The sequence below is a fragment of the Perca flavescens genome, chromosome 23, assembly GCF_004354835.1.
Source record: "Perca flavescens isolate YP-PL-M2 chromosome 23, PFLA_1.0, whole genome shotgun sequence".
Lineage (NCBI taxonomy): Eukaryota > Metazoa > Chordata > Actinopteri > Perciformes > Percidae > Perca > Perca flavescens.
The window spans coordinates 10194079-10255822 of NC_041353.1; the positions used below are offsets into that span (position 1 = coordinate 10194079).

General features: G+C 41.0%; 1 protein-coding gene across 1 annotated transcript; it reads right to left on the reverse strand.

Annotated features, from left to right (window-relative positions):
* Positions 1 to 32883: 32883 nt before the first annotated feature.
* On the reverse strand, positions 32884 to 42011 carry btg1 (B-cell translocation gene 1, anti-proliferative). The gene is made up of 2 exons (XM_028570245.1): positions 41551 to 42011; positions 32884 to 37267 (listed from the first exon to the last, which is right to left on the reverse strand). The coding sequence occupies exons 1-2, from the start codon at positions 41693 to 41695 to the stop codon at positions 36864 to 36866; spliced, it is 549 nt and encodes a 182-aa protein (XP_028426046.1). The 5' UTR covers positions 41696 to 42011; the 3' UTR covers positions 32884 to 36863.
* Between the last annotated feature and the right edge of the window lie 19733 nt (positions 42012 to 61744).

Genomic DNA, 61744 nt, shown 5'->3' on the forward strand with positions numbered 1-61744 from the left:
TCATGGTGATGGAGATAGAAAGGGTCAAAAGGGCCTGAGTTAAACACACACGCACACACACACGCACACACACACACACGCACGCATGCACACACGCACACATGCACACACTATTAAGTGTGTTGGAGGCAAGACATTATTTTGTGACTCCAATTTCCAACTGAAATGTTTCCTTCAATACTGATTTATATTGATTTTGTTCTTCATTTTTTGTTGTTTTTCTCCCCTAAAGTAAGTGACATCTTTTTTTGCTTCTCCGCCACGGGTAGCGGTATTAAGAAACAAAATCCCAACATGCTGAGTTGAGAATATTCCAATCTTCTTTTGCTCCAGACAGAGGATGAGCAGAGGTGTGGGTGTGCAGTCAGGCTAAAGATGGGATTGTCTTTTAGGACACGCTCAGTGAATCCACAAAACAGTCTGCGATGCTGTGAGCTCTCTTGGGATATTGTGCGAGTGAGCGTACTGCATCCATCTGCCCCATCATCCCCCCCCCCCCCATCTCTATCTCCTCCCCTCTTTGCATCCTTTCATCTCCAGGTGGGCCTACAACAGCCCATTGCATGCATGTTATTAGTGCTTTCTTGAAGTGAGGCGACCTTCGGACGCCCTTTAGTTTCCATAGCAGCAAGCGGGCCAGTCGTCTGACATTTACATTTGCCGAAGCTAGAGCAGCGGCCTAATCTAAGCTCCATTGATTTTGTGTCCCACATTCATTCAAAACACCCCCTCTTCCAATTAGGGAGAAGCAAGGCGATGTCTTTCTTTATAACTAAAATGGGAATTGTAAATGAATTTGGCTGGAAAAACAGATGAAAGATGAATTGATCGAAAGGTAGTAAAATATTTTACAGTGATCTCTGTATATATGTATATGTGTATATATGTGTATATATACAGTATGTATATATATATATATATATATATATATATATATATATATATATATATATATATATATATGTGTGTATGTATATATATATATATGTATATGTGTATATATATGTGTATATATATATATATGTATATGTGTATATATATGTGTATGTATATATATACAGTATATATATATGTATGTATATATATATATATATATATATATATATATATATATATATGTATATGTATGTATGTGTGGTTCAGTATACCCACTACAATACATTACACATTACACTACACCACTGATTTACAAAAAACCTGCAGCATTCCCATCAGTTGTGTTCAATGCTATTTAGCAAATGTTAGCATGCTAACACACTAAACCAAGATGGTCAACATGGTGAACATTATACCTGCTAAACATCCGCATGTTAGCATTGTTATCTTTACCGTGTCAGCTCAAATCACCTAAAGACTCTTAGTTCTGTCTTTCTCAAGACAGAATTAGTTTATCGATTTTAAAAGTGGTCTTCATCGGTGCATAAAACATAGTTAAGAAATATTTCCCAAAGAGATAGAGGTCATTGCTGATGGTGAGGTACAGTAATGGTCAAATGTCCTCAGAGGGTCATTGGGGCATTGATTTGTGTTTTAAAAGGATCCTACTTTAACCCTTTCAGATCTGATCTGGGAGAGGTAGATTACCAGATATCCATTGTGACTGGTAATGAAATGAAATACTCTGATTACTCTCAACCAAAATTAGACATATTAATCCTGAAAGCACACACACACATACACCAACAAACAAACAAACAAACAAACAAACACATACACACAGTAGCAGAGTGTTTGGTGGGCAGAAGGATGTTGAGATTAGATGTGCGGGGAGTCAGGGATCAGACAGACAGCAGAGACAGATTAGTAGATATGGATACAGGATTAACATACACTGTCACATACACACACACCTACTCAAATACACACACAGTGGATTTAAGAGGAGGTGGCTAACTGACCTTTGCCCTTTAGGCTGAGACAGGATTGCTTTTGAAGCACACAAAGGAATCAGTAAAGTTGCGAACTGAAAGATGCATGTAAAAGGAAAAAAACAAAGAAAAACACATCAAGATCAGATGGTGAAACCCTCCACAGAGGTTTCTGTCTCTCCCCTGGTTATCTGCTGTTTAGCCTCTCCTTTAGCTTGGGATTTAGCATAATCAATTACAGAATAATCCCCCATCCTCCCCCCCTCTCCTTCATCCTCATCCTCCTTGTCTGCCTCCATCCATCGTCTACTGTATTTCAGCTTTTCAGCGCAAATGATTAAATGTCAGTCTTCTTTTCATGCGTTTGCATCTGCGCACAGGCAGAATATAGAGACATTGTGGCATTTCAGCTGCCCTTTGTCCCCGGGCTGCTGCGAGACGCCGATAAAAGACGCAACAAGCTCAGTCACAGATCAACCTTTTAGAGCTAGAAGGAGGGATGAAAAGGGAAAGTGCTTCAAAAGCTCAGTGGAGTGAAGAAGGGAAAAAGTGGTGGGGTGGAAAGACAGGGTCATGAGTGGGATGTGGAGATGTTAGACTGCAAGTGTTTCTGAATTGACGCTGACAGTGAAAGAGGAGTGTGCACATGATTTCCTGTGTCTGAATGCACTTGTTTAGGTGCAGGGACATGAGTCTGGAGAGAGACTTTCTCAGACTGCTATTTGAGATGAGTGCTTGTTGTTTGCTTCTTTATTATGGCTACATTACCCTACTCTGCTGCATGGTCTAGCTCACCATACGGACTGAGCTTGAGGCCATTGCATGAGCATGAATAATGCAATGATCAGCCACTACCACTCTGTGTTCTCCGTCTGTCTGTCTGCTCACTACTTCAGGGTAAAGGGGACAAAAATGTAGGAGTACACAATACAAAACTCCCCTTCACGTAAAGAGATTATTCTTTTTTTTTTTTTTAATAATGTCTTTAAACTTTAGCCAGATTTTTTTTTGACAAACTGCCAAGCCTGCATGCAGAGACAGACCCCCCCATCCCATTGCAAGATGGCCTCTGGTTTTCACTGTTTAGTCTTTATGCTAAGCTAAGCTAACTGTCTTCTGGCTCCAGCTTCATATTGAGTGTGCATATATGAGAGTGGTATCGTTACATCTAACATTTGGCAAGAAAGTAAATGCTATGATTCTGTGATTGGTTCTGGTTTTGTTGGTGGCTTTTTTTCCCCTCTCCTCTCTGCAGGGCATGTGTGTGGCAGGGGGCTTGGCTGGCTTCTCCAGGCAGCCGATGAGGCACACCTGTATCCATTCACCTCATCACTCACTCCATATAAGCCTGGTCTTCACTCCGCTAGTCTATATCCACAACGTTCCACTTCAGGGAGGAAATTCCGCCGGATGCGTGTCTTTTTGCGATGTCCGTTTCCTTGCACTTTCTTTGTGTTGGAACTCCAGTCGATTTACTATGGTTAACTGCTCCTCAGATCTCTGCAGGGTAAATCCAGACAGCTAGCTAGACTATCTGTCCAATCTGAGTTTTCTCTCGCACTCTCTGATCTCTGCCTTTGTCCCGTCAACTTACCTGTGGTTGTTTTTGTGTGCCACACTGCCAATCCTGTTACTGAGTTCCCACACCTGTTTTTCCACTCTGCCTCCGAGGACATCTCCAGCCGGCCAGCTCCCTGCCACCCCTGCTCTTGCTTGAGACGTGTTTCTTTGAATAAACTCTTTTTCACTTACCAACCAGTTACCCTTCTCTGCCTTGGGGTCCAAAAGCCTCTAGTTCGCAGCAGCAAATTTCCCAAGGTGAACTACTCCTTTAACTGAGCTATACAAAATTAAATTAAATCCAATTCCTGCATATACTAGCTGTAAAAGATTGAAGAGCTCATCTGGTAAATCATTTTGGCAATCAAACATTGTTTACTGACCTTCATCGCGTCTATTTTATCTAACCAATCATTATTAGACTTGGTGTCACTTTGTCCTAATGATGGTTCTCATAAACATCACATAAACATCACATAAACTGACTGCATATTAAAGATGGCATGTATAATCTATGTTTTGTTTTGATTTATTCCGAAGCACTTTCCCACAAAACATACATGTTATTCTTCGATTACGATTGATTGACAGACTGCGAATGTTGCAGATTATTTTGGAGCAATTCAGTATCAGGGTGGCAGAGAGAGGGAGGAGATGTCTATGAATTGCAGAGCGTGACACAAACAGCAGTCTGATGCAATGTGCTGTAATCGCAGGGCTGTCAGATACACACTTTAGGTAATGGCATGTGTGTGTGTTCATGCAGAGAGAGAGAGAGATTAGAGATGGTGAGAAAATCCATTAGGTATCAGTAATATGGATGAACCAGAACTAAACAGAGCCAGTGTGTTTACAGTGTGTGTGCGATTGTGTGGCAGATAATTATTAAAGCAATTAACACAACAGTGACATCTGCGGCTTGTCTGGCCTTACAAACAGCAGCATCTACAAAATGGCTGCCGACATGATGGGAAATCAGGGCATAAGATGGATGCTGTTGCAGTTTAATGTTGGGCAGGTCTAAGTTTTAACAAAAAGGGGAAAGGAATAAATCCATGGATTGTCCATGTAATATAGAGGCCCCAGCTGGCAAGGATGTTGTCAGATTGTTAAACAAGGACTTAAAGGAAAATGTATACACCTGGGTCTTATGTTTGCAATTTTGGCCATCATTCTTATAATAATATTATTATTATTATTATTATTATTATTATTAACTTTTGTACCCACCCAGTTGATCGCTCAGGTAACAAGGCAGCCTTACAACAAAAAGTCCAATGTTGCAAGAAACATTTGAATCAGAGAATCATACAGATTTTAAACTAACCTTCATATTAGCGTGAGTTACAGCCTTTAAACCATTTTATGATCATGCAAAATAAATTAATGCATTAATTGAGTTTTTGGCCAGTTGGTAGCAGCTGAACAAGCTGTACGCCCACTTTACATCTTTTAATGGTCACGTCTCTTCTCCTCACACGAATGAGAACATGGTCAGAGGACAGACTTATATTAGCACAGGCTGAGGGACAAAGACGAGGAGAGAGGAGATGGATGCAGAGTAAAATGCTGAAACAGGTTCTAGTTGTCTTTCATTGTATCAAAAGTGAATTTAAGGAAACCTTATCTTGCTCTTCAGTTTATCTATCGCCTCTGGAAAACCAATTACACCACATGTCAAGGGTCAAGGGTCTCCGTCTGCATGTGTGCGTTTGTCATGTTATGGTTACATGGGTGCAGACGACGGTGCAGTGTTTGTACGTTTTCTCGAGCGTCATCCGAGGTCGTTGGTTCACTCATGACATAACAACACGCTAAATAACACACAGCCACCCACAAAGCGCAGGTTTGAGCAGGAATGAGTCATCCAGAGAGCGGCAGGAGAGCTGTTTACATAAGTCTATCAAATGGCAGCCTTCACTTGAGCCATTACATAATGCTGAGCGCAGGAGCAGTTGCTTCGAACTGTAAATAACAGCTAAGCATTAATCAGAGAGATAGTAGGAATACAAACTGAACAGGTTTGCAGCAGCTCACTGAATGTTGTCCTGTTTAAGGTCTACAAAGAAAACCCTTAAAGCTGCTCTAATCGATAATTAAATTACTATGTACTGTAAAAGGGGTCGCTGTTTTGGTTCAGTTTCCCAGCTGTCATCAACCACATTTCTAGATGCTGTCATTTTTACGCAGAAGAGCTCTGATAAAACCACTGTATCCTCTCTGCCTACCACCAGACAAAGCCAGCAACTATAGCTGGTAAACAGCATTTAGCATGTGAAGAGCCAGATATTTCCCTCAGGAGTTGATAGAGAATTTTGTAAGTTCATAATGTGTCCATGTTGTGTTTACACTATTAGAAACAATACAATCCCTAATGAGTGTCTGGTTGGTGTTTTTCAACTGTAAATACATCTGATACCTGAATCCCCCCCCAGATGCTCTGATGCTACAATATTAGCACATGAAAGAGCCCACCTGAGAGGGTGTGGCCCCCCCTGCTTTTTGTTTCCCTCAGCTATTATACCTTGAAAAGTGACTTTTAGCCTGAGGCGCTTATCCACTTCTTGTAATGTGAGTCACAAGGCCCCGCTTCCTCCCTTTGGGCAATGGCTGTTTTTGTGACTGATTCCACTCCCAAGATGTTAGAATTTAGCACTTCCACAACTTATCGTCCATGCTGGCTTAAAAGCTGAAGGTCAAAGTTCATTTTTGAACATGGAAACAGCAGTTGAGAAAAAAACACTTACCACAAGGTCCATTTAGCAGCTGTATTTTTCTATAATTTGCTCGTTTGTTGAAGGGGCTTTTGTTTACCCTGGGTTTAAATTTGAAACTTATATATAACCACAAGACATGTTTGACTACAGTTACAGTACAATAGTACACTATAATAAAGCTTGTTCTTCTCCCTTTGTTTTATTTCATGTGCCAACTAGAGTGTATTCCCCGTATTCCACTGCCTCCTTGCATTGGGCGCAACATGCTCCGAGATTTATGAGAGGGATAACTGTAACCACTGAGATAGAGTAATTATAGGAGGACAGAATAATTAAAGGATGCACTCATCATCAATCATACCATGCCATTAAGATAAAATGTTACGGTTCATGTGTGCGGCTTGTGGTGGTATGTGCTATATGTGCCGAGGCGAGGGTGCTTATGAAAGATTTATATCTCTATAGGGGGTGAAGGATGTATGGTGTGGACACAGACATGCCAGCAAATAGACAAGGTCACAAGTGTATTCAGCTGCTCATGAACACACACAGAAAATCCCCATCTCCCAAAACATTTGAATATCCAGAACAAACCCAAAATCAAAGTTGCCACCCTCAGCAGCATCCATTATCGAAAGGCGACACAGAATCACTGAGGATTCATGATATTCCATCATTTGGCTTTCTGCTTCCTTCCACAGAATTTATTTTTTGTTTCACTTGAAGGATTTGTTGTTTTGCTTGCTTGCCGGAGCATTGTCAGCGTGTGAAAAGAACAAACTAGATCCCACCAGTTAGGAGTAGGCACACTTCAATCTGCTTTATGATTACGTATGGAGGACATTTAAATTCCATCGCTTGTTTCTATTTGTAAACCTCAGCACTTTCCAACAGTCAGAGGAATTCAAGAATTATGTAAATGGCCTGAAAATAGGGTTGAACGCCAAAGGCATCAGAATACAAATAGTCATTTGACATGCGCAAACATTAATGCTAAACATCTCTCTGCTATAGCACAGCCCTGTCGTCCTGCATGGTATATGTGCTCTAAAACCCAAGTTCAGAAATGCTGAAAAAAGGCTTGTGTTCTTTAAAGAAAAACAGTGAGCTGTTCAGGCCAGTTTTTCTACACGATGAGGGATTTGAAGACAAAGGAGGGGCTGCTGGTAACAAAACAAAACATCTAAGTATCTAAGTACATTTTTATTATTTAATCTCATATTCAATCTTACAAGTGTATAGATGATCTAAAAGCAGCTGGAAGATTTGTGTTTGCAGCAAAGATCTCAAATGGAGGAAAGGTTGCAGCAGAAAACTTTATTTATGCATTAACACTATTTTTGTCAGAATACTCTCTCTAATCAGCACAGGTGTTAGAGTAGAGCTTTTGTAAAGATAAAATGAACATGTGCTGTTTTTGGCCCAGTAAACAATATATTTACATGCAACAATCTCTGATTGTTTCATTGTTTGGGAACCATGGTTGCCTGCACAAAACTGCATGGCAATCTATCCAGTGATTGTTGAGATATTTCAGTCTGGACCAAAGTGGTAGACCAACTGACGTTGCCATCCCTAGCGCGGCAAAAAATATATATTTGTTTACATATTATGTATTTTTCCTCTAACCACAATGCAATCTCTGCACCGATGACAAGTATTTTCTTATATCGCTATGGCAATTTTGCACTGTGATGGTTCAATCTCTCAGTCAGGGGTTAAAACCTTCCATAATAGGGCCATCAATCCTCATAGTGGGACTTGGGGGGGAAAACTTCACGCTTTGTGCTCTCACACACACACACACACACACACACACACACACACACACACACACACACACACACACACACACACACACACACAGGCTCTCCCACCTGAGCCAGAATAATGAGCAGCGCTCTTCCTCTCTGTCTCACTAATATGGATGAAGGAGCTACTTGGCGACTTGACGACCCTCATTTTCACATCAATGGAGAGCGTCCGATACAGCTGTAGCTGATGAAAAACATTACTGGGAGATGCAACTCTCCCTCCACAGATGATACCACCCGCAGAACAAAGGCTGTCAGCGATGAAAGGACAATGGTAGGAACACCTGTTTCTGCTGTAATGTGCATCCAGAAAACCACCACAAGAAATTCAGCTGCCGTAAAGAACTGCAATACTTGAGTATGTGTTGTAAGATCAAGTCATTTAGTAAAGTTCAGTAACAGTTTTTAGCATCAGAAAGTCATATTTACATAATATAGAGAATTATGATAACATAACATAAGCAAATAAACTATAACAACAAAATTAAAACCCTGTTTACAGTCATGATCCTATAGTGACTGATAAAAATACTGTTACCCCACAGACCTCATTATCCTGTTAGCGAGCCAAGCTAAGCTAACATGAAAATAAGTTTGCAAACTGACAGCAAGCTCAGTAGCACGGAGAGCTTAATTTCCCCTTTTTTAATGGAATGAAATAGTGTGCAATGGGGAACAAAATGCCAGGGGGAGTAAACAAAACAGTAGAGGGAAATTAAAATGAAGCTCCAGGAGCTATTGTTACTGACTAGCGAGATTAAAGGTAGTTTGGCAGCTACAACAGTTAGTCACTACATCGCCAAGCTTTTGGCCCCACCGTGACCGAGCGTATGTCGCTTTGTGGTTATGACCACTGCTCTATCCTTGTTTTTCTTTTTAAAGGCACATGCAATACATATTTAAAGGACAAGGCTGCTGATATTCTATATTATTGTGGTCAACAAATATTATAAAAACACAAGAAAATTTGAGCCCTGGGTACTGTAGTATTTATTCAACAAGAGTAAATAGTGTGTTTGGTGGGGACTATTTTCAGCTGCGGATTAATACATTTTTAGTGAGGATTTATGGCCCCAGGATAGTGTACTTGGAATTCACTCAAAATAGACTACAGTGCCCATGTTTATAGTAATGAACACTCAGACACCAAGTGCAACAGTGTGATTCATTGTTGTGTTAATGGTTTTGAGTTTTTGGACAAGAATGGAGCTCTATGGCACAGAGGATTAGGTTATACCAGGCTTTGGATACACAGACAATGGTTGCTAGTAGTCGGTTTAGGTCTCTTGTTTTTTGACAATAAGAACAATTTAAAATATGATCGGCTGTAATTGCATTAAAAATTATGAAAATTACGTCATTACAATTACGAAAGCTTTACTATTTTAAGTTTGACTTCATATGCTTACATAACATTTGCTATAAGGTGGTAGAAGAGTGTGTACCTAACATACAATGCACTTATCCTTATACATGTCTGTATGTACTTGTATGTTGTTATATTTGTGTGTTGGCTCCTTAGCTTCACTGATGTGTTGAGCCCATATGGTCGGCAGGTTGGATGGTCCCGGAACAGTCCATTATGTGGTGATTTGGCAGTGCACACACCGCTACCTCCGCTACCCTTTAGTTCCCTTCACACTCCTGCACGGATGATGTGGCACCACAAGCGTGGTGCAGCTTGAGTGTTTGTTTATGAGTGTTTGACTGCAATTTGCTTGTGTGTGTTTGTGTGTGTGTGTGTGTGTGTGTGTGTGTGTGTGTACATGTGTGTGTACGTGTGCGTACGTGTGTACACCAAAGAGTCCAGTGTGTGGGAGAGTGTCCTGCCAGGAGAGTGTGTGTCCTCAGAGCAGGCATATGGACACAGAGACTGTCATCAGCCAGCCTGGCTCAGGTTGCTGCTACCTCTCTGTCACCTCCTGGACCACAGCAGATGCCTCATCGGCACGGACGAAGAAAAACACAAGACACAAAAACACAAATGCATTATGCATGATACAAGGCGGCCAGGGTCATACTCTCACACAGGCTTCACATTCATACACGTACAGTTACAATATGGTGATCTACGTCAGTTGTTCTAATACAAGGTGGGCTCCTGGAGACAATAAAATATGTAATTTTGAAGCCACCATTTATTTTTTCTGCAGCAGGTCAATGCACCCAGACATGGAAATAAACAGTGTCCTTATTCCACTACTGTGCTGAAATATCATTTTGAAGTACGCATATTTTAATCATATTTCTGCTTCATTAGACTTTTGCTCCAATACATTAGAGTCAAATAAACATTTTTACTTTTTTATTTATCTGATGGCTTTAGTTAGTATATTTATAACACCCTTTATTTAGAAGAGTAGCTTTTGCAAAGCTGTAGCACATGGTTTTCATAGTCATAGTTAATATTTAATAATAATCTATTGCACTGTTCAATCCCTGCACTGTTCACCTTTGCACTACCACCATTGCACACACTCTACCATAGCACCTTATCATGGTCATTGCATTTCTGTGAGTGATTTTTATTTTTATTTTTACTCTTATGTATGTGTGATATATGTGTGTTTGTTGTGTTATGGTTGTCTAAGCTACTGAATGCCTAGAATTTCCTTTGGGATGAAAAAAGTATCTATCTATCTATCTATCTATCTATCTATCTATCTATCTATCTATCTATCTATCTATTTATTTATCTGTCTATCTATCTATCTATCTATCTATCTATGACACCGAGCACTAGAGAAAAGCAAGATGATCACAATGCCATATATCAAAATAACAACCTCCATCTCGTCCACGCTGGTGTCCCTTTGTGACGCAGCCTTTCCCTTTGTTGTTTGTACCGAGTGGATATACATGCTGGGCGTCCTCCAAGGCCTTTAAAAAAGTACAGACGCGCCCACCTGCCCTTTACACCCTCACAGGACCAAGCATGGCTTGAAAGGCACCAAAGCGGGGCTGAGATTAAACTGTACTACCCCAAACTTGAGAGTATTTCTTTTATAAGCGCGTAATATGCGATGCATTCGGAAACACCAAAACAATAAAGCAAGCAAGCACATCACAGATGTTGGATAATTGTATCAATGTGTTGATAGAATTCTAAAATATTGTATGAACCTTTAGTTTACATTTGATCATGTTAAGTTATTTCATATAATGCGTCAATAAACTAACTGCTGTGAGAGACCTCTATTCTCTATTGGTGTGTGTAGTTTATTTATATAACTCAAAATAACAAGTTTGTCCCAGGAGGCTTATGCTTTGTACAACATGTGACATTATCTATTATTAGACCCTTGATAGGTAGGATAAGTAAGTACTTTAACAAAGGGAGCACAAGCAGTAGTATAATGACAATTACAATATACATCCAATACCTGCAAAGTAAAAAGTAACATCGAGTATCAAGGAACATCAAGAAATGAAATGAAATGTGTACATTTATGTTTTTCAAAGCAGCTTTAGGTATATAAGTTAATAATACAAGAGTTACATACAGACTACAGTGTGATTAGGGAAGACATTTACAGCTTGTCTCTGCATGTTACTTTACAAATATAGTCTGTTTATAACTGATGTTGAAATGGCCCTTAAGATGATGTTAATCGCTGAATTAGAGAAAGCTTGTTTACACAACACTGGTAGCTCCAACTATGAATCTGGTCTGATCATGCATTTGTTTTTGAATTATTTCCTCAACACAACTAGGATACATAACCAGAAATAAATAAATAGCCATTTACTGGGCTATAATGTTTTACAATGAGCCGAACAGTAAAACAAAACAGTACAATCAATCAGTACAGGCCAAAAATGTGTATTAATGTGGATCTCTTGGGCGTTTGGGGCTTTCCCTATGGTAATTAAAAGGCTGTTTACTAGAGCCCCAGACAGAAGCCTGGCTACTATGGTTGAGTGGATGTGCAGAGAGAAGAGGTGAGGGCTGTCCAAAATGCTGCCAGTGCCAAAAACACTCTGGATGGGCCGCTGTTAGCACAGCAACCCCACTCGGTGGCCGTGCCAAAGCCACACACACTCGCAGACGCAGACCAGCACTCGGCCGGTCGGCTGTGCCAGAATCACCCCTGGGGTGGAGGGTACATTAACTAATTGCTCAGCCCAGCTTAGAGAGCACAAGAGCATGAACGGAGAGAGGAGTGGGAGAAAAGTCGGACATAAAGACTGAGGAGGAGTGGAGATGGAGAGTGGCATAATAAAGTGAAAAGAGTGATCACAGTGACATGAATGGATGCAGAAAGACAGACAGACAGACAGACAGGAAGCTTGTTTACATGGGCATGAGTCCAATACAGCATTAGGATAGGCCAGCAGAGGCAGGACAATGGAGCAGGCTGCAAGACTGTGTGTGTGTGTGTGTGTGTGTGTGTGTGTGTGTGTGTGTGTGTGTGTGTGTGTGTGTGTGTGTACGTTACACTTGTAGTGTCTGGGACAATGGGCTTGTGGGGTATTGAAGGATAGGGGGATTATAGGTCAGTTCAAAGAGAGAAAGACATGGGATTGGATTTAGAGGAAAAAAAGAGAGGTTCCAAATAAAAGAACAGGCTCTGATTATCAACCCAGACAGACGGGTACAGACATAGAGGTATGCCGAGACGCACATACACACACACACACACACACACACACACACACACACACACACACACACATTGACTGTCGCTTTAGGCCTCTTTCTGGCTGAGCTTCAGATATGTGCCCCTCCGTTTTTGCCCATGCTGCCCCAAGAAAGTGTCCAAACCCAGCATAGAAAACACCCCAGACCCCCTTGTAGCCTGCCTCACCCCTACTCTCTCTCTTCATGCTAATACACAAAGGAGACTTACAAAACAAATCGGCCAAACAAGTGTATGTATTGTTGCCGGCGGTTACACAGAATGGTAAAGACTGGCTACTCTGTGGATTGCGAGGGCCCTTTGGAGAACTTCAACTGAGTATCTATGGTGATAAAAGGGAAAGAACACAACACTTTTCTTCACAGGAGTATGTGTGTGTGTTTGTGTGTGTGTGTGTGTGTGTGTGTGTGTGTTGTGTGTAGGAGGGGGTACTTTCCAAAGGTTCAGAAACGCAGGTGTTGGTATCCTCCCTCACACTATTACTTCTCTTTTGTTGTTGTTGTTTTGCTGTCTTTGTTAACTTCTCTCTTTGACAGACTGAAAACCTTGAGTCTGAAAAAATCTGCCTCTTGCATTAACATGCTCACGTGTCTCATCAACAGCATTGAAGTCTGTGGAGCCAGCCTCAATTAAAGTAGCTGAAATGAGTTAGATATGGGGAAGGTTAGCGAGTATAAAAGTGCATCTACTTCTCTTTAGCTCCCTCTCATCGTCACGCTTTGTAGAGGTTACTGTGTAAAGGAAACTGATGTTCAGACACAGTTCATACACTACACCTGTGTTTTGTATTTCTCACAATCATCCATTTATTTTTTGCCACAACAAAATAGCACTATATATTAGTGAACATGAACAACTACATAAACATATTAAACAGCATGGTTGCACATTTTTACTAATTATAGAACAGGCTAAGAGTCTGAAGCCATGCTAGCGGCGCTGTGAGGCTGTACTTGGGCACAGTGCTGTTTTGAGCTAACATCAGCAATCACAATGCTAGCATGCTGATGCTTAGCAGGTATAATGTTTACAATGTTCACCCTCTTAGTTTAGCATTTGCTAATTAGCACTGAACACAAATTACAGTAGGGGCTGATAGAAATAAGTTTAGCAGGTATTAGACAAATTACATTTTTACCTGAAGGTGGTGCTACAGTTAAAGTCAGAGGATCGCCAAAGTGATTACAATTCATCCTGAGGGGAACATGAAAGCCTGAATCAAATTTCATCCAAAAATTATTGAGAGATTTAAGTTTGGGCCAAAGTGGTGTACCGACTGACCGCCAAACCGACATTGTCATCCACAGAACAACCTATCTGCACATGCAAACTTAGCAAAACTAGTGAAAATATATAATAATATCCAAATATTTCAATGACCATCTCTCATTACCAATCAACCGAACCAAAAATAACCATCAGCTTTTCAAATGGCCTCCTCTGAATGCAATAAATCCATCACAAATTGGCCCGTTTTCCACAGAACAAAACATCTATTATCGCGTCCATTAGTGACGGTAAATATAGCCGGTAATGTTCCCGGTTCACCCGGGTGATGCAACCATCCCTCGCAGAGGTGACTGGTAGGGTATTTCAGCCTGCAGTGGCTGCAGGTGGCGTCATCTCCATTCATGCACAGATAATGACCCTTCAGTGTGTCTGGGAAGCTGGCCTCGCACAGGAACACAGAAGTGGACAGCGACTTCTTTGCTGGTAATTGCGCAGCACTTTTCAATGAAAGCTCTCCTGCTGTGACGCCCTTGAGTGATTGGCACTGCGGTGCCCTACTTTGGACAGCTGGAACTCCAGTTTCCACATTATTGTGTGTTTGCGTGTGTGTATGTTCTGTTTCTGACTGACAAGCGAGATGATTCAAGTTGTCACAGGCATACAGAGCTTTGTGAGGGGCTTGTGTTCAGCCTGTGTAGGGGGATGTACTGTGTGAATGTATAATCCTTTCACAGCATATCTGTATGTGTGTGTGTGTGTGTGTGTGTGTGTGTGTGTCTGTGGGGAGTGTATTTCCTCCAATTCTTTTCAGCGGATCTGTTTTCGTAACATAGCTAGAGCTCAGGACAAGGTTGCATTAACACTGACACACAAACACACACACACACACACACACACACACACACACAAAAATCTTGCTTCTTAACCTTCTTTTATCAGGCTAGGCCCAACTGTTCAGTCAAATCTGCATTGACACCGGAGTTCTGAACACATTTAGACATGTGTCAAGTGTCTGCCTACTTATTGGTAGCCTAACTTTTTGATCTTTGTCCCAAAACTTAAAGCCCAGCCTTCTGATTGGTCCACTGTTAACTGGCAGACTTTTCTTGGAAAGCGAGACGAGAGAGGGAGCCATTTACCCTCCTCCCCCTCCATTCTTTTGTTTGATAAGCAACAAGAAAGCAAGTTTCCATGACCTCAAGGACTAATTGGGCCTAATGCATATTTCTTCTTCTTTTAAAATTGGGCTGTAATGAAAGATAATCACCCTGGAATTTGTCTAAGAGAAAGAAAAATGCAGTGGCGGAAGAAATTTCAGCGATGTACGCCGAATGGTCAGCGATTATAGGTGAACCGTGTCTACAAGTAATGGCTTCATAAATACACACAGATAGCAGGGAGAGAGTGGAGAAGCTGCTGAATTACTGGATCAGTTGAACAATATCTCTCACACAGAAACACATTTTGAAGCTATCATGAAGTGTTCATTATGGAGTGGGAAGTGCACTGATTACTGAGGAAGAATGAGGAGGAATTTGTGTGAGTATGTGTGTCCCATGGTAGATCCAATCTATGGTTACCATTGGGTGAGGCCACTTTAACTTCCCTTACTTTCAGGAAGCCTCTCTCCCTTGCCAAACACACATTTACACACATAGAGACACTGACATTCTCTCCTTCCTCTCCTACCCTCTGGTTATTTGCTTTTTTCATTCCAGGGAGTGCCATGCTTCGCTGTCAGAATTGATTTGTAGCGCTTCTACTGCACTATTAGCTGTAAAGAAAGAAGCTCTCCTTAAATGCTCCAAACCTGTTCCACAATTTTTCTGGGAGGCCTCATCTCACATCTAATCTCGCTTAGCTGCAAAGTATTGACTGGAGTACTGAAGTAAAATTGATCTTTATTACAAAAATAATGACGTTTTTCTTCGCACAACTGCAATAAAGGTTTTCAAAATTGTGCTCAATATCCTGAAGCCAAAAAAAGACCTAAAGCAAATGGGAAGTGGAGCAGACAAAGAAATAGGTTCAAGTATAAGCTACATTTTCTTTATCCCTTAGCAAGGACAGATATTGACACTATTGACACTATTGTTTTTTTTTTCTTATCATGAACAGGATAAGTGTTTGACTTATTTTGATTTATGATGTATCACCATTTATGGATTTATGGACCAGTATAATAGTGTTTTGGAGAGATATATGAGTCTCATTGCAGCCATGACCGAGATCTGAAATTAGCACCCTGTACCCGCTAAACGCGGGTAAATTGTTGGCAGTGGCAGGTAAAATCGTCAGGCCATCTGCCACTTTGGTGAACAGGAAAACTGCACAACAGAAATACATTTGACATTTGATTTGATAGAGCTACACATTTCAAAACTGCTATATAAAGGCAACGTTATTGCCCTTCTCTGAATAAATAAAGTTGTCTAAATCTGCATCCATTAGCTGCAGAACCTTTTTTAATTTTGATTGACAGTGACTCACCACCCTTGCTCACTTGCGTGGCGTGCGGCCAATGTTTTTAATTGGTTTATTATTGTTTTTAAGTGTTTTCTAACTGCTCTTTAATGTTTTATGTAAAGCACTTTGAATTGCCCTGTTGCTGAAATGTGCTATACAAATAAAGCTGCCTTGCCTTGCCTTGCCTAGCTCCAACTCTCTGAGAAACTCAAACTGTTCTAGTTAAGTACTCTTCACTGTGAATTAACAATGCATGTAATGGTTTTTGTGTCCATATTTTGAACATTAATTGAATCACATAATGTGAGAAGCAGACAAAGAAATACTTGCCTGCCACAGTGGCAGACAGTGGAAAAGTTCATTTCAGACCCTGGTCATAACACAGTGAGCTGGTTATTTTACTACACGGCCTACAAGTTATTTGAGTGAAATAATGACTATAGATGCACAATAAAACTTAATAAAATGTCACTAAATATAAATCTAGTGAGAAATCTGAAAACAAGGTTTCCCATATGTGGGCAACCTTGTTTCACCATTGGCTCTATTTTTGTGGCAGTAAATCATGAAAATAGATGATTAGAGTTCTACGGGAGCACATACACACAAACACACTCAGACACATCAACACACAAGTACACACTTTCACACATACCAGCACCTGTTGCTGTGGGGAGGCCATTTAAGGGCACGCTGGGAAACCTCACCATCATCGTTAACTTTGCCATTACACAACATGGTACAGGATACAGATGTTGCATCATGCATAACCATTCAGCTACAACCCCCAAACACACACAGACACATTTGTATAATGAACAGGTGTTTGGAGGGTTATATCAGAGTTTAGTCATCTGAATTTAGATTCATACATTTTCCAAGACCAAACTGCAGGCATAAAATAAATCTAAAGTGTGTACAAATAATATAAAATACATTGTATTCTACACCTCCAACAACTGACTACACTGTAAGTGGGTGTCAGCAGGATATGACTGGACATTAGTCACGTCTAATGCAGAATGGCTGCATGATGACAGCAGGTTAGATGTGAAATCAGTTGTCATGACAAGAAATAGAAGGAACAAACAGCAAACTTAAAATGACGTCAAATGTACGTATGTACTGCATATGCTCTTTCAACAACGGAAAACTACTCTGACAAAATAATCTTGACTCAGGGTCCACTTTTTAAGGAGATTTCAACCATTTTTTACAGACTTCATTGTCAATTTCTGGAGTCTGAGTAATCTCCTTCCACAGATTATGGGTTGAAAGCTCTGGAAAATGCTACTTAGTGGACCTGAGTGGACTTCAAGTTAAGATTATTTTGTCAAACTACTATTTCCAAGGTCAAGAGTGAACCCTCACACTCATTCTGAAAACTATTTATATTTTTTAACGTAAGAGTTACTTTTTTTTTTTTTTTTTTAAATAGTAAGAACAAATAACAGAACCATGTAGATCAGACACTAATCTATAATATTTGTTTTCAAAGTGTACTACTCCTCAGCTGTGTCCTTATTTTTAAGGTAAACCCCTCCATTCATTTCCCATGGGACACTATTCTGTTGTTTCTGTTGTGTCATTTTTGTGACACACTGACACAGCTGCTTTTTCCACTGGTAAACTGGCAGGTCAGAGGTCACAGTTATATATAAAGCCCTCATTCTTTCTCTGCTCTGGGAGCAGCGTTCTATTCATGTGGAATGGTAGCGTGTGGGCTTCCTGTCTGCTCACCAATTCATCCTCAAAGAATCACACTGTGTGTGTGTGTGTGTGTGTGTGTGTGTGTGTGTGTGTGAGACCTTCCCACAGATGTGGCAGTGTACATGTATGCAAAGCGCCCACCTTCTCATTCTCACATGGTTGTAGATGTGCTGTTCATGCCTCCTGCATGTGTCACAAAACCTTGCCTGAGAGATGATTGCACATGATTATGAGATTCTCTAAATTGCTCTTGGTGTGTTTTGGAAATCACTTGCCATTGTCTTGTTGGATCATTATTGCAGTATGTTCATTTTTTTCATCAATTATTTGAATGAAGTCCTCAGCAATGATAGCCAAAATAAACCTCACAAACACTGGGAAGCAAAGAACAATGTATCCCTTATCTGCAGCCTTGTCACGCATTTGTTTTGATGCAGTATTTTACTGCAAACAGAAAGGAGCAAACATTTTAAAGCTCATTTCAGGGGGATAAAAGTAATCTGGCGAGTTGTTGTTATGTAACTGCAACCCACAAAAAAGAATATTCTGCTGGGGTTTAATAGGAAAGGGGCGTAACATTTGTTTGTTGGCAAATTCTGTCCATATTCATTCAGATGACTGAACTAAAACATTCTCCAAAGAGGTGTTCAAAAGCCGCTGAGGCCTTAACAGAGAACAAACTGATGAAAGCCGACCTTTCTTTGTGATCGAGGGCCGTGAGAGATGGATGAGAGACGGATGGAAGGAGACAGAGAGCTTCACGACTTTCTGACAGCTGAGGTTGTTTGTGGAAACCCGAGAAACGGGAGATGGGATCAGCTTTCCAAACAAGGGGGTTTCAGCACAACTGGTGACAGCTATGCCTGGCCGTACTATCTATAATCACTCGCGCACTCTCCTCCCCAACACACACCCCCCGTGCAGCTGTATGGAGGTTTCTTCTTATCAGATCAGGGAACAATAAAGAAGAAGAGAGGAAAAGGAGGAGGGTCAGTGACCAAACAGAAAGAGGAGGAAAGTTTGATTTGTTTGCATGTGAACAAAAAAGTCCTCGTGGCAAAAACGTGAAACTAATTGCAAAATATAATGCTATTTCTATCAAGCTTAAGCTGGGAAATGGAGCATAACAGACAAAAGCGAGAATGTTAAGAAACTTTGGCACATGGGGAGGGATAAAGGAATAGCAAGTTTGAAGGAGGCCGAGGGGTGTTGTTGACGTGCAGGGTGGGTGTCTATGCCTCATTGTCTGCCCCATCTGTCTGGGTTTATCTCTGCTTACCACCTCCTCCTTCTCTTCCTCCGCCTCCTCCTGTGCTTCCCTCCCCCCCAGCCTTGGTCAGCTCACACCCTCCATTGTACCGTGGTCAGTCCCTCCCTGCACGCTGGCAGACGACCAGGGGAGCTTCACCCCATAGCAACTGGTGGCATTGTTCACATGTACAACGCACATATGTGCACAGTTGCATGCTCGTCTGCAATGTATACACCCACGCTTAATGTGAGCATCTGCTGGCACTGGAGGCGTAAATCCAAGGCGGAAACACATGCTGTTTGGGGCCTTAGTGTCCTTGTTTGGTGCTTAAAGAAATATCTGAATAATATAGATAGCCTACTAGTTAAAAACACACACCAATGTAAACAGTATGATTTGCTGTTCTCTGCTGTCTCCTCCCTTGCCTGTGGCACACACCCAGCAACAATACACAGACACCTATCGGTGCAGCGTATAGGGATAACACATACACAAAGCTGTGGTACACAGAGGCAAGATAAACATCGTTTTGGATTACATCAAAGATGTCCTTGGTGAGGTGTGGGGATGCAGTTTAGTATTTCTCTTTGAACAGGTTTTATTGTTGGCAGGAACCATGTGGGCCTTCCTTTGTTTGGCTCCCATATTGAAATATGAGGGGAAAACAATCTTGTAAAAACACCCTCATACCTCGGCTGAAATTAGTTGAGCAGGTTTGTGCCGTGTTGGCAAACGCTTGGTTAGCTGCAGACTCTGGTTCCCAGGAGAAGGAGATGTGTACACACACCCTAACACATCAAACATGATGCTTGGCATGTGCACACAAACTCTCTCTTACTCACGCCAGCTCATTGTGAAATACGCAGGGCACTGAACATTTGAAGAGAATCATGCTCTTGGTCACGTTACATCTCTGCTGACAGACAGGCCCGAATGAAGTCATGAGTAGCTGTAGCTGTGTCTGATCTTATTTTCCAACACAAAAAGGTTTCCGTTCTTCAGTCTTATTCATCATAACCGGTTCAACAACACACCAACTGTTCATGCCCTTTCTATTTTACTGTTACTCACCTTCCTCTTCATTTCCAGACAACTAAGAAATGATTTCATTTTACAAACTGTAGTCTTCCAAAACGTGCCTTTAAGTGATGATATAAAGGGCTTTTACTTATTCACATACGCCACAAGAAGAATTATTTCTGATGTTTATGTCGCGTCTGTTTTGGTAAATGTGTAGTGTCACAACAAGCGCGCTTTAACATTACATATCCCTGAATTTTTTAATTTGAAGGTTCCCGGTGGAGTTTTAGACCTCTAGTAGTGCTGGGGAACGAAATGCACTCAACACGTTTGTTAGACCTCAAGGATACGCACACTGTGTTTTAGCGAGGAACTGAAAGCATAACTTTGTTTCTTTTTAAGATATCTCCACAGGGCACCTTTTAAGGTATTCTTCCAAAGAAGCACAGCGGTCCACAACCCGAAGGCAGTGAAAAAGAAGACTGTAAAGCTAGCAAACGTGGATGTAAAATAAGTCTCTTTTGCAAATGTTTTATGAGGAAGGAAATGCATTTGACACTTTTAGAAGGATAAACACAATGTGTTTTGATAAAAAACACTGAATGTAAACATAACTTTTGTTTAAACCAAAAGTGCTTTATAAAATAAAAGAAGTAATCCATCAGTTAGCCAGTAGCCAGTGGCTAACAGTGGCCACTGACTCTTTGCTTCTGATTTCAACATGCAACCTATCCTGTTGGCGTACCAGTGGAAATGTGCAAATAAGGGAGTGCTCACAGAATGCAAATACACTGAATGGCTATTGCCACAAAGAGCAAAATCAAACAACAAAGCCACAGAGTCCACAGTCACTGGCACTCGCTTTATCCTGACATGCCTGACATTGCCGCAGGTTTCACTGCTTCAAATAACTTATCTTTTTCATGCTCTACTTAATTTTGTTTATCACATAGTGATAACAAGCTACTACATGTAATAACCATGATAAATATTATGCTATTGCACACACACAGAGTCCTGTAATCAAGCATTTGCAAGACACACACACACACACACACACACACATAAATACACACTCATATACACCATCTGCAATCCAGTTTGCTAATACTTAAAAGATAGCGCAGCCTTTCCTCCCACCCACCCAATAATTTAATGGAATCAAAAAGTAGGCCAAGCATATGCAGCCACAGTCAAAGACTGCTTCATGTCGCAGCATGCCACTGCAGTTTACATGGTGGAGCTACACAGTGTAACGTTTTTGTTTAATCCTTAGAAAGGAAGGCAGAAGAGCAGGGAATGGAGACAAACAGAAATAAAGTACCAACTGTAAGAGGAGCTTTTGTATTCTGCCTCAAACTGCGGACTAAGCCAGTGTGCACAGTGTGCTATTTTTATTGGAAAATTTAATAATTGTCATTGATCCAGAATTTCCTTCATGGTCAATATAAGGAGTAGATAGAAAAGAAAACAGAAAAAAACATTTGATAAAGTATATAAATCTATGTAAAAAAGAATACAGAAATTCTCTTGCAACTTCATTTTGTCATTTTTCTAGTAGCTTGTTGTCTACGTCAGCTCTCTCAGATGGCCACAGTGGCCTGTATTTGACATTTCCAAGAAAACCAAAATCCTTTCTGTCCTTTCTGGGGTCATTTGGGTGCACCCTGGATTTCTGTGTTTTGGCAAAGTGAGCTATGACAGGATGTGGCATGTGAACAACAGCTGTTTAAGCCCATTGTCCATGTCAGTACCAATAGTCATGTAGAAATAAAAATAGAAATATGCGGGGAAGAAACCGAGAGAAACAAGAAGACCGGGGGGAGACGCTTATGCTGTTTGGAGAGGTCAGCACTTCTTTGCAGGGAGTGGAGTGGCTTTTCACAGCAATGCGGCCCAGTTGTTGTCGGGCGCTGATGCACTCGACGGTTCAAAAACAACCCCAGCTGTGGCGGGGAGTCATCGAGGAGCTAAAAGCTGGGGGCACGCTGAGAGAGAGGACAGAGAAGAAAGGAAAGAGATGAGAGGAAAGAGATACACAACTTCACAGAGAAATAGAGTGAGTAGGAGAGCGCAGGAGAGATAGGGAGGGACATTTTAAAAAAGAAGAGAGGACTTGAATATAAAGGGTAGCAGATGTTTTCCTTATGAGGGGTATTACGAGTTGAATCCCACTACCCACACACTCTAAATCATGTTTCTACTGTGACATAGACCAGTGGAGCACACTGTGACCTGGGTTTACTTACATTACGGGAGCATGCATGTGTGCAAATCAGCATATATTTATCTCAGTGTGTGTGTGTGATCCATCCACATGTACCTGCATGTACAATTCAAGGCACACAGCTTCACTAGCCTTTGAAGAGTAAACCAGCGTGTGAGTGCATGTGATGTGGGCATGCCCGCATACATGCGCTCGCCTACGTGTATCTTCACCATGTGCTCCTCTCAAGTCTTTATTTACTGTCTGAGCAAGGAACAGCAAGATGGCTTCCTCCTCCGCCGTGAAATTGTGTGAGTTTTAGTGTGTGGGTGTACTGTACGTGCTTTCCCCCGACACAAGTATAGGCCAACAGACGGCACTGGAATGCCTGGAATGGGTCCAACCCATTCCAGCCGAGCCTGCGCTAAATCCTACTACTACTGGTACAACTGGTCTGAGGGCAGGCGGAGGGGTTTTAGCACATATCTCCTCCCATCACACCCAAACAGCTGCTGGGGGTGGTGTGTGTGTGTGTGTGTGTGTGTGTGTGTGTGTGTGTGTGTGTGTGTGTGTGTGTGTGTGTGTGTGTGTGTGTGTGTGTGTGTGTGTGTGTGTGCGTCCTCCTCAGCCCTCTAATGACTGATGTATTGTCTATATCTTTGTATCTCTGTCTATCACCTACTACCTCCCTTCCTTCTGCGACTCTCTCTTTTTGGATTGTATTAAAAGTTAGAAGAAACATTAAGTGAGCTGCGGTTCCACATATTACTTGTTTCTAACCTTACACTATGAGTTCTATTCTATTTCTTCTTCTCTTTGTCTGCATCTCCCCCATCTGTGATATCATTTTAATAAGTGAAATCAATAGGAGCAAATGGATTCACCTCATCAGTGCACATAAGTAAAACAAGTGGGTGTCTCCAATATTTCCTACTGTTAAAATTAATAAAGAGAAAAATCCCTTCCCTGTGGCTTTTCCCTGTCTTACTTTATTACTGTTTATTCCCACACTGTCTTTCTTTTTCTCTCTGCTGGTCTCTGATTTGCAGCCAGTGTCCACAGTGTCCATGACTTTTTTGCTGAAAAGCTGAAAACCCAACACCAGGGGATCACCCATCCATATTCTAAGCTGCTTAACTGCTCAAAGTTAGTAATATTCGAGAACAAAAGGATAAAAAACTGATTATTTTCATAAACTATACAAGGCTTTGACAGTGCTTCTGTGGCTAAAGCCACATTCAGGCTGACAGTAGCCCTGCATGACAAAAAGCAGCCTCATTCATTTCAATGAGCGTGACGTCATCCAGCAAAATGCTGCGGTGGCCAATCAAATACTTGCAAGTGCACGCTCCTGGTGGATTCAACATCATATTTAACTGTTTACCTGTTAACGGAAGATACAATTATTGCAATGATTAATCTAAAATGAACTCAAATTCATGGATCTGTTACTCAAACTGGACTTCCTGGATAGAATTGAATTGTCTCAATGGTGCCTGAAGCAACACCATTGCATCCCCTCGTGTTGCTTTAACGCAGGGCTGTTTAAGGTAGGGACAAGACGATAGTCCAAAAGAAAACCATTACCAGCGAAAAGTTGACAGTACGGCTAGACTACCAGGGGTGCTAGCCAAACCGGCTTGCTAAATCAACAGCCGACAGTGTCAGATGTTGGGATGTATCACATTAATTGACACTCGAAGCTGCTGATCTTTTCCGAAGACAGAGTCCGTCTATATGAGAAAAAACGTTGATTGTTTGTAGGCTAGTGATGCAGAGGCTAGCTTAAAAGATGAGACAGGAATTGGGCAGCATCAGTAGCCAATGGTGTAGACAAGATAAATCACCCTCGGCAAAATGGGGAAAAGGAACATCCTGATTGGCTTAAAAAGTGCAAGCAAACTTCAGAGCTCTAAACAGGGCTCCACCTGTTCTCATAGAATTAGGTTTATAAACATAATTAATAATCCAATTCCATGTTGTGTATCTTTCATGGTGAAGTGTTTTATGTGTAATGAGTAACATATTAGTCCCGTAGGGAAATTAGTCTGATACAGTTACTCATTAAGCTGCCGGTCTTATGTAGGTCACGGCTGTTTTTGCACGTTAAATGTTTTGCCGCTGCTTTATCATTCATATCTCATTGCCACAGCAATCAGAGTATCACCCCGAGACACAAGCCTACTCAGTGTGTACCAGTTAAACTTAGTACTGTTTGGAGTAAACATAATAGTCCTGTTGCTGGCATCACTTCTGGAAACTGTTTCTATTTTAAGCCTCGTGCTCAAAAAATCCCACTTTGAAAATGGAATATATGATAAGATGTTATCAGTGTGTGAGTTTTTGTGTGAGTTATGAGCAATTTGACTAGAGGTCTCTTCATAAGCTCAAAAGTGTGTTTGGACTATCTCCTTGTTGTGGTAGAGCTGCAAGGCCTGTGTGTGTGTGTGTGTGTAGTTACCCAAATGGGTGTGTACGTGCCTTTGTGCATGCTTATGATTTGTGCCAAATTAAGTTTTGTTCCTTTTTTCACCCGGGCATAGTACGGTCTGTACATTTTACGTCTGTGTGTTTGCGCTAACACGTGGATGCTGCTGACTGTTTAGTCTTGACTGTGGGTGTTTTGAAGCTATTTGACAAAGTGTGTGTGTGTGTGTGTGTGTGTGTGTGTGTGTGTGTTTTCACACAGCTGTGTTCATAGTGGTGGAGATAAGAGCCACAGATCTTCCTGTCAGCTGTTTTCTCTCTTGCAGTCTCAGTATATTTCCACTCAGTTCTCAATCAAACTCTTTCTCTTTGGGCTCCACATTTGCCCAATGGTTTCTCGATCTTCCAATTTATTCCTGTGTCTAATCTCTAATTCACTCTAATTCCTGATCTCATCCTTCCCAATTCCCTCCGCTAAACCTCCACCTTTATCTCCTCATTGTATCTCCTCATCTCTCGGTGTTGCCTCTAGCGAACAAATTACATCTTACCATTAACATAAACAGGAAACAGCTGAGGCGCTGTGTTCTCTTTCCGTTGTGTCTTGTTCCTGTCAGTTTCTGAGAAAACTATACCAAACCACCAGAAACGTAGCCAACATCTCCACCAATTGCAGAGCAAAACGAGTAAGACACAGCAGGCTGATCATGTGGTTGGAGGTTAGCCAGCTGCGTCGTGTTAACAAGCAGCAGGGGCTTTAAATGAACACGTGCTTTCGAGTAAAAGACGCAAAACTGTGTTTTGTTTATTTCTCATTATATTGTATTGCGGCTGAGCTGAGAAATCATCTTTGAGTGATTAAGCTGAATTCTGATGATTTATATAGAATTATAGTCTTCAAAAATAGATCTATGCTCTGTAATGCAGAAGCAGCTTAACGTCAAAAACTGTTAAGAATTTGAGGATGTGAACCTCGTGTTCTGGTGTTTGTAAAATGGCTGCTGTCCTAACGCCTCTCACTGACGGATTTTCTCCTCGTCAGTAGAAAGCCGATGACCACTGATACAAGTGACCTTCAATCCAGACCTGTGTGTTTGAATTAACCGTGTACACACTATAAAGAGCATGTGATGGATAGTGACTGCCACTGTCCCCTTAACGCAGGCTTCAAATGAAATAAATCAAGTCGGGCATGTGTGTGTTGTACGTGCGTGCGTGTGCGTGCATGTATACATACTTGCACCTCTGTGTGTGTGGCCAGACCTCATGCAGAGGGCCTCTTGCTGCTCGGCTATATTTAGCTGGCTGGGTTTCTCGCTCTTTCTCTCCCACTGAGAGCATTGCCTACTGGTTGGGAGAGGCTGACCACAGGAATATGTTGCCTCCATGTCTGACCGCTGACTTTCAGATAACCATATGTGCATGAAGACATCAGTGGTGGTTAGCCTGTTAGCTTATCATTAGTACGCAGAGCTTGTTGATATCACTGCTCCTGGTTAGAAACATAATGTGGGACGGACTCTAAAAACAAACACAGTTTCAATTTGTTTCTCTAAAAGAGTTGGGAAGTGGGAGTAGCTGCTGGTTCCAGATGCACTTTTTTACCACTGTTAATGACCCTTTCTTTTAACGGTATTATCAATGTTAATCTACACAGAAACATAGGTGTCTCTTGGATCATTAAAAGCTGCCCTAATCAATATTTGTTTTACTAACCAGGGATTAAATTACTGAACATAACATGAGAGGGATGTCAGGAGGTCTCAGTGATGAATCCACGGAGAATCTCGGCCCAAAACTGCAGTTCTCCTCAGATCTATGGAGCATTTTAGCGTCTTTAATCTAATTGTTTTGGTTTTATGGCCCTCAACTGTACTGTTTTGGTTCAGCATCACAGCTTTGTTTAGCCTCATTTCTTTATCATTCATTAACGAGCTCCAGATATTTCCCTGAGGAGTTAGTGGAGACCAAAGCAGAGATAAAAGAAAAGTGAATATTGGACTTGCATTCGTCTGGAGGCCAAAAAAAAACACAAAAAAAATGAATGTTAATGTTGCTCTGTGTGTGCTGGATGTGTAAAAAGGCAAGTGCTTGCTAACATGTTAGCCGTAGCAACTTTATGAGGAGATATGTTGTGTTCACTGATTGTTCTGCAGTCTCCAAGTACCCACAAAAAAGAATGAATACTGCTTTAACAATACAACATATTTGAGTTAGTGATAGTTGGAATTATTTCACTTTGATTTCTGAGAAATCATGTTGGTGGGTGATGGTTTTAACCACTATTATTCCCTTGAGCCTCAGCCACAGCTGCTATGGAGAAAGAAGCCAATCAAAAGTGTGAATCAGAGCTGTAACAAAATAAAAATGTCTTTTTGCAATTTGGCACAAACCTGCTTACCGTAATTACTGAATTCCTCCAAAATTGACCCAGAATCTGAAAGGGAACTGACTTAAATTGCCAAATGTACCGAAATGCTCATTGGGGCATTTATCCTTTTTTTTTTATTGGAATAAATTAATTTACTACATTATTCTTAAAGTTATACTGTTATAACGGAATATAAACAATGTTAACATCAACAAATGATTTCTTTAGTAGTGATTAGTAGCCTAATGTTTTGTATTTATTATGTTTCTTTGCATGTTTAAAATTACAGTGCGTAGTTTCTGTCTCCCCCATGAGGAATTCTAAGTAATGATGAGGTTTAAGGCAACGGGTTCCCAAGCTATTTTTTAGTAAAGTCAACTAATTTGGGACAACAGTGTGGAAGTGCTCCAACAATCATTCACTTATGTAACAACACAAGGGTTCTGTCCATACAGAGACACACTCTACCACATGATTCCCACTGAGACCCCTCACCTTACCCCAAAAAGGCCCCGATGCCAGACTCTGGAATGAGTTCCTCTGATGTGGGAGTGTGAGCTGATAGGTGACACCAGCAGCTTGGAGAAGGAGGGATAAAGATAGACAGAGGGTGAGGTGGTGGAGAGGGCATGAAAGAGGGAAGGAACGGAGCGGGTGAAGATATGAGAAGAATCTGGGGAGAAGACATAACCCAAGAGGGAGATAAAGAGGGTGAGTAATGAGATGATCTATTTTTGTTGAAAGAAAGGAGAGAGGGCATGAGGAAGTTGCTGAAGATAGACCTCGCAGAGACACAAATCAAATCACATGCTCTAACTTTACTTCTTTCTTTCAGTTATCAAAAAATACATCTTTACTCTAAATACAAGGGAAAGACAATACATATTTTGCATGCATTATACAAAACATATTCAGAGAGGCAATTTGCAACGCACACGGCATCTTTCTCTCCAGAGATCACCAGTCATTCAAATTTCTTTAAACTTGCCTTTTCTATTGATAGTGTTTGTTTCTACCAGTGGGGCTTTTTTGTTTGTCTGTTTAGTCATGGTGGCTCTCACTGGTCACAACAACTACCTAGTTCTGTTACAAACCAAACCAGGGTCTGTATTATTCAACCTACTCAAAGTGCCATTTTAGTCTAAAGTATAAAAGCAAGTTATCAAGTTTCTTAAAGCTAAGAATCACTACTCTACGTTATTTAAGACAACTCCTAAGGTCTCTCCAGAGGTCTCTCAAGTGGTTAGGAGTTGCCAGTAGGGGCTTGTGATGGCACTGAGGAGACTTATGCTACGTTTACACGTGGCTGGCTATTTTCATAAACGGACATTTCAACCTCTCCGTTTTCAAAAATAACATCGTGCACAGCTGTCAGAAAAGTGTTCGTTTACACGTACCCGTGTATATATGCCGTCAATGCCGTCAAGAGCACGCCAAACCTGTAGGTTAGCAGTGTGACGAGAAGCTCAAGCCCACGTTAGCCAATCAGAATCCCAAAAATAGCAACAACAGCAACAAATCACTTCCTCAGTTTCTCGGCTGCCTAAACCTCCGTTTGTCTCAGTTTACATGCAAACAAAGTTTTCCAAAATATCCACTCTGCCCAGAGTTTTTAGAAAGAATCGTTTTCAGAGGCGAATTCTCCGTTTGCGTGTAAACGAAGGGAAATGTCTCCACTTTTCAAAATAACCATGTACGTGTAAACGGGGTAAGAGACGTGTGAATTTTTCAGGAGAGGGAGAATGTTTTTGAAATGTTTGACGACGTGCAGTTAATAAGTTAAACGGTATCGTTTGGAAAGAGCAGACATAAAATATAAAATAGAGGCTACATATAGGCAGGTCATTTAATAGCACACCGGTTTAAAATTTATAATTAAGACATGGTGGAAAACGTGTTTATCTTTCATTTCCAATGTGTATATCATAATGTATTCTCTTGAAAATTCTTTATTGTCATGTGTGTCAAACGCAAACTCACCTTAGGAATTTCACGATTCAATGTGAATTTATCTGAGAATATTCTTCAATAAGGAAATCTATTCAGTGATTGGTACATGCCTATGTCGTCATCCAAAATCCTGTTTGTGGCACAGCAAACTGTCCTGAATCATCTCTGAGACTGAGACTTAAAGGCCCTGAACTCCCACACAGGTGTTTATAATTAATGGGGCTGATTGGACCTTTTCCAGGACTGTGTGGGTGGGGTTAGACTGAGTGATTGACATCTTCCTGAGTCCACTGTTAGTGTTGTTGTACGTGTTAGGGCAGGACAAATGATCTTTAAAGAATTTGTGACCTAATAAGTTCCCATCAAAGCTCCGGCCCACCTTCAACCTGAACAGAGTCTAATCAGCCAGAATAACTTCAGAGGCTTTAAGATATAGTCCTACACTTCACTTAAATTATGACTGAGATGCTTGATAACTAACTTTTAAGCACAGTTTTGATTCAATCATTTTTGTACTCTTAAGTCAATTCTTAGCAGTGTTCTTGTGAGTAATTCTCAGAGGCTTGATATATAGACGGGCCCAGAAATGCAGATTGTATCACTTCCTGAGCAATGTGCCAAGGTTTAGTGAAGTAGGGATTACTCGCACGGCTATTTGGTGATTTTATATATTATTGTGTAATTTGAGTTGTGTGTTCTCATTATATATTGTTTTCTAAGTTCTACTTTATAAACATATAGTTATGTTATCTTTTATTATTTCTGTCTTGTATTTTGTGTTATGCCCTGTAAAGCACTTTGTGACTTATGTCTGTGAAAAGCACTTTTGGAATAAATTTAACTTACTTTATTCCGAAGATGTTTTTGTACCATCGACTCCTGTCTATAAACGTCTGCCAACCATGCCACTTTTGTGGAGCTGTTTGTACTCCAGCAGAGCAGGGCGGATGGTGCAACACAGGTGATAATAATACAATAACTTCCTCCCCATTTGGGACTCTCAGATCTCCATTCCCAGTTATCGGACACCCTCACACTATAGTAACCTCTTCCCTAAAGACCCCTCCCCCCGTCAATCCACCCAGCATTAGTGACGTGGCCGGCCCAAGCTGGACGTCTTTGTTCCCACTGTCTTCTATTTTCTTCATTGTCCCTGTATGGATGCTGGCGGGAAGGGCGTGTGCAGCGGGACAACGCAGATGTCAGGGCTGAGGATGAATAGTGCCCTGAGGGGAAGGAGAGAGCTGGTACAGCCTCTATACTCTGGAGACCCACAAAGGCAGGGCAGGGATCTCTTTCAGAGAGGAATCAACTTGTCCTTGGCTTTCTGAATGATGCACACACTCTCGAGGATACTAATAAAGTGAAAACCCACTGAAGTCTGGTGGTGATTTTTTGGGTTTCTGCATTCAATAGTTTATAATATAATAACTAAATCAAAGTAGTTTTCTTTGTGCTCGGGATGCCTGGCAACCCTCTTCAGCCCTAAACCTGACTTTGATAAGTAGTGAAGTAATTACACACAAAGTCCACAGTGTGAGGTGGATTCGCAAAAAGGGCTGTGTGACTTATGCAGCTGTGGCATAGCTTTTGTCCTTTAGGCAGAGGAGCATAAACACACACACACACACACACACACACACACACACACACAAACACACACACACACTCTGCAGGAGGGCTACCCTGTCATCTTGCTGGCAATAAAGCGGGTCCCAGATGTCTGCCTCCCCCAGTTAGCAGACACACCAAGCTCACACTGTCACTCACCAGGCCTTTGTTCTCCGACAGCAACATATTGCTTGTGCACAACGTTCAGACTCAGTGTACATAAATGTTGATTCAGAGGACAGAACTTTGGTACAGGACAGAGTACAGGGTAAGCTGACATGTTGGTGCGTTGTCAAATTTTTTTAAAATATTAAATGATTAAGGGAAAAATCTGTAAATGTTAAGGTCAGTAACTTTACACAGACTAAGGTGGCATGACTTTATTTATCATTCCATTCCATTGCTGTAGCATCAGACTACAATAATCTCAGTACACTCCTTATCTTTGCGTGGTAATCAGCCACAACCTTCCAGAACTTACTACCTAATCAAACCATCTGTACAGGGTGACCTCTGTTGCTATGTGAGTGGGAGGGGAGGGCAGAAATTATTACACTGATGTTTCATCAGTGCCAAGCTAAAACTCCAATGCAATTTGATGATATTCTGACATATGCTGCAATAGAATTTGAATAAAGTGAATAGCGATTGATTTCACATAGTAAAAAGAGATCCATGCTGATGTCTTCTAGCTCTTCATTTACATAAAATTGTAGTGAAGTTCATTTCCATAATTTGGCTGGTCTAAAGCATAAATTGAGCCTTTAAAAAAATTATTTAGAGCCATATTTGTTAAAAAATCACCTCACATGTTCCAACAGCTATCAAATATTTATTATATCAAAATGATACGTTTCGGCACAAGCACACCCACTGCAATCCACTTCTTATTTTTCAGAGATGAATAATGTGTCAAAACATCTTGCTCAAATGAGTCATGTCTAAACCATGCCCGGGGAAGGATTGCAAAATCCTGTTAAATCTGGATCACTTGTGCTTTGTGTTAATGTTGGACGGTTCTTTATTCACTTCCCCCCACCCAGAGGATATTTTTCTACAAAAGAAACCACACCGGGCCATACAGGGAATCTTTTACCTGCGTCCACAGGGATCGAAGAGGGACGTTTAACACCAAGCAGCAGAGAATTTGCACCAAAGAATGATTTAATATGATTCAATATAACTCAACACCCACACTCCCCCAGCTGCTGAGGCCTAATGCTTATCAGTGTTTGAAGAGTTAAAACCCAATTTAAACACAAGCCCAGTCACCCTCCCTCTCTGTGCCCTCCGCCCCCCCCACACCATAAACCAGCTCTTCTCGTTCCCTCCTTTGTCTGTGTGGCAAAATGAGCCAAATGTTTTTTTTCTCCCCCTGCTGCTTGGCACCCTGGGGGACTGCAAAGGATTGCAGTCTAAATCCAAACTGCATTTTGCAGAGTCAGCTGGTTTGGGTGCAGCGTTATTGTGCATATCTGTGCCCTGGCAGAGTTAGCACTTTTTTTCCTGAGATTTTTGAGAGAATCCTTGCTAACGGTACCATCTGTCACATCCTATCATTGAAGAGGGGGGAAGCACTGTCAGGTCCATTTGGACGGAGAACGGAGGGCCGAGTTTGGATCCAAACTTTGGATTTGCTGATCAGGGCAAGCAACAGTCCTTTTAAGGGAAAGCAGCGAAGGGCTTAAGAAATGTTCCAGTTACTCCCAAAACATGGAGCTACAGTCATCCAAATTATGACACAATATGAGCCGGACCTTTTTTTTTTATAAAACTGAGCCAGTATCAGCTGTGTAGTAGGTGAATGTGCTTATAGAATGTGTGATCTAAAATCTCTTAAAACACAAAGTGCAGTTTACGGTCCCAAAAGAGGGACAAATGTATGTAAGGAAGAAGAGATGCAGTTTAAAATCCTCCAGGTAAACCATAAAATGCAAAGTACAAGCCTCTACCATTGAATTCAATGTTTAATGCATGCCTTTAAATATAGATTCTAAAGTCATTTAATAATAGAGTAAATAATGAGACAGCTCACAGGGGATATGATGCCAAGATAGGAAATCTTTTATTACAGAGAAAAAAAACTTTTCTTCCAAAATATAGAAATCTGTACAACTTCCGCACAATCAATTTACATGAACTGTACAAATTTACAGCAGTTCATCACAACATACCCAAGGAAAAGAAACTGAACACGATAAAGATGTACTGACATGAGATCACAAGATAGACAGCTTTTCTTCTTGGGTAAGCTCAGATTTTTTTATCTATTTTCTGGTTTTGTACGTAAAAAAAAAAAAAAAAAATAGAGGAAAAAAATGAAAAGAAAAGAAAAACAAAGGATACGTCTACAATTACAGATCATGGAAACTAATATTTTTTTTACCAAAACAACTTTGGTCCTTTCCAACACTCCCATCACAAATGGCTTCACTTACGAAAAGCGTTATCCATGTTAAAAGATGAAATACAAAAAAGGAATAAATCTAAAAAACACCTCAGGATAGCAATTATTGGCACTTCCCATGTGTAATGTTATGTACTCTACCATATGTTATACAGTTACAATACATTCTACAATATGTAAAACAACTCAAATGTGAAAGTGGCAATAATTCAACTAATCCATGACAATTTTGACGACAACAAATACAACAAAACTGCTGTTCCCTTCCGGTTTCATGTCTTAACATGCACAACTTCTCCACAAGGGTATTTATTGAATGTCCGAGGCCTGAGTTTGGCAATACATTCCAGGAGAGACTCCTCGCGTCTCAAAAAAAAAATGTCACATAACTTCAACTTGACATATTTAGTGCATTTTATGTGCTATTTTACCTCTTGACTACTGAAAGCACTCTCACGACAATTCTGTAACCTATGTGCGCACAAGCTGAATGGGTGCCATTTAAATAACCAATATTACCTAGGACTTAAAATCATTTTGGGTGGTGATAGTACAGTTGAGAAGGTGTCCAAGGGGATTTGGGTTCATTTCTTTTTTGCTTTTTTTGTAGCTCTAAAAAAAAAATAAAAAAAAATAAAGGGTCTTTTAAAAAGGGGGTTAGATAACCAGACTAAAAATCCTCTTAAAAAAGATAAAGAGGAGAAAATGGGGATGGCAGAGTGGAAAGATGACCATAAAATACATCTAGAGAAAAGTGAAGACGAGACTATCATCTCGCATTCGAAATATAGACCAATCTCATAACACCTTGTCACATGACATAAAAAAAGAAGCTATAATGGAGCAGTGCGATTTTAAAGCTGGGGTCCATCATGGAAACCAAAGCTCTGGGCAAGCTCCTCTCCCATCTGGCCAACATGGAATCACTGCTTTTCAGATTGCTGAAGGGAGCATCAGCAGCGAGCTGGGTAGGGGGAGTTAGGGGGTTGCAGTGCGTCAAAGGCTATAGCTCTATTACCCATGAGCCTCTCAGGCTTACGGGAGCTTAAACACCCATCGGTCTAGTGATGAGCGGTGAACCAGCCTGCTGTGACAGATTCGGCCAGCGGCTAAGGCCCAAACGCAGCCCGTAGCCGCCCCCAGCATCTGTTCCAGCTTGCCGTTAACCACTCAGCCCCACAAAATAGGAGTGAGGTGGGGGTACGTCAGACAGCCATCACACCCTTTCATATGCATGTAAACAAAGTTGCTACTCAAACTCAGTAATCGAGTGCAGCACAATCCAGTGAGATGAAAACAGAAAACAGTGGCCTAGTACCCTCAATTCTTCATCTTTGATCCATGTTTCCACTCTCACTAGCCCCCCAGTGCAGCTTAAGCACGGCAAGCGAGTGTGCTGGTTATTTTTATCCATCACTGCTGAGGGAGGGTCGAGAGCTTGGTAGGGGGATGTTGAATAAGTCCAGAGAGGGGGCTGGAGGGATTTTAGCTGCCCTGAACAAAGAGTCCGGCCCTGGGCCCCCCCTCTCTCACACCAGCTCCCCATCCCCGCCTTCCTTACGCAGCTCCTCGCAGTGATGGATGATGATATGTGTCACATTAAGTCTACCTGCATCCACAGGGGGTCAGCTAGCAGCTTGCTCTTGGCTGAACAGGAGGTCTGAGCTGAGGGGTGATATGTGGCAATTGAGGCACTCTAACCCCCACACCAGGAGGAGTGGGGGAGGTTTGAAGCTGCCAGGCTGGAATATGGACTCCTCCAGTGAGGGTCCAGGCAGCATATGAGCCAGGCTGGCTCAAATAAGCCTGATATTTGTTTTAAAAAATGGCTCATAATTCATGACAATGAGGTCTTATAAGGCAATGCACCTTCAATGCACACATATGGATGTCTCTCCTTTTTACAAGACCTTGGAAATGGCTAATTTAAATAAAAATAGAAGGCTGACAAGGCCTGTTTTAAACTTAAGTTAAAATAAATTCAGTCGGTGCTCCAGACCTCCCTTTGGCCAAAATCTCACACAGTCATCACTTAGTCCAGACCTTTCAGACTAACTTTTTTTTTTTTTTTTTCTATCAGCAACACAAATCACCATCTGTGTGTGTCAGGGGGGAAACAGCTTAGCTCTGCATCATGCCAGAGCGAACAGTGCCATATGAACGGATGACAGAATGGTTTTAATATACCACCCAAAATACTCTCCACCTAAAATCAACGGCTCTGAAATGTTCACAAATACAGTGTAAAAAAAAGTTTTGGAAATCCAGAGTTGCACCCTCCCGATTTAATAGACATTAGTCTATCCCAACGTGAGAGCTACGTATGAACAAATGGCTAAAAATGGGGAGAGCAATAAAAAAGGTTCTGAAAAGATGACATTCGAATGGATGGAATGCAGGCGATTTTCTCTACAAAGTACACATCCCACACAATCTCACGTCAAAGTGCATTCAACGTCAATTTTAACAGGGCCACACGACCAAAATGTGGGTAAAATAGGCCCCTTTTTTTGCTACACTTTGAATTTTGGCAATGCAGGAGATGACAAAGTGGTGGAAGGAAAGGGAGCAAAATTAACAACACAGGAACTTGATTGTGATTTTCAACAACATTCATTAACTAGGGGGAGGGGGGAGGAGACGGATCCCCTGCCCTCCCCAGGAAAGCTACACATACATGGGTGATGGGAGGGCAACAGTGCAACAGGACACACTGGTATCCACAGGTAGCAGGTGTCACAACACATTTCACTTGCACTTACATACAGGCGAGACAGGAGAACGCTGAGATCTAGGATTTCTGAGGCTTGGTGTTGATGGTAGAAGGGGGAGGAGGCAAAATGAATACCCAAAGCCTTTTGGCCCCAGCTACAAGATAAAGAAAACTAATTCCCTGTGGTCCAAAAAAAAAGGGGGTCTTATAGAAAATAGAGATGCTCTCATTGGGTGTTTCTTTACCTTGAGCTTGGATTGCAAAAGGCTCAGTCTAAAACTCAACTTCCTCCCTGCCCAAGAAACTAAATAAGTGAAAACAGCAAATTAAATAACATCTTCTTTTCTTTTTTTTTTTTTTTTTTTTTTTAAATTCAAGGGGTAGTTGGGGATTAAAAAAAAAGAAAAAAAAGAAAAAGAAAATCCTTACAATTTGGGTTTTGTGGTGGCGTGTTGAACATGTACCCATAGTAACCACAAGTAAGAAAGTGCAAAGTCAATGAAAGCCCCTTCAGGATGGAGCTGACCACCATGTTGTTTACAGGTGGGCGGGGAGGGGGGAGGTAGGTGGAGAGTCTCCATGGGGGTTCCTGGTTGGTTGGTTTAGCTGCCCCAAAAGTTCCATTTCCACAAAGCCTCTCCAAGTGAGTGCCCAGCTGATCCAATTACACAACAGAAAAGATGATAATGGGGGGAGAGGTTAAAAAATATTAAACCTAAAAAGGTTTCCATCACCTGGACGATAGGCCACATCCTCTGTTTTTTTTTTTTTTTCTTTTCTTCTTTCACTATTTCATTTCATATTCTTAGCTTCAAAAGGCTCACCCTGATCTGGTCATATGACCCAAACCAGCCACGGTGTGACCCTGAACAAAAGCAGGCCGGGGTGACAACGTGCCTCTTTAACTGGACACAGTCATCATACTGTAGGCTTTGGAGGGACTGGATCTGCCCAGCACCATCAGTTCCTCCTTGCAGCTGATGTGACTGTCCACCATGGGGCCCCCTGACCCGATGTTTCCTGAGGGGGAGCTGGCGGTGGCCATTGACGGCATCCCTACGGGGCAGGGCTGTGACTCGTACAGGACGCAGATGGAGCCATCCTCGCCGATACGGTAGGACACCTCGAAGGGGTCCACCCAAAGTGTGAGCTCACTGGGCAGCAGCAGGTAGAGTTGCTGGATGGTCAGGCCGATGCGCTGGCCTGCCTGCCCCACCAGTGGGTCCATCTTGTGGTTGATACGGATGCATCTGTAACCTGAACCCTTGCATGGCCTGTCTGGGAACCAGTGGTGCTTATATTGCTCTGCAAGGAAAGAGGAGAGACAAAGAGGATGGAGAGAAAGTTTAGCTTTGGAGCAAGTACCGTCAGGCTGCTTGTAATAACATGTAATGTGGGCAAAAATCAGGTCATATGCTCAGAAAAAAGGCCCCAGAAGAGAGGGGCCCAAATAGGAAAGAATTACGTGCTGTGTAGCTTAGCTGTTGCGGTTTGTTGACTACAGACGTCAATCATGGCTGTGAAGCTGAGATCTGCAGTGAACTGAGGTTGAACAAAAAGTCGAAAAAGAAAGTAGACAGACTAAACTTTGAGTCAAATAAGTCCATGGGATTTCATACACATATCATGGCTGAAAAAACGGTTTATGTAGAGACCGGAAAATCTCTAAAAGAAATAAAAACTCAGTGTATATTTGGAGGGTCTATATGTGATAGATCTGTATTACATAATATCAATATGCTTCAACTAAATTATTTCTAGGAGGTTAACATAAACATTAGGGGTGTCACAGTTCTCTAAATCTACGACTCGACTTTCAATTTTAAGGTCATGATTCAATTTAATCAATTTTTTTTTTTGGCACCGTCACAATAAGATCCACTAGATGGCAGAAGGGCACTTTACAACAACTGTTTGAAATTCTCCGTTTACGAGGCACAATTAAATGCACCATGAATTTAAAGCTTTAGTGCGTAACTTTTTGATATTAATGAACGTCCATTACATTCAAGCCTTTGCCAAACGAGTTGCACATCCACGGTAGGCTTGCATCATGTGGCCGTGTCGACCGTTTTGTCGTCATTACTTAGAATTCCTCATGGGGGCGGCAGAAAATACGCACTGTAGCTTTAAGGAGATGCACATGAATGCACCAAGAAGTCCCATCGGCACCCACACACTTTACCGTTGTTTGTTTACAGAACTCAGGGGACGGCAAAATGTTGCCATGTCTGTGACTTTAGGAAAGCAGGAGGATTTTCGATGATCGAAAGTTCCTTCTGATCGATTTAATTGTGACACCCCTACTGCCTGTGTTCAGTGTATACATTTGGGTAGTTTCCAAATCAAATGTGTTAAACAAAACATGGCTTAATGATTTGGAGTTTTAAAAATATAGGATATATTATGAAATATATTATTAAGCAATAGGCATGAACTGTAACTTGCTACTAATTTAGAGATAATGAGAACATTATAATTACTGTAATCCATGTTATGTTGTTAACCTTGTAAAACATCCACAGGAACTTATGGTTACAAAAGTAACACAAGGGATACAAGTGTCAGATTTTGCCTATCTTATAAAAAAAACAAATGTACTTATCTACAATAAAGTACAGGGCGTAGTTGAGTGCAGTACAAGAAGAAAGGAGAAAAAAAAAATAACTCCACCACCTGTTCCAGGCCTGATAAGCAGCCATAAACAGGCTGCCAGCAGCACCCTGGGCCTACGTGACAAAAAGAGGGCCATTGAATTGCACAATCCCTCCCGTGGCCGTCGTCAGTGTCACAAAGTCTCCCATGACTGGCTGAACAAAAACACCAAAAGTGTCGAAGTCCTAGCCAGCCATCTGGGACACTGGGCCCCCGCCTCTTAAAGGCAGAGGACCTTATTTTTCTTCCTCCTCATCTGTGTTGAAGCTGATTTTAGTGGGTAAGACGATGAGAGGAAAATTAGACTGTTGACTGTCTGGTTTGGGGTGTTTGAGGAAGCCAAATCTGGCTCGCTCTTTCTTTACAAGTTCACTTTTGGCAGATGAAAAGGACTTCCTAATTCTCTTTCTAGGATAGTTTTAAATTTCTTTTGTTCAGATTTTTTTCATTACCTTACCTCCCCACTTTAGGGAACACACCTACCCCTTATTTACTCTAACATGGCTCATCCATATTGAATTCCCATTGATGCTAACTTGATTGTGGCCAAAGAAAAACAGGGTAAGTGAAGTAGGCCAACATTCAGGCCGGGGGCTCGGAGGCCACCTGTATGCATCCAGGGGATAATAACCCCCCCTCCCCAACTGTGTCTTATCACAGAAGGCTGTATACTGCTGAGCTAATGGAGAGGCTGGCACTTGTGAAAGAGCACAAGGGGCTGAATGATCTTTCAACCTCGACTGAGCCACCAAAGCAGCTACCTTCAAACCCTGGAGCAGCTGGGAAATTAGCTCAGCTTCTTAAAAACCAGGGCACATGGGAGGAAGAGGAATTGAGAAATGGAAAAGTAAGAAGAGGAGTGTGCGCTTAACCTTAAGGAGGGTTGTTTATTCATTGTAGCTGACCTCAAACACATTGTGTTTTGGCCTGCTATTTTAGCTTGTTGGGAATTTACCCACCCAAAGCCATATTCTGTTAGAGCGTCAAATCCCACTGCTGCTGACAAACCAGGAAGAAATTGAAGCTCCTCTGACTACAATTTATAAAACTATCGCGATTTAAATCTGGTCATTTGGACTAAGTTCCCCCATTTCCCTTTGCTCTACACAAACAAGAGCTAAGCACCCAGCTTTTCAGCATGCAGACACAATAGCGAGTGATTGTGATGCTTCCAGGCACAAAAGAGCTCTGGCTGGCCTAGTTTAGTAGCAACGAGCCCCGACAGGATACTACCACACACACACACTCACTTTTGTTTCTGCCTCGTGTTCAAAAAGGAGACTGTTTAACTTTTTTTTTCTTTTAATTAGATTATCATTTATATTTGAAAAATAGCAGTTTAAAAATACTATAAAAAAAATTGTGTGAGTCTTCCATGTGACAGATTAAACCTTAGAATTGACATCACTTTGGAATAGTTAATGTTTTTGTGCAGTAAATGGTGAGTTACATGGATTTCCCCTCCATTTCCTTGCTGATTACGCTGTGCTGCCTCCGCCTTTAATGTCCTCCTATAGGCACACACACCAGAAAAATACCCCTCCCCCACACACAAGGCCTCACAGACTCCATTCAACTCCAACTTTTGTCTTGTTTACAAACAAAAAATGGGGAAATGTTGCTCAAGATTGGGTTCAACCAATTCCTCAAAAAAAAAAAAAAAAAAAAAAAACAATGAATGAATTGCAGTTTGTTTTTGGTACTAAATGGTATTGTATTGTTCTTTTTGACCTTCTTTAAAAGAAGGTCAGTTATATCTGTATTATAGAAATGCTCCCATTTACTTCCAACAATGATAATATTACTGCTAGTAAGCGTTTTTATCTTTGCTATTAAGTGCTTTTATTTTTGCTAGTTTGTGCTTTTGATGGGGATTTTATACATTTAATAACAATCCGCAAAGTAAGATGTGTTTTTATACAAGTGAGGTCTTTGTGTAGGTAATCTGCTTAGTAGATGAGTGAGGCAGATGTATAGCAGCTTTAGAGCTCTGTGGCTGGAATGTGTTTACACGAGGAAAAGAGACACAATCCCCGACGCAGCACTGTAAAAACACTCAAAAGACTCGAAGTATGCATGTACGTAATAATAATAATAATAATAAATAATTTATTAATCCCGCCAGGGGAAATTAAAATGTTAAGCTAAGAGGACGTTACGGCCGAATTTCCTGCAAAATAAATCGAGAAAGGGTGACTTGATTTCACTGTAAATAGTGAATGTGTTGTGTTAAAGCCATTCAAATTAATGGGAGACGTGGTGGTCAAAATGTACATCCCCCCAAAAACGAGTGTAACACGATCATTAACTTACTGTGATGTTTTTGTATTACAAATATTGTGTAATAACTATAGATTACAAAAAAAAACGTTATTTTATTTGTTCCAGTACTAGATTGATGGTTTGACATTGGACGTGTTTACATTATAAACCCATTTCGTCAAATGCATTACGTAATTGAGCAGCCTCACTGGGGGCTGTTTTGCTCAGTTCTCTGAGAGCTTTATCGACTGAGGCGCACTTCCTTGTTCGAGCCTCTTTCCATCCCCCTCCTTTTTTCCCCCCATCCTTCATAACAAAGTAACTAAGCCAACTGCCTCGTTTTGCATCTTTGATGGTGAAAAAAATTCGATTGTATCAATTTAATCGTCGACAAACCCGTCTTAATATCACTTGTTGTGTTTATACTTGGTCGTTTTTCCCTCTCCGACCTGCGCGAACAGTGGTGCGCGTTGGTAGTGCTGATAGTGATACTCGCGAGAACAAAGAAAGGCTTCTTCTCAATCATTCTTAACCCAATTAAAAACCGAATTTAAGCATTTCAATGCTACAACAAAACATAAACTAGACGTGTGATGTTGTACTTTAAAATAAAGTATTTAAAAGTGGTGATTTTTGTTGGGCTCGAATGGATCATTTTCTGATTTCCTTACCTGACAAAATGTCCTGTAAGCTTTGGTTGAATGTTTGGACCTGTCGATCGTTTACGTGTCCTTTTACCCGCAGAAACCTCGACAGAAATCCGACGGCGGCGTTGATCTCTGGTTTCATCGTTCCCCGGGCACAAAGGGTATGCATTGAGAAAGGCAACGGCGACGATCCGTTCGCTATTGCGGGTTTTCTCTACGTGTTTGTCCGACTGTTGGTCTTTCGCTCCACCTCTTCGGAGCTGCGATCCTTAACGTTATCTGCTGGCTCTCGTGTTGTTTTTCTTGGCATTTATTTGTCGAGGTAGAGGACAGATTTTCTCTGAGCGAGTCCGTGTGTAAGGACGGTACAGTGTTGGGAAACAGACGCCTGTTGTTGGTAAATACAGGGGGGAGGGTTGGATCCCTTGGTTCCACGTAGACCAACCCGCCTAGCTCACTTTCCACCTCCAGAGTGAAGTTCTCGGAGTGGGGGAGCGGGTTTTTATAGAGCCCCCTCCCTCTTCACAGTGTCGACCCAAGCTGCTACAGCAACAACAGCTCACCAATCGTGGTCCTGCCACCGTCTGACGAGCCACATATAGGAGGAGTGCAACATCCGCGTCACCGCTCTGAAAATAAACAGAGGTACACACTATGGGTACGCAGCATGAAGCCGCGCTGCGTTCATAGGCTGTCGGAAATACTGGAGGAAGAAAAGGAAACAAAAGCAAACGGCAACAAAGAAAGTTGGAAGCTGGAGCAGTAACTACAACTATGCTACTTTAATTTTGTGTTCTATTAGAATGTCATCTGTAACCAAAAGATGAAAATGTGAAACCGAAAATGTAGTGTAGGCCTATGCAGTTACATTTAGTTTGCCTAACCAAAAATCCATATTTTTTTCTTCCTCTCGATGGTTTAGGAACATCTCTGATTGTCTTTTTGCCCGTGATTGGGAGTCTGCTAACTAACTAACTAACAACTAACTAACAAACTAAACATGGAGAAACAACATATAATTACTATGCACGTCAGAGCTTGAATAAACTTCAAGAAGACTTGCCCCAATATTGACTTTACTTGACTTTACACATGTAAGAAGGGTTCTTGGTTAGCCTTCCTTCACCAACATTCCAACATGTCGCCTGGTGGCCAATATGAGTTTAACATGCTGACCAGCTGCCTTTGTTTCGTGCTATCCCCCATACCATTCCTCCTTTTCTTCTCAGCTTATAAAGGACAAAGAAGGCGAAATAGAAACACATTACACTGTTTAGCTCATGTAATGCTTCAGTATGTAGTCTGAGTTATCCAGTTCAGGGGCATGTGAGTATAAAATCAAATCTATATAGCATACCTTGTCGTTGCTGCCATTAAAAACCATGTAACTTCAAATGGTTCAACTGTTCATGTGCTAAGAAAGACCTGGTTTCAGCTTTGTGACAATACATTATTTTTCAAATAATCCAATGGGGTTTATTTAGCTAAGGAAGTGGTTGAATTTTCACCCACAAAGGACCACTAAATCCTTCTATTTGGAGATACGTAGTTTTCCCTTTCATTTGTCCATAATCAGAATGCATTGATGATAAAGCTGCGTGGGTCAAAACATTCATTACTGTATTAGTTGGGACTAAAGAAATACAAAAAGTATACATTTACACTGCAAGATCTCAATTTGGATCAGATCCATGATTTAATTGCTGCTTATTTTTACAGTCAGGCCATGGTAGGCAGGCTAGAGAACAGGTGTGTGTTAGTGTGTGTGTGTGTGTGTTTGTCTGTAAGACAGAGACAGGAAGAGAGAGAGAGAGAAACAATTTACATTACCTAAGTTCATATCGCCTCATTGCCTGGTTCTTTCTTGCTCTCTTTCTCGGTATGTGTGTGTGTGTGTGTGTGTGTGTGATTGTGCTCTGTGGGTGTTTATCCACACATGAAACAGGAAGAGTCTCCATCAACTGAAAAAGCACATCTTGTGTGATCAACGGCAAACACAGAGGAGGCAACATTGTGCCAGGAAGCAATGCAATCTCCTTTCTTTTGAGAGGCCAGTCCCTACGTGCTCATTAGAATCAGTGGAAAAGTACAGGCCTCTGTGCTTTGGTTGTTGCAGACACAGTCACGATGATCTGCTGAGTGGTCCAATCACGATGCAATCAAACAGACACGGACCACATTGATTGGCTCAATTACTGACCTAAAGGTGTGCAGAAACGCACACGTCATGTAGACGTGTGTGTGTATGTACACAATAACCATTGGTGTGATAGTGATTTAATCACGCTGCCAACTCTAATACTTTCCAGTATAGGCCTATTTACCTGCTGTCACTTCTCTGACCACTCAACTGTCTTGAGAGTATTTGCATGCATAAGAGTGTGCCTTTTGATTGCTACTTCACTGTAGGTTTTTCTACTGAAAATATGGGAAATAATGTCCAACTAGCAGTTGGAATTTATGATATCACATAATATAAAAGGAAATACACCACACAGTTCTTAGATATAGGAAGATAATTGTAACATTTAAAAGGTTTGTTCATTGCTAAGGTTCAGTTTGTGTTTTATCCGATACAGAAAAATAATAAATGGTCCTTTAAAATGAGATTTTATTTATTTATTTATTATTCTGCAAAACAGTAGTCACATTTGGTGTTAGTGTCCCACCCTTCACTGGCCTCTTCATAACCGCTGCCACAAAAACTGACTCACTCCCCTGTCATGTTCAATAAATGGTCCTCTCATGTGCACAGGAAAATCCTCAAATCACAGGCAAGTTCACACATGTTAACCCCCACACCAAACATTCATAGTCACAGTTTCACCCACAGTTACGCACCACCGTGCTATTTTCTGAAATAATGGAGAGTTTCGGTGTGCTACAGAAGGCTTGGACATTTCTGCTTTACTGATGTACATTTGAAAACACATACCCCCATTTGTTACATTTGCACATGTGGATTAATACAGTTGAGAAATTAATTTTCTACAAATCACATCTGTTTAGGTTTATGTAGAGATGTTCACATGTAAGCTGTGACTTTTCACATTACTCCTCACACATTCCTCTTCTAATATTTACAGCAGTAGAGTGAAACATTTTCAAGCCCGGGCATAGTATCACTGAACCAATGCAGTGTAACGTCAAGTGAGTTGTAGCTGAGTCTGAAATATGAAGTTATAGCATTGGTTCAGTCATGTTTAAAAAATCTGTTGGTCAACACAAACTAATATTATTCTTTCTTTATTTTATGTAGTAGTTTCTTCTACTGTTAGTTTCCTTTCTTTTGTTCCGTTTACTGCTTGTGCTGTTAAGCACTTTGGATCAACTGTGTTGTGTTCAATAAAGTTGAGTCAACTTGAGAATATCAGAAAGGTGTTCTTTTGTATCGTGTTTATTGTTATTACAACTTATAGGGGAAAAAAAGGATTCAGGAGTTAATTTATTAACATTCATGTAAACCAAAAAGATAAAGAAAGTTCCACACTAGATCAAGTTTCAAAACAGCCACACAACCCTCTCAATAACTCCTTGAGCAGAATCCCCTTCTCTGCTCTCCATCAGTATGTTGTCGCATGCTCCAAACATTGATATTTTTAGCAAAATATGTCTTCAGTAATTGCACATCTATCATCATCCTCACACACAACTCTGTAAGCTCATTAGTATCTTATAGACAATCAGTTTTTTTTTTTAAATGGCATGCAATCAAGACAGAATTATTAACGATAGAGCCAGAAGTGCTTTTTCAGGATGTTTTAAGAAGTGAAGCCTCTGTGCATATTTTAACACGAGTTGAGTGTTTGATTCTCAAAAGACAGGTTTTTAATATCACTTTAAACGTAATAAGTTCAAGTGACACGAGTTGGCAGCAGTGTGTGGAGATGTTTCACAAACATGAAACAGCTGAAGGAAGTCAGCTTCTGTCCCCATTTCTCCTGCAGTATTTCCCTCCTGGGAGTGCAGCAGCAGCGAGCAGGAGATTTGCAAGCAAGCACGATAGCACACATCTGTACCACACACACACAACAGGCAAATGCCTCATTACTGACAGAGTGTAGGGGTGTGTTATTGAGTTTTGGCAGCTCGGCAGGGGAGATAAAAGTCAAATAGCATAAAAGAGAAAGAGAAAAAAAGTAGATGTAAGAGCAGAGCAAGCATGTGAAGGGTAATTAAACCTGGAAAACCCCTGAGTGTTTCCTGGTGTTTTTGATACTGAAAGTACAAGACAAACTGTGGACACAGACTACAGTGCACTTAAAACAGACACATACAGACTGCAGAAAATGTCCTGTACCACTGGTTGTTTTTTAATGTGAGTGCCACCAGCACAAGATAAAATATGGCCCTGGTTGTTGTTGCCAGACAAGGGTGGGGTATCCTGTCGTTAGGTTGTTGCCCTCAGTCAGACTAATGAATGGAAGTCTTTATCTTGAAACCGCACGTGAACTACAGTGGAGGACAGAATGTCAGGTCAGGAGTGAAGAGAGAGACCTTGCGTAGGCAGAGTTTTACAAACACGGTGGTGAACACACACGGTGTATATGTTCATGCTTGGTACAAAGAGATACGCACACACACACACACACACACACACCAGCAAAGACACCAACATCTGCGGGTTATACAAAAGCTAAACCAACATAGGCTACATTCATCCAGACATGAGACAAAACAACGCCCTGACATTCCCAGTACATACATAAACACATACAAGAGATCTGAATAACATTCCCTTCACATTCACAGATCATTTTCTGTCTCTTTGGGCAGGATCATTTTCAGTGTCAGCAAAGTGTGTCCCTTTGTGCAGTAAAATAGTTGGGATTTCTCACCCACTTTGCATGTTTGCGTCGACTGCACTAAAACCTGATTATACCTCAACTATCAATTATATAGTGCCAGTGGTAGAAACTATGAGCATTTACATTTAAGTAGTTAAGTACGGTTTTGAGGTGTTTGTGCTTTACCTGAGTATTTCTATATTATTCTACTTTAAAAAGTATAAATACTTGTACTAATATCATTATTATATCCCCACGTTTGGGGAGCAGAGGGCAGCTTATTACCAACATAACTCTCACCCAGAACAACTTGTGAAATGTCACTCCAAGAATGTAAAACGGGATACTAAATGTAAATGTAGGTCTGATACACAAGTGATGTCACTGTGCTGTGAGTGTATGGGAGTGGCTCAGATGGGGTAATCACCTTTCACTAAAACAAGGTGGGGAAACTCTCTACGCCCTTCCCACTTTGATCATCAGTCACCAGGAAGAGACTCATCTGAGAAAACCACAAACTTTCCATGATGCTCTTCCTCTCTCTCTCTCTCTTTCTCTCTGCTGATATTAATTCAAGCAGGAAGCTGTCTCAGCCTCCCTTACCGCTGGACTGTTGCTCGGTGTGCTGTGGTTTGGCCTTGACTTGTTCACAAAAATGGAGTAACGGTAACACTGAATGCCTTAGGAATTCTTTTTTTTTTCTACAATGACTTCCCTGTAATATATTTTTTCCTACATCTGATTCAGCTTAACATTCTTTATTTACCTAATTCATTTTGAGGTTAAGAATAAATGGATCCTGCAAGCAAAGCTGCCCTGACTTTTTTTTTTCTGTAGCTATATTCCATTATTCTTTTTTTCACACTCATAGCTCTCCAGAACATCTTGGGTTATTCATGTTCTGTGCTTGGCAAGACAAAATGTTCAGCATGCACCAGCTTTAAATTGGAAGGATTAAACTTGTCTGTAGCTGTACATATTGATGTACAAATTATTCAGTTCCTTTTTCCACTCATACATGAAGCTCTCCATGCCAAGTGACTCAGTTCTTCAGGATGTTAAAGCCACATACAAGAAGAGAGGACTCATACACTTTGTGTCTTTACACGTCTATGAGTTGAACAATATAAACCCTGTATAGTGTGTGTGTGTGTGTGTGTGTGTGTGTGTGTGTGTGTGTGTGTGTGTGTGTGTGTGTGTGTGTGTGTGTGTGTGTGTGCGTGTATTTATAGCAGTGACATTTGAGATAGTGAAGGGCCTGCCGTGGCCAGTCGAGTCCAGTTTTAAAAGCTGATTCCCAAATGTTCCCTTCAACACCTGCATGTGTTTGCGAGTCACAGGTAACACTTAAGTGAACTGAACATCTCAAGTGATACATTTGATTTCAAAGTCCAACAAATTCAACTCCTCAACCTTTAAATATAGCCTAAGCCACAAAGTGTGTGTGACTGTCATGGTGTCATGGTTTTCACATTGTAATAAGTATCCTACCAGCAGTTAAATGTTCAAACCTTGCCATGATCCAATCACGTGGGCTCCAAACTGCAAGACCACGATGTAAGACACACCTTAGCTGCATATTATTTGCTGATGATCTGCATTGCCTTTTAAGGATGTTCAGCTTGTGCCATTGCATAATGATAAAAGTTGATCTATTGAGGATTAAATACTCACTGCCTGTAGCCTTGAAAGGTGTCTCTGAAAAGTTTCTAGTCAAAAGTTACAACACATTCAAATGACATGAAGAATTTGCTATGACTTTCCATATCTGTCTGTGATAAGTGCTACACAAATTTGTACTTACTTTACTTTACTTACGTACTTACTTACTTACATATAGCACCATCATCTGGTCTACATTTTTATTTATTACCTTGGTTTATGACCAAATACTAGCAGCCAATGACATTTACATCAGCTGTTAGCAAATGCTAGCATGCTAACATGCTAAAGTTAGATTGTGAACATGGTAAACGTTATACTTGCTAAGCTTCAGCCTTTTAGCATTGTTATTTGGAGCAGTGGTGGAATAGAACTAAGTACATTTACTCAAGTACTGTACTTAAGTACAAATTTGAGGTATTTGTACTTTACTTGAGTCTTTTCTTTTCATGCCACTTTCTTCTTCTACTCCACACAAGAAATATTGTACTTTTTACTCCACGACATCAATCTGACAGCTTTAGTTACTAGTTACTTTACAAATTCAGATTTTTGTACATTAAACACATGTAGTTTATAAAATACAATGTTTTATTTTCAAATTAAACTGCCCAATAATATATGGGCCTACAAGTACAGCTGAAATAATCAGACGATTAAAAACAGTTTCTAAAATGTGAGGATTTTTCTGCATTGAGTACTTTTACTTGTAATACTTTAAGTACATTTTCCTGATGATACTTGATACTTTAATGCAGGACTTTTACTTGTAACAGAGTATTTCTACAGTGTGGTATTAGTACTTTTACTTAAGTGAAGGATCTGAATGTTTCTTAACACCACTGATTGGGAGTCTGTTAGCAGGCTGACTGTGCCGACCCCTGCGGTGTCTTGTGTTTGCTGTGTGAGTCTCTGTGCTGACTCTGCAGGTGGATCATTAGTGTAACCTGGGAACACCTGAGTGTTCCAGGTTATTTTAGCCTGGCTGCAGCTCTGATCTCACTCTGCCTGTCTGGCAGTTGCTGCTGTTTCAGCTCTCCCCTTTTATCTTCTGGTTGGGTTATGTTGTTTTAGATTATTTATGTTTATGCTTTGTCTGCACTTTACGCTCACATGCACACATCCATCACTAATGCACACTTATACCACTTATTATACTGACAACCCCACCCCACACCTTAATGGTCTAATTTGATTTGATTTGGTTTAATAAAGTATATTTTTGTAAACCTTTATCATGGTGTGTCTCCTATTAGTAGTGGCCAGAAAGCCGAATCATAACAATCGGATTAGCATTTAGCTCAAAGCACCACTGTGCCTCACTGAGCTGCTTGCAAGAGTTAATACTCAAAAACTAATTTCTCGTGGTGCATTTCCTTAAGATTGTTTGAACAGCTTAATCTTTTCCCGGCAGGTTGTGGTGGTGTTTGTTAGCACCATAGTCTGTGACTTCTTCAGTCCTCTGTTCGAACATTTGAGCCTTTAAGCAGATGCAACCCCAAGGGTGCATAATTTCTGTAAATGTTGTATGTTGTGTGTGGATGATCAGTGCAGAGAGAGCACACACATGCCAACTAGCTGGTGTGTATGTGGCATTCTGCATGTGGCATGTTGCTGGTCTCATGCAGTGACTGACTTTTCGTGGTAGAATGGCCAAGTTTCAATGCCCTACAGCTGAGTCATTATACACTCATGCACACACACACACACACACACACACACACACACACACACACACACACACACACCACACAGCCCCACATTCAGCCTGAGCAGACACAGTGTCTGACTGCAACACGTTTGTGTGAGATATAAATATGTAGCATTTCGATGAATATTACATACATGGTCTTCTCACTTTATCTGGGACAGAGTCTTCACACATACTGAATGTGAGTCTGCTGTGTGAGGAACTAGACCGTAGCATCCTGTGTGCTGCAGCTCAGCTTAGAATGACACATTAAATGATGCCCTAAGTTAATATTTAATCCTGATTGGTTGAAGAGAGGCTGCTATTTTTTTTTTGTTTTGCTGAAATGGATACTTACAAAGGAAGTATTTAAGTGCCATTCCATAGTGAGTAAGTGAGGAAAGTTTGAGTTTTCAAGTATTTTGTAACCATGATTTACACTGGCTTGACTACATGTGTTTTAAGGTTCCCATGCTCAAATTTACAACCAATGCAACAAAAACAAGGTTTATACTTAGGAATAGTTTGAAATTTTGGGAAATGCGCTTATACAAGTATACTGTGTAAAATCGTCAGTGGAAATAAATATGGAGGCCCTGAATTAAGCATACAAAACACACAACGTGTCGTTCTTTTAACCTGATAAAAAAAGAGATAAAACATGTTAATTAGTGAACTTGAGGGGTACTGGAAGGCAGATTTTGTTACCTCGGGACCGTTTCCCTTCTTTATGCTAAGCTAAGCTAACTGGTTGCAGCTTCATGTTTACAGTACAGACGTAAGAGCAATGTCAATCTTCTGATTTAAGTCTCATTTCCCAAAATGTTGGACATGTCCTTAAAAAACTCTGCATTCAGCTTTTTCCCAAACTTTACTTTTTTTTCAGAATAACTAGTACATAAGATCTCAAGAAAACAAAGTCAACTTCCTTCAGAGTTACTATGTTTTTTCACTGCTATGTGTTCTCAGAAAGACCAATAGAAAGTTTATGGTAACCTTATCATTCGGTAGATCACATGCAGACACACAGGTTTTATCATTGACTCCCGTCAGTATACTACTGTGTCTTAACTTGCCACCCTGGATCCACCCTGTCTCAGAGCTACAAATGAGAGAGACCGAAAGAAAGAGAGAGCGAGAGAAAGCAAGAGTGACGGAGCTATACCTCTCAACATGACTCACGCTTTAAACAGCCTCAAACAGCTTGGGATCAAATCCAGTCTGCGCCCATGCAAGCTGTCATTTCACCGGCAGCTGCTATTCATGACACAAGCTATAGTTACACAGGGCACGGCCATAAGTGCAGACAGGCTGAACCAAAAGCGTACAGCTCTCTCCTTCAGATCTGCAGAGATATAGTAAAGGCAGTGACTCCAAACATGCAATAGGGGCTGTCGTGTCTAGAAGCTAAGATTACTTATTGTGACTCACGGGTTCGGGTTTGTTGGATTTTCCATGCTGTAGCTCTGCTGCTACCATCACAAAGGTCAAATTCGTCCGTAAGATAGAGGCTCTAATACACTTGTAGACAATATCAGTCATGCGTGCAGGGCACTTGTATGTTTACCAATGACAATATCGAACACAGTAAATGTTCTATTGTCTATAATAAGATTTAGGAAAATGTGAAGTGGACTCTCTGGTGTTGCGTCACATTGCACTAAATATTAAGAAAAAATGCAATGGTCTTCATGATTGTACTTATATTTACTTGATAAAAAAGAGAGACTTTCAAGTTAACAAGCTGTTTCATGAATGCATGGGAGTTGAGGAAGAAAATATTGTGTCAGTAAGGAGTGGATGATTATTACTGTGATTTATTATTATTATTTGTTTTGGCATAATGACGGATTTATGACAGTTAGAAGCTGTAACTTGTATCATAACTGTAAGCGCTGATGTTTTGTTAAGGTGTTTTATAATCCCATGAATTTGAATTTGACTTTATTGAAAGGATAGCCCATTGAGATGTAGCATCTCATTTTCGAGGGGGGTCCTATAATCCCATCCGTGAGGGATGGGCCATGAGATGGGGTGAATAAAAATACAATTCAAACAATTTCTTTACTAAATGATAGATTATACACCAGGTTGGTCAAATAAAGTGAGTCATTTCATGCACCTACACACTGTGACAGCGAGAAGTGTAGCTTTCCTTCAACTACAATTAGTGACGGCATATAATTAAAGCTGCATACAGTAGGCTTTCCTTAGACCTTTTTGACCCTTTTGTGGGCTGCTAAGCCAGCAGCTGCCTGTCACAGCATATCAGAGAGCACTCTGAACAATGATGTGTGAAAAAAAAACAACCAGTTATTGATTGCGGTATTACCCTCTTGGCTGAGACAGGCAAATGTTAACTTGGATCAAGGTAGTGAATGCAAAGACGTCAGCATGGAGGCATCATAAGAATGAGCTATACCTGATTTAAAAGGAACTCCAAAGTTGCAGCTGCACTTGCAACATTGTTCAGCTAAATGCAGTGTTGTGGACGATACAGTATCCATGCATAAAAATCTGTCTGGTGGTTTGTCAAAGCCTCTTGTCAGGAAAAGACAATCAGAATTGACTGCTACTCTGTCACTCCTTACACACTTAAAGGATAAGGTTTTTTTAAACAATATTTTTATTACTGTCAACAAGTCCTCCGAAAACAACAAAACATATGATGAAATCATCCTCAAAACTAGTACTGTATGGATAGCTAAAGTCTGATATTGCTTATTCCTCTGTGCCTCCATTGTTGGTGAAAATAATTACATTAATGAACCACAGTGTTGCAATTTGGAGTCAGTCTTATACCCCGTTTACATGTACATGGTTATTTTGTAAAACGGAGACATTTCCCTTCGTTTGTGTCCTTCGTTTACACACAAACGGAGAATTTGCCTCTGAAAACTATTCTTTCTAAAACCTCCGGCCAGAGTGGAGATTTTGGAAAACTTCGTTTGCACGTTTGCATGTAAACAGACAAACGGAGGTTTAGGCAGCCGAGAGAGGGAAAGAGGAAGTGATTCGTTGCTGTTGTTGCTATTTTCGGGATTCTGATTGGCTAACGTGGGCTTGAGCTTCTCGTTACACTGCCACCTACAGGTTTGGCATGCTCTTGACAGCATTGACGGCATATATATACACGGGTACATGTAAACAAAAACTTTTCTGAAAACTGACAGCTGTGCACGATGTTATTTTTGAAAATGGAGAGGTTGAAATGTCCGTTTATGAAAATAGCTGGCCACTTGTAAACGTAGCACCACATACACTGTCCTACAGCTGTAAATACTAGTACACTAAATGTGTATTAATCCACAGCTGAAAATAGTTCCCAATATATACACAATAAACTTTTGTTTTTTAGCTACGTTTTGCTACAAAGTCCATCTGTTTTAGGAAACTACTTACCAAAGAAATAAATAAAAGCATATATTTGTTGTTATTATAGATTTACATCTTCACTAGGAAGTAGAGACAGACTAACACATTGTCTGCGTAAGTGTTTTCATGAGAGTTTCTGACAATAACAAAAATATAAAATATCACCAGCTGTATCCTTTAAACTAAAATAACAACTAGACAAGCTGTCATAAGTTTACTACCACCGTATATGGGGGTTCTCAACCACGTATAAATAAACCCCTTTGGCGATCATACTTTACCATATGAAAGTTAAAGCTATTTCTGGTTGACTCAGTGTCAGGAGGCATGCCAGGACATGTAGAGGACCTGCCAGACCGATGGTTAATCTGTGTGACGGCTGGGGTTAAAGTGGCTGGTAAATGAGAATAAAGCAATTCAGCTCAGATTTCACTTTCATCTTCAGTGGTCGTGACCACACTGTGATCTTAGCAACTACAAGGAGAGATAGAATGATTCTGAGAGATATCAAAATCAAATATGTCCAGATATATTCTCATACTCTTCAGTTGTAAGTAGACTTTAGCATGCGTGTGTATGAAGAAGTGTTACTGAACTCAACCCAAGTTTAAGCTGTGTTCTTGCTAGTTAACAGGATGCTATGTTGAGGAGTTATGCCAGGACATGTTGAGCTGAATCTGGGACTTGGCCCAGCAGGACCTATCTGTGTGTGTGTGTGTGTGTGTGTGTGTGTGTGTGTGTGTGTGTGTGTGTAGTTGTGTGCAGAATGTGTAGCTCTACTGAAGAGGCACTACTGACTCTTAGGTTCCTTCAACCTGTCTAATTTCTCAGAGCAACAAGCATGAAACACCAACGACACAATATTATGAAGACTTGACAGGCTGGATCCAACCCTGACCAGGTAAACAGGCCACTCTGATGTCAAAGAGTTCACAATCACAAAAACAGAAAGAGACACAGCGGAAGCTTTAGTTTCTCTGTCAAACCACCGTTTAACATCAACATGCTTGAAAACTAGGCTATGTTTTTTAAAAGTGGAAACAAACAGTTTTTAGCGTTTTCAAAGGGAGAACATGTGGTCTCAGTTGCTATGAAGATGTCCACAGATCGTGCTCCCTTCCTAAGAGTGGGTTCAATCCAAACATCAGAAACGACTCTGCTCTCAAGTCATCATGGCTGAAACGCACGGGAACGTTCACAGAGAGCATTCCTGCGGGAGGACAAATTAAATCACACAGAGGGAATGAATGTCATCGCGTACAGACTCAAACACGGGATGTGGGGCTGTAACCATGAATGTCATGTGGCTCCTGAGACTAAAACGTTGATTGAAAAATCCTAAAAAGCCCAACAACTGCTTTTTAATAAGCTTCTCTCTGTGTAAAGCTTTATAACAGGCATTAACATTTCTGTCCTCATGACTTACTTTCTCATATTTACTTTAAATGTGTCATATATTTATAACAAATGGCTTCCATTATAGATTAAGGTCTTCTTTATCACGTAAACACAGAATAATGGTCATTAAAATGACTTTTTTTTACATTACTGACGTTTTTTTGGTACATGTGCTCTATTTTACCATGCCCACACTGCAAAGTAATCAACTTGTACAAAAACAATACCAAATATACTTTAATTAGGCTGTGTTAAACTTTTTTGTAGGACCTAATGGATACGATCATGGATAAAGTGATTATTTATCCAACTAAATTTGTTATCATTTGGGTAAATTATGGCGTTTTTCCATTACCTGGTACCTGCTCGGTGCCCTGTCCTCCTTTTTCCATTGCAGATTAAGTACAGCCTCATTGGTTTGTTTTATTTGGATCCCCATTAGCTTCAGCATGAGCGTGAGGCGAGCACGGCTGGTCGTCATAGCGCTGCCGCAGGAAACTGCCGTGACCTAACGCAACACACACATAGAACGTCGAAGGTGTGTTGTTGTTGCCACAGCCAGAAGACAAATTTTGTTTCAAAAGAAGCTGGAGGCAGCAACAAAAAACACCGCTGGCTAAACTATTTAAAAACAGCGGGTTTGTTCATTACACCCCCGTCTGTAGCTAGCAATGATGACGCAGTGACTAGTGACGATTCTCTCCGACCAATCAGTAGTCTGCAGGTCTGCACGTCACCTTTTGGTATCGCCTCAGCTCGCTTGGAACCTCGACTGGAGTGGTACTAAAAAAAGTATCTGTTAGCAGGTACCAGGGACTTTATTTTCGTAATGGAAAACCAAAAAAGGCGAGTCGAGGCGAGTCAAGCAGGTACCATGTAATGGAAAAACGCCATTACAGACACATGGATTCAGAGCGTATGGGGAATGAATTACCTCCACATTTTGATGCTAAATTCTTGCACATGATGCACTGACACATATTTCACTTCCTCTTTGACACCATTTTTAATCCCAGTAGATGCCCACAAAAATGGTCCAGTGTGTGTGTGTGTGTGTGTGTGTGTGTGTGTGTGTGTGTGTGTGTGTGTGTGTGAGTGTGCTAAAAGACTCAAAGGCATTCATCCTGTATTCTGGCCATATGGCTGCCAAGCCTCTCAGGACTGCAACAAAGAAAGGTAATCTGTAGTTGTCAGCTAAGGCCCATATAGCAGCTATAGAATATGACAGGTACCACCCTCCCATCACCATCCCCTAGGACAGCAGGAGTTGTGAGAGACTACACTGATTCTGACAGGCCCTGCCTCCCACCTCTGTCTCTGCAGTAATTAAATGAGTACCAGTGGTGAGCAGCACTCAGGAAATTGGCCCTGTGCAGCGTCTTTCTCTGCTGTCAGTGTTTTCAGGAGGTGGGTACAGGTGATGGAGGCAGAGAGGACGGCGGCTGTGAGGTAGAAAATAAAGCAAATGCAGGGAAGAGTGGGCACTGAGGGAAACAAGGGAACGAAAACAGAGCGAGGTGGCAGAAAGTGACAACAAAGAGACAATCTAAATCAAGAGACAAAGAGCTCGAGTGAAATGTCCGTCAAGATTAGAGAGGAAATGAGCGAGGGAAGTGTGAATGTCACAGCATCTCTCCACTCTCCCCTCCACATGTACACAAGGAGAATAGTGGAGTGATGTCATTTTCCCAGCAGGCGAGCGCCTTGTACGTTGTGTTTCCACGCTCCCATCAATTTGTTCTTTGAGGACAAGGGTGAGGTGAAGATTGTGTAATGGTGAGAACAACCCGGTGTCATTGCATAATTAGTGAGACAACTGCAGAGGAGAAAGTGATATTGTGTCAGTGTGACAGCAAGTGTGGCCTTGAGAGTCACAGGAGACACAGATGGCATTTGGCTGCAGTGAAAGCAATAGTAAAAACATGCAGTATAAATGCCATCACCATTGATCACCTCTGAACTCTTCCTACAGTAAATACTGTTTTAAGAATTCAACATCTTGAGAACTGTGTTTGTAAAATTACACCTTCCAGCAGTTCTAAAATGTTCTTAGTCACCATGTAGGGGGAGTAACTGCACATGCTGTAACAATTCCTTGACAACACAATAGGATATCCATTTTCCTAGCACTTGTGCAGCATCTCTGCTGATTGCCTGGCAACAATATCCCGGAAAATGAATGTTGAAATGGCATCAAGGTTGCCATTTGCCTTAGGATTGTGAAGACCACACTCTACAATTTCAATTTGTCCAATAATTTGGTTTATAAGCTGCAAAACTAATGACATTCCCATCAGCCTGACCTGATTCCATGAAACGAACACGAATCGCTGAAAATTCCGTGATGGGCCCACAGAAGAATTCTGTGAAATGAACACGGCCCCTTAAGTTAAGGAAAAGGTTGTGGTTGGGCTTATGTTTCTATGACATGCGGGACAACAACAAGACAGTTGGGTTTAGGAAACGTGACACGCGGGACGCGATCCCCGGTCTCCTGGGTGAAAGTCTGTGTTTGACCCATCCACCACCCCAACCAATCTCCCTATGTGGATTTTCGGGCTTTCATACTACTCAATACCATAGTCACTCCTAATGCTTCATCATCTTCTCATTGACTTTACATTGGCATTGTTTTCCGTGGTGGCCACACAGGATTTTCACACATTCCGTGCCACCACCACGTAATGCGGTGTTAACAGTTCGTGATCATTTCATGGAATTCTGTGAGACCGGGCTGAACAAACCAGATGAGTTATGGAAATCTGATGTAGCTAGGCTGGCGTTTAAGTTTTATGCTTAAGCTTAAAAGTCACAAGCTTTACATTTCATGGACCAACCTCTGTACTGTACTGGATGTGTATCTTCCAAAATGTTAAAACGACTTTGGGTTGAGACTCTCTCCACCATCCACTGAGCGGCTGCCCAGCCTGCACCACTTTGATGGGCCAAGCCAAACACTCGGCAGCAAGTGCAAGTCTTCATGTTTCCTCAGATTGGATTTCTTGCTGTTCTCAAGGGCCTGAGGTGTGTGTTCATCTGAAATTAGATTCCTGGCTGCAATTTGTACACCCTTCAGCAATGGTTCCACTTAGCTGGAAGGTGACAGAGAAAGTTAATTGGTTTCTTTACTTGCAACAGCAAGGCTGTTGATCAAGCACTGGCATGATGCACGCCCTGGGAGGCCAGACATACCCGCCCTTTGTGAGGATTTGCTGATGGTATCCGAACAGGCCACCCTTTGCTATTGTTATTGGTGGTCGATCATCACATAAGAAGATACACAACACAAAAGATACAGTGTTTATTTAATGCATTCTTTTCTTAACGGGATACATTTAAAAAGATGTTGGTGGTAAGATCAGTCAGTGGACAAAAGGAATGATTAATTGTCAAGGTTGCTTCGTAATTGCTAATTCTAAATAGCAAAAAAAGATGGAAAGGGCATTATATGGGAAAGGGGATATGCACAGCAGTGCCAGCAAACAACTACAATAATGTAAGTGGCTTGTTAACCAAGTTCTAGTGGAGGAGACCAGATAAGGAGAAAGGAGAGATCAAAGGGAGAAGAAAGTCTAATAGCCTGGTAGTAAAGGCAGATATGGAGAGTAGAAAGGGGACATATTAGCCTGACAGTTAGCATAAAATTGACAGTAGAGTTATGAATAAAAGTGAACACAGGGCAGGTTTGGCACAGAGTATCATGTACAGGTCAGTGCCTGTCAGCCAGTGTCATGCCACTCTGCTCTTGCTACAGCAGCTGTCCGACCTGCGTCTTCTTATATTTATGTCCAGCTCTAGTTGACACGTGTATATGGGTGTTCTGCATGTTTGTGGCTGCTGTAGTTTATTGTTCAATCGTACATGTATATGTGATTATATGTACTGTATGTGCATATACAGTATGCATGCTTTTGTGTGCATGTCTGTCTGTCCCTAGAGTCATTAAAATAGGGGTTGAACGTTGCTCTGTTTGAGTGTGTGAGGCTATCTCAGGCTAATAACCTTGTAAGGCTGGGAATCAAAATCAGGTCAGCTTTTATTAAGGCCAAAAACACACATATAACTCTGAGATCACATTTAATTCAAATCTTAAAATGACCCCTTTCTACACAGTCTGCGCCCTTCAAACACCCTCCCAAGTGTGACACACACCACAAGTGTATGTTGCATGAAGAAAAACAATGAGCTAAAGAGACATATTATCTCAGTAGCCACATAGTTATTGAGGTAATGTATCTTGACACTGTAATACATGAGCCTGTGAGTGTCTAGCCATGGTTTAGTGGCTTATCAAATGGGGTTTGTTATTGTTCAGTGGTTGGTGGAGTTGGGGCAACATTGCTGGTGAAAAGGGAGGACTGGTTAGTAATAAATACAGCCTGCAACAACTTAATTTGTAAGCTTGCTGCATATAAAATCTCACTTACACACACACACACACACACACACACACACACACACACACACACACACACACACACACACACACATTCACAGCATAAACACACCTGCCACAGCAGCCAGACACAAGCTCAGTCTAGACTAAAACTCTCTTTGCCCCACAACAACAGGGTTCCTTGTTCCTGCGTCCAGCCAGAGCTGAGACCTTTGTATTTATGAGGGTATTTCCTACCATGTGGTATTAAGTAAAGGCAGGGACAGGTTAGTGGAGCGTAAAATGCCCCCTTCATGTATAACAAAGCTGTTCTTTGAAGATTAGCATACTGTTTGCTGCTGGACTTGGATTTGGGCTCAGTAAGTACGACTGGAATAATCAAAATTATACATTTTCCAGGCAAAGGTTCATCCTGTCCCTAATATGAGGGTGTGTTTGTGTCAGTGTGAGGGTGCACATGTGTGTATGGTTTAGCATGTGTCAAAAAGTGGATAATTTAAGTGGAGAAGAGTGGAGAGACAGCTGATAGTAATTGGCAGTGGCATTCCAGTGCATCGACTCAAGGAGCTCTTTGATTCTGGGAATTCAAATGTGTTTAAATATTTCCAATCAGGCAAACACTTACTGTTTCACTGCAGAGATAGTTTCCAATCTGACTTTACAGTATTCTCCCACAAGGTCCTAAAACTTTAAAAGGATTGGCCTAAATATAAGTTCATTGTGTAATTCATTATGTAACAGCTAATCAGGAATATAACTGCCCACACTTGACATATTATCTAATACTTAGATAAGGAAACAAGAAAGTAAACACATAATTGGTGTTTTACTGTAAGACATCCAAGTGAATGTCTATGTTGTATAATGGTCCGTGTATACACATTAAGGGTGTGACGAGATCTCGTAAAACGAGATCTCGCGAGATTAAAACGTGACGAGACTTCTCGTCGAGGTGAAAAGTTGTCTCGTGAGGCGATGTGATGTCAGCGTGATGGAGCGTGAAATTACTATTGAAGATCCCCCTGCCACTTTTAAATCATTTGTGTGCAAACATTTTGGTTTTCCTGCAGAAATAATAAACGGCGAAAGAGTGACAGACAAGACGAACACAATATGTAAATATTGTAAGAAAAAAATGCCGAGCACTATGCAAAAACACTTACAGTACCACCACAGCTCTCTACCAACTACAGCACCCGCGACGAAAACATTAAAAGGCCAAACAACTCTAAAAGCCTTTGCATCTCTGCCACCGGTAAGTGCAAGAGCCACGGCAATAACGAGGGACATAGGCGTTTTCATTGCAGCTGATATGAGGCCATTTTCTGTGGTGGAAAATGTCGGATTTCGGAAACTCCTAAATATCCTTTGCTGTCTCCACTTGCCAAAGCATACCTTTCCATCCCTGCTACCTCAGTTCCAAGTGAGTGTGTTTTTTCTACTGCAGGAGACATAGTTACTGCCCAAAGGTCTCTACTGCTGCCAGAAATAGTCGACATGCTTATATTCTTGAAAAATAACATGACCATATCTTAGGCTGTTCTGTGTAGTTTATCTTATAGAAAAAAATTGTTTCTGTTTGCACTTGTAGTTTTGAGAGAGCAGTACTTTGGTTATTGATACACTTACTGTTTGCATTTAAACATTTTCTGTTGTTTACACATTTATTTTATTTATACTGTTTATTTTTTTATGTTCGATTTGTGGAAAGGAGTTAGATTTCACAGGGCAGAAGCCAGTTGGTAGATTTTATACAAAACATTTTGCAGTGTTTGCATGTCCTTTACTGCATATGATTCATTAAAATAGTAAAAAAAAAGTTAAATAACATTCATCATTAATAGTTGATTTCAAAAGGCACCTAAATTGTTTTGCATTTTGTGATTTTTCAGTTGAATAAAAAAACTATTTTCCATTCATATATTTCATCATTGAGGATTTCTTTAAAAAAAAATGTAAAATCTCGTCTCGTCTCGTTCTCGTGAACCCAATCTCGTGATGTGTCTCGTCTCGTGGAGTAAGTGTCTCGTCACACCCCTAATACACATATTTTAAGGAGTTCTCTATTAAATACACATTTTCGTCAAACTCTCTGTACTGTATCAAAAATGAGAACAACTTTATATGTATTAGCAGCTCCATTGTTTGGCATTTCTAAGAGAAGCATATCTGAGTTTATCATGTGTACTTCTGACCCCTGTGGATTTATAAGTTGCAATAAAAGTAAAAAAATGTATTGCTGCCATTATGTAGTAAAGGTTTAACTTTGGAGATATGTTGGGAAAACACCCATCAACCTGTCGTCTGGTTGCAATGAATGTTTAACTCCGGGAAAGTCCCGTGTGGTCAACAGTCCAGCAATTATAAATAATGTAGTTTCACTGGAATGAGCCAATAAGGATTGCTTGAAAGGATATTTTGTGCGTTCATTAACAAACTCATTTTCTAGCTATTGTGTTTAAAAGATCAAAACTAGTTTTACTTTTAAGAGACATCATTTTACAGTATGCACAAAGTACCGTACAGACTCTTCAAATTGCAGGAATTATATGGGTATATGAGTCTACGAAAGATAGCTGCTCTTTTATGGATTATATAATAAAAGGAGCATGATAGTACCTGTACACATTACCACACACACAAACACACAACCCTTCATTAGTCTGGCCAGCCAAAAAAATCCAACCATATGGGGCAGTAGGAAAGAGAAACAACAGCATGTGTTTGTAAAAGATAAAGCTTAGTTTTGTAGTGCCGCTGCCTTCAGGGAGCACTCTGCAATTTGTGCTCACCATCAAAGAGACGGCCGTGAAGAAAATGTGTCACATTACCAATGGACCAAATTCATTTATTTATTTATTTCCTTATGGATATTTGAAATCTCTTGTGCGTCTGTTTTTAACTGTGACT

What these genes read in the sequence shown, in the direction of transcription:
- btg1 (XM_028570245.1), bottom strand. Translation starts at nt 41,695, where the DNA reads ATGCATACCCTTTGTGCCCGGGGAACGATGAAACCAGAGATCAACGCC. An exon ending in CTTACAGGACATTTTGTCAG is followed by an intron (nt 37,268 to 41,550) that starts GTAAGGAAATCA and finishes CTTTCCTTGCAG; the next exon opens with AGCAATATAAGCACCACTGG.